Source organism: Ranitomeya imitator, chromosome 2 (genome assembly GCF_032444005.1).
Source record: "Ranitomeya imitator isolate aRanImi1 chromosome 2, aRanImi1.pri, whole genome shotgun sequence".
NCBI lineage: Eukaryota > Metazoa > Chordata > Amphibia > Anura > Dendrobatidae > Ranitomeya > Ranitomeya imitator.
Window position 1 is genome coordinate 584,605,575 of NC_091283.1, and position 72,089 is coordinate 584,677,663.

General features: G+C 44.5%; 1 protein-coding gene across 1 annotated transcript; it reads right to left on the reverse strand.

Annotated features, from left to right (window-relative positions):
- Positions 1-8,094: 8,094 nt before the first annotated feature.
- Positions 8,095-42,850, reverse strand: BPIFB2 (BPI fold containing family B member 2). The gene is made up of 16 exons (XM_069752267.1): positions 42,779-42,850; positions 40,270-40,401; positions 32,754-32,904; positions 30,079-30,183; positions 26,511-26,660; positions 25,406-25,466; positions 23,412-23,472; positions 23,204-23,295; positions 21,970-22,155; positions 20,915-20,968; positions 16,227-16,397; positions 12,925-12,992; positions 12,758-12,803; positions 9,110-9,173; positions 8,654-8,730; positions 8,095-8,246 (listed from the first exon to the last, which is right to left on the reverse strand). The coding sequence occupies exons 2-16, from the start codon at positions 40,373-40,375 to the stop codon at positions 8,205-8,207; spliced, it is 1,434 nt and encodes a 477-aa protein (XP_069608368.1). The 5' UTR covers positions 40,376-40,401; positions 42,779-42,850; the 3' UTR covers positions 8,095-8,204.
- Positions 42,851-72,089: the final 29,239 nt, after the last annotated feature.

Sequence of the window (72,089 nt, forward strand, 5' to 3'; positions counted from 1 at the left end):
GTGCGGTTTATCACCTATGCAGATTAGCTTCAGCAAAGCCTGTTGCCGCTCAGCTGAGGCAGTGCTGCAGTGCTTCCAGCTTCTGACTGATATGTTGATTTCAGAAATGGAGGATGAAGAGGAGGAGGTGCAGGAGCTGTAGACTGTGGGGCCAACCCTGATTGACGTAGGGCAAGCAATCCTCAGCGTGGGGAGGATGTGTTCCATCCCAAGGTCCGACTTGGTTCCAGCTTCCACTATGTTAACCCAGTGTGCTGTCATTGAGATGTACCATCCCTGCCCACAAGCACTTGTCCACGTGTCCGTGGTTAGGTGGACTTTCCCTTTAACAGCATTGTTGAGGGCACGGGTAATGTTGTGGGACACATGCTGGTGTAATTCCGGTTTGGCACACCGGGAGAAATAGTAGCGACTGGGGACCGAGTACCTTGGGACGGCCGCTGCTATTAAGTTGCGGAAAGCTTCTGTCTCAACAAGCAAAAAGGCAGCATTTCTAGCTCAAGCAGAAGAGAAATATTAGAATTGAGGACTGTCGCCTGTGGGGCATGGACTGGGTATTTCCGCTTGCATTCCAAAGACTGGGTTATAGAAAACTGAACGCTGTGCTGGGACAAGGACGTGGACATGCTTACTGATGGTGCTGCTTGACTGTGAGCCACAACAGGTGCAGGTCTAAAGGCATTTTCACATGCACGATGTACTGGGGATTGGCTTCTATACAAAACAGTGGAAGAAGCAGTGGTGTGACCAGCAGGCAGTGGTCCTGGAGCCTGGGGTTCGGCCCACAAAAACAGGTGCTTTGCTTGCTTGTGCCTGATAATGCTGGTAGTGGTCAGGCTGGTTGTTTTGCTACCCCTGCTGAGGCGGGCATGTCAGGTGCTGCAAATGGCCTGTTTGGGGCTATCGGCAGAGTCTTTAAAAAATAGCCAGGCTTGGTAAGATCTCACAGGTGGAATGGCAACTTCACTCATATAACATAGTAACAAATTTATTAAGGTTGAAGGAAGACCATCTAGTACATCTAGTTCAACCCATAGCCTAACCTATCATGCCCTAACATGTTGATTCAGAGGAAGGCAAAAAAAAAACCCATGTGGAAAAGAGTAAGCTCCACATTGGGGAAAAAAATTCCTTCCTGACTCAACAAATGCAATCAGACTAGTTCCTAGTTCCCTGGATCAACTCCCTATCATGGAATATAATATATATAACATGTAACATTATACTTTTTAAGAAAGGCATCCAGTCCCCTCTTAAATTTAAGTAATGAATCATTCATTACAACATCATACGGCAGAGAGTTCCATAGTCTCACTGCTCTTACAGTAAAGAACCCGCGTCTGTTATTATGCTTAAACCTTCTTTACTCCAGATGTAGAGGATGCCCCCTTGTCCCTGTCTCAGGTCTATGATTAAAAAGATCATCAGAAAGGTCTGTGTACTGTCCCCTCTTTTATTTATACATTAAAATAAGATCACCCCTTAGCCTTCCTTGTTCCAAACTAAATAGCCCCAAGTGTAATAACCTATCTTGGTATTGCACACCCCCTAGTCCTCTAATAACCGTGGTCGCTCTTCTCTACACCCGCTCTAGTTCAGCTATGTCTTTCTTATACACCGGAGACCAGAACTGTACACAGTATTCTAAGTGTGGTCGAACTAGTGACTTGTATAGAGGTAAAATTATGTTCTCCTCATGTGCATCTATGCCTCTTTTAATGCATCCCATTATTTTATTTGCCTTTGTAGCAGCTGCCTGACAGTGGCCACTACATGTGAGTTTGTCATCCACCCATACTCCCAGGTCTTTTTCATTGACGGTTTTGCCCAGAGTTTTAGAATTAAGAACATAGTTATAAATCTTATTACTTCTACCCAAGTGCATGACCTTACATTTATCTCCATTAAAGCTCATTTGTCAGCCAAAGCTTCCAGTTTACATAAATCATCCTGTAATTAAAATTGTCCTCCTCTGTAATGATTACCCTGCAGAGTTTAGTGTCATCTGCAAATATTGAAATTCTGCTCTGTATGCCCCCTACAAGGTCATTAATAAATATGTTAAAAAGAAGAGGGCCCAATACTGACCCCTGTGGTACTCCACTGCTAACCGCGACCCTGTCCGAGTGTGTTCCATTAATAACCACACTTTGTTTCCTATCCCTGAGCCAGCTCTTAACCCACTTACACATATTTTCCCCTATCCCCATTATTCTCATTTTATGTATCAACCTTTTGTGTGGCACCGTATCAAAAGCTTTTGAAAAGTCCATATACACTACGTCCACTGCGTTCCCTTGGTCCAGGTCTGAAACTTACCTCTTCATAGAAATTGATCAGATTTGTCTGACAGGAATGGCCCTTAGTAAACCCATGTTGATATTGGGTCATGAAGTTATTCCTCTTCAGATACTCCAGTATAGCACCCCTTAGAATGCTCTCCAGGATTTTACCCACAGTAGAGGTTAAGCTTACTGGCCTATAATTTCCGAGTTCAGTTTTTGTCCCCTTTTTGAATATTGGCACCACATTTGCTATACGCCAGTCTGTGGTACAGACCCTGTTACTATGGAGTCTTTAAAGATTAAAAATAATGGTCTATCAATGACTGTACTTAATCTCTGCAGTACTCGGGGGTGTATCCCATCCGGGCCTGGAGATTTGGTGTTATGGGGAACAGATGCACGCCTTCTGTCTGTGGCCACCACACTGCTTCTTCCTGCCTGTTGGGGGGATATGCCTCTTTCCCCATTTGTGCTGCTGTCCTCGCTATGCATGTCCTCCTGCCAGGTTGGGTCAGTCACTATGTCATCCACCACCTCGTCTTCCACATCCGCATCCTGCTCCTCCTCCTGACTTTCTGGAAATTGTGTCTCATCATCGTTCACCTCTTGTGACACTTTCCCACCATCGCCTTCGTGTGCTCGGGGCTGGTAAAAGCTTTGGGCAGCTCTACATGCGATCTCATCTTTCCCCACTTCAAGTTGACCGGCAGAGATTTCTGAATCTTGAAATGGACAACTGAACAGCTCTTCAGAGTGTCCAAGTGTGGAATCAGTTGTCTCAGGGCACTCGGCATGGTAGGAGGAAGGCTTAGGGTGAGGAATATCCTGGCCACACTCACGGCTATTCAGACTTGACCGTTTGGAAGACAAGGTGGTGGTGGTGGCTAAGTGACTGGAAGCATCAACCAACAACCGTTTCACACTGCTCTTGCTGGCTTCAATAGTGGTGTGCTCTGGTCCCCCAGAAACTGGGACAGGAAGGTCGAGCGAGAAGATGTGGGTCTTTGTTGTTGCCCATTTTCACCTTGCCCACGGCCTCGTCCTCTGGATGCACCATGAGCATCACATCCACTTCCCCGTCCCTTGCCCTTTGCCTTAACCATTTTAAATGGACAACTGCACTATTTCAAATGCTCAACACAAATGTCTTTATTAATAGCGAAGTAATATGTGATCAGTATGCCTGCAAATTTATGATTTTTCAAACTCAATCACTAGGCAGGTCTCAGCCTGACCTAACAGACTGTATTCAATTTTTTTTAAAGTTTATTTATGCTAAATAGCGCTGTATAGTGTTAGAGTATCACACAGCCAAAAAATAAGTACACCGGCCTCCAATGCCCAAATTTAGAGCACAAAGATATATGACGGCTGTAACGGAAATACCACACTGGCAAATCTGTGGCCTTTCAATTTTTTTGGATGCTAAATAGCGCTGTATAGAATTTGAGTATCACACAGCCACAAAGTAAGTACATCGGCCTCCAATGACCAAACTTGGAGCACAGAGATATATGACGGTTGACGGCTGTAACGGTAATACCACACTGGCAAATCTGTGGCCTCCAATGTCCAAGCTTAGAGCACAGAGATATATCATGGCTGTAACGGAAATACCACACTGGCAAACCTATGGCCTTTCAATTTTTTGGGGATGCTAAATAGCGCTGTATAGACTTTGAGTATCACACAGCCACAAAATAAGTACACCGGCCTCCAATGTCCAAACTTAGAGCACAGAGATAAATGACGATTGACGGCTGTAATGGAAATTTCACACTGGAAAATCTGTGGCCTTTCCATTTTTTGGGATGCTAAATAGAGCTGTATAGAATTTGAGTATCACACAGCCACAAAGTAAGTACACCGGCCTCCAATTGCCTAACTTGGAGCACAGAGATATATCACGGCTGTAACGGAAATACCACACTGGCAAATCTGTGGCCTTTAAATTTTTTGGGGATGCTAAATAGTGCTGTATAGAATTTGAGTATCACACAGCCACAAAATAAGTACACCGGCCTCCAATGACCAAACTTGGAGCACAGAGATATATGATGGTTGATGGCTGTAACAGAAATACCACACTGGCAAATCTGTGGCCTTTCAATTTTTTGGGATGCTAAATAGCGCTGTATAGAATTTGAGTATCACACAGACACAAAATAAATACACCGACCTCCAATGCCCAAACTTAGAGCACAGAGATATATGACGGCTGTAACGGAAATACCACACTGGCAAATCTGTGGCCTTTCAATTTTTTTTATGCTAAATAGCACTGTATAGAATTTGAGTATCACACAGCCACAAAGTAAGTACACCGGCCTCCAATGCCCAAACTTAGAGCACACAGATATATGAGGCCTTTTTCGGTGAATTTAAAACACTAAAAATAAAAGGGGCACAAGGGTAGCACACACAACTATGCTACGTGTGCCTGACAAACTATCACTTTTCAACAGGCCTCAGTCTGATAGAACAGACTGTATATTTGTTTTTTTCTTTTGGGGGTGGGATTTTTTGGAAAAAAAATAAAAAATAGGTATAGTAAATAAGCTGCAGCAGCAGGCAGTTATGGAGCTTTGGTAAGGATGCAGTGGGAGCAATGGACGCACATACAGTGCCTGCAGTCCTTGCACTGATGTGAATATGCTGTGCCATGCCTGCCTAGCGCTGCAATATCGGGACCCACGAATTAGCCCTAAAAAGGATTGTTGGTTTCTCAGGAGTTGTGGATGTAAGAGTTGCAGACCTACACTAACTCTAAAACCACGATTCTGACCCTATCTCGGCAGCAGCTCTCCCTACTCTTGCTGAAACAGAAACAGAATGCGGCGAGCAGGGTTGACGACTGGTCTCTTATACTCGAGATGATGCTGTACGGCCAAGCCAATCACTGCACGACCACAACAAAGATGGCTGCGGCGTTTCATGGCCTGCCAGCCAATCCCTGCACCATGATTGGGTCTCTAAAGTCCGCCAAAACTTCTGGGTGGAGACTGCAGTTACCGCTGAATAATCCTGAAAATGCTCGCTAATCGCCGAGTACGCCGAGCGTAGCGATACTCGGGCGAGTAATGAGTAGTGGCGAGCTCATTCACTCATCACTTTTCATATCCACTTACTTTATTCTCAATAGTTTAAATATTCCAATTTTGCATCATCTGTTTCAAACAGATGGTGGCATTTCACTTTATAGTGAGGTCTTGTCTACTTTAATCAGTGGTGATAAACATGCCATACTGCATACAAAGGGTCGGCACATTACCTTCAGTGTCCTGATCTATCTCTCCATTTGCTGCATTCAGAATTTCCATATACAGTAACTTGTTCAGTATGTAGGATATGTCACTTCTTTGTGGAGGACGATCTGAACATGACTACCTTCATACTCCCTCACATAAGATGAAGCCTTGCATTGGTTTGATCATGTAATCATTTGATAGCCAGAGTTATGATCTGTTGTCTCATGTTTTGCATTCTTACAAGTTTTCAAAAATTTTATATTTGATGATGAGTGGATTAAAAACCGGCCACCATGAGAAGAATGCCTTCCACAGCTATTATAGTGAGCCAGGCAGTGGTCATTATTATATCTATAACCTTTTTCTATTGCAGGTCGTGTATGAAAAATGAACCTCTTTGAGTTCGAGAAGTGGGAGGTCTAATTGACAAGTGTAGAAGACCACTTCCTAGAGTATGATGCCAAATACATGCTAGGAATTGCTCTATGTGTTGGGGAGAGCATTCCGTAAGAGAAGTGGCCCTGATTATGCTTTTGGTTATGGTCCTTTCCCTGATGATTCACTACTAATATACTAACAACTAGGGTACATTAGAAATGCTTGGACACATTTGTGCCCCGAAGACAAGTCCACAAATGTATACCCTGAAGTGACTAGCATCTATAGATTATGCCAGCCTGCCTGCCCGGCAATTGCATGTGTAAGCAAATTGACTCGTCGAGACAGTGAGGAAAATTTAAAGAATAATCAACATTTAATTTTTTTTTTTACATAAATCATTCCATGTTAAAATAAGAACCATGTGAAATCTCCTTCATTGTCCTGCTGGACTGATCATTCATTCTCAAAACTCTCAATTAACAGATAAATCCGTCATCTGGGAAAACCAATTTTCCAAATAAATTGAGAGTGAAAGATCAGTCCTGGGACAGAGAGAAGAGAAAGAGCCAAGTTTATTTAATAAGATATATTACAAAGTTGCTTATTTTTGGGTGTGCTTTCAATTTATGAAATAAAATTGAATGTTTACCCATTAATCATTGAGTTCTACAATCACCTGCTTCATTGAGTTCTATGTAGCATGCACCTTTGAGTATCATCTAGCTGTACCTAGTAAGAAAATAACTGTGGGCTGGATCAAGTCTGTGCGCCACTGAAGGGTATGCCTCGCGAATTGCCCTGAGTACTGTATTGGTAAGCTAATGACAACCTCATACTGCAAATAATTCTAAAAACTGTTGATGTTGATAGTAACTGACAAGCTTTGTGCCTTAGTTAGATGTGTAACTGTCAAGCTCTGCAACATAGTTTTGATGTGAAACTGCAAAGCTTTGTGCTTCCATTCTGAAATATGGGATTTGGATGTTTTGCCCCCAGCAGTTCACCCGCAGCAGTTCACCCCCAGCAGTTCACCCCCAGCAGTTCGCCCCCGGGTACATTTCGCCCCCCGCACATTTCGTCCCCAGCATGCTGTATATACATCAGCCCAACCACAGCCAGCCCCCAGCCCCTGTGTATACAAATGCTGGGGACGAAATGTGCGGAGGCGAAATGTACCCGGGGGCGAACTGCTAGGGGCAAACTGCTGGGGGGCGAAACATCATATAACCCTGAAATATAGTAGTTAGGCCTTGTATCTTGATGCCTATAAAAAAAAGCAAGCCTCATGCCATTATGCAGTGTATAACAGAAAAAGTTTGCTTGAACCTTGATTGAGAGTTTATAACTGCTAAGCTATTGTGCCTCAGTTGAGTAAAATTGCATTAATTTAGAATCTGATGTGCCTAAGTCCTCATGTAAGCCATTCTTGTATGGGAACAGTGTTTGGGGTCACAACACACGCACAAAAGACTGACACACTGTATAGTATACATATGAAAGAAGGAAGCCAAGAGCTGTAGGGAGAGCAGCTAAGGGCCAAGCCAAGAGCTGTAGGGTGAGCAGCTAAGGACCACAAGTTGATCAATACTATTTTAAAAAAGAGCCTGCCAGCATGATTTTGTAATGTAAAGTAAAGAAATGGTTGTAATGGTACTTTAGTACTGATTTCACTTATACCTTTGGTGAATAAATCTGCTTTGTGGTTCTTCTTTAATCGCCGTGGAAAATTTTACGCTAGTTTACGCTAGTAAGGCTTTGGTGCACAGGGGCTGGACTGTACACTGGGTCTCCTCCCTGTTGGTGATTACCCGGCCCCTCTGCCTGCCTCCGGTCTTGAAATGCCAGGTCACTGCTTTTTTTAGTGACTACCTCCTCTGTTTTAAATCTCAGCAGTGACCTGTCATTCAAAGATCGGAGGCAGGCAGATGGGCCGGGGAATGTCAGACAGGAAGGAGAAGACCCAGTGTACAGTCCAGCTCCTGTGCACAAAAATCTAATTAGCAGAAAACTTCAAGTGGTGATTAAAGAAAGACAACAAAGGGAATTTCTTTTCCAAAGGTATCCGTTTAATTGGTATTACAGCCTTGTCTTTACTTTTACATTACAAAAATAGTGCTGACAAGTTCTATTTAAATTATCAGTGATTCAGAAATAAGTGCAAGATTATAATACAGCAAAAATCATACAGCACAACGTTTATTAGGGTGGGGCATTTTTTGCAGGATATATATTGTCACTTTCATTGCTATATATGTTAAATGTTTTCTTCACAGTCGATTATTTGTATGGGTTACTTCACATATTGAAGATCACATGACATAACAGCATAATCCTGTGAGAAAGGAAAATAATGGAAATAGTTAATATTAAAGAATGCAATAACAACATAATTATTCTAATACAAATAATGCTAATACATTTTCCAGCTTGTGTAACCGGTGCCTGACTTGGCCATAGAATTTAGGTGCTTTTCTTGCTTTACCACATGCATTATTGTGTATGTATTTAGACAATTTGGATCTGTAATTACTACTGACACCTAACAACACCAGATTTCATTCACCTGTAGGACTAAAGCAGGACTAGCGTGCTTATCCGAGGGTATTATCACATACACTTTTTTACTGAAATAGCCAGAACATTAGCTCATGCCAAGCTAGGCAAACAACCCAATAACGCACATCTAATGAAGGGTAATGACTAATGAGTAGATGCTTCTGAATAAACTAGAATACTTACTTCCTTGACTTCCACAACTTCATGGATAAGCTGGACATTAGGTAGCGATGGCAGAGCTACTCCAATACTCAGGTCCTCTGCAAAATGAAGGATATTTATTTTTAATCTTTAATTGCAAATAGAAAAAAAATAAAATAGACTGTGAAGATTAAGCAACTTAATGAAGTGGGCCACAGTTGTGAACCTAGCAGTGTTGCACAAATTTTTTTAAATTATAATTACCCACCTATTTCCTTTATTATTACTGAAAATGTTAATTTTTTAAGAACATTTTTTCAGCCATATACTACATTGATTTAATCACATGGAATTTTGAGAATACCTTTATAAATCTATTTTTCTTTAACAAGGAGTAGTCATTAAGACCATTTCTACTCAATAGAAGGAGTGGACTTTCCATCTCTTGCTACCGACACCATCATGGAAAGTCACAGCTGTTGATGAAACATTACTTACTATTAATCTGAAGGAGGTAGGCCTTCTCAAACACTGCATGCATGTACCCAGCCAGCAGTGAAGGCTATGGTGGAAGCACAAAGATATATTAGAAATAGTATAGCATAATCAAGGTTTCCTATATCTTGCTCACTTTTTCTTCAAGCACTTTCCATAACCAACCAAAAATGGATAAACCCACTGTGAGACAGTGAGTGGACCTATATGCTAGAGCCATTATGTATCCCCTATAAGCATATTGAACCCGCTGGGGTGCATTGTAATAATAGCTACAGCTGTGGTTGCAATGCAAAATAAAAGTGTGGATTTGACCAGGTCAAATTTAGGAAAACCTGACATGGGCTTTTATTTTTGGAGAGACCTTTAGGATTGGTAGTGGGATGGGTCTCTCCCTCCACTCCGCGTTTTGGGAGTGGCCCATGTCCACAATTCCCATTTAAATTTTCAATTTAGCTTTGGATGGGGCAGTTTTTGGTTTTCAAGCAGCAGAGTAGGAAACTCTGTGCAGGACAAGTCTGTGTGAGTCTGAACAGAGACCAGAACCAGAGAAGCATTGCCAGTGACACACACACGAGTAACATGGTAGTGCAGTCACCCACGGCAACGGAGTGTTACAGACTAATGGACAATCTGGCTGTTATCCTGAGGATAACCTTTGCCTTTTTGTTGTAAGTTGCCAAAATAAAGACTTTTAAGTTGGACTTAAAGTGTAATTGCGGCTTTATAAAATTTTTGACATGTCAAGCGTTTTGATAGCTGTGTATTTGGGTGTTCAGAACCCCAACTGTCACTACTGAAATCAAGGCGAATGCTGTTCTGTGTGATTAAAAGGGATGTCCACTACTCAAACAACCTTTTCTGAATCCTTATGTTTCCCTCCAGTAAAATGAGAACACTTATACTCCCTTCAAGCTCTCTCTTGGCTCAAGTGACATTAAGTCATGCAAGCCCAGCAGCCAATCAGTGTTGGTTTCACTCTCCCCTCCTTCGGCCATAATTGACATCCAGAGGAGGTGAGAAGGCATCTGGAGTTCTAATTTCTTATTGGGTTATCTGAGTAGTGAGCAACACCTTTATCTGAAATGTGTCTTAAAGTCTATAAACTTGAAGATCATAAACTTCAACTAGCCTGCATTTTTTATGTTAAACAGTTTCTTGCATTTTCATTCTTCAGTAGTGCACTGTTTTCTTGCCTCCTGGCTCCCTGCTTGCCTGGGAAAGGTGCTCTCCTGATGATTGACAGTTCAGACTAGTAGCATAGCTGATCCACTGGCCCAAACTGCTCTTTGACGCTGTTGGCAGATGTAGCTTTGCCTCTGCAGTATCACAGAAGTGTAGTTGCACTAAAGGTGGCCAGATTCAGCTACCTGACCAGCTTTAATGCAGTGCTTTGTCTCCTTCTAGATAAGAGCTTGGAAGTACTGTGCTACTTGCATATTAGTCACTGATACAATGCAGAAAACTATAAAATTAATAAAAGGTAAAATACAAAATTGGTTCTTTTTACAGAATGTACCCACTTAAGAAGTTGAGACAACCACTTCAGCCTATTAAGGCCCATTTTGATGAGCCAATAGAATGAGCATTTGTTAGAGGGCTCGATTGCTGATTATCGGCTTTTGTAAACACGCTTATTTGTCGGTCGATTCACTCTTTCACACTGGCATTAAAATCATCATTTTTGATAGCACATTATGCTGTATCACTGCTTGGTTTACATACGACTAATCAGCAAATGTTTAACCCCTTCATGACCTTGGGATTTTTCGTTTTTCCGTGTTCGTTTTTCACTCCCCTCCTTCCCAGAGCCATAACTTTTTTATTTTTCCGTCAATTTGGCCATGTGAGGGCTTATTTTTTGCGGGATGAGTTGTACTTTTGAACGACTTCATTGGTTTTAGCATGTCGTGTACTAGAAAACGGGAAAAAAATTCCAAGTGCGGTGAAATTGCAAAAAAAGTGCAATCCCACACTTGTTTTTTGTTTGGCTTTTTTGCTAGGTTCACTAAATGCTAAAACTGACCTGCCATTATGATTCTCCAGGTCATTACGAGTTCATAGACACCTAACATGACTCAGTTATTTTTTATCTAAGTGGTGAAAAAAAATTCCAAACTTTGTTAAAAAAAATATATATATTGCGCCATTTTCTGATACTCGTAGCGTCTCCATTTTTCGTGATCTGGGGTCGGTTGAGGGCTTATTTTTTGCGTGCCAAGATGATGTTTTTAATGATAGCATTTTGGTGCAGATACATTCTTTTGATCGCCCGTTATTGCATTTTAATGCAATGTCGCGGTGACCTAAAAAACGTAATTCTGGCGTTTCGAATTTTTTTCTCGCTACGCCGTTTAGCGATCAGGTTAATGCTTTTTTTAATTGATAGATCAGGCGATTCTGAGCGCGGCGATACCAAATATGTGTAGATTTGATTTTTTTTTTATTGATTTATTTTGATTGGGGCGAAAGGGGGGTGATTTAAACTTTTATATTTTTTTTATTTTTTTCACATTTTTTTTAACTTTTTTTTTTTTACTTTTGCCATGCTTCAATAGCCTCCATGGGAGGCTAGAAGCAGGCACAACGCGATCGGCTCTGCTACATAGCAGCGATCTGCTGATCGCTGCTATGTAGCAGAAATGGAGGTGTGCTGTGAGCGCCGAGCACAGGGTGGCGCTCACAGCCACCGGTCATCAGTAACCATAGAGGTCTCTAGGACCTCTATGGTTACCATCCAGATGCATCGCCGACCCCCGAACATGTGACGGGGGTTGGCGATGACGTCATTTCCGGCCGCCCGGCCGGATGCGGTAGTTAAATGCCGCTGTCTGCATTTGACAGCGGCATTTAACTAGTTAATAGGTGCGAGCAGATCACGATTCTGCCCGCGCCTATTACGGGCACATGTCAGCTGTTCAAAACAGCTGACATGTCCCGGCTTTGATGCAGGCTCACCGCGGAGCCCTGCATCAAAGCAGGGGATCTGACCTCGGACGTACTATCCTGTCCGAGGTCAGATAGGGGTTAATGGCTGAGGTCAACAGGTATAAATGCTCTCTTTAAGGCCATTATGAAAAATCATCCAAGTTTCATATGAAAAACTCTGGCGATTTTCATCCATTTGCCATCCGTGCGTCCATTTTAAATGTCCATGTGACATCATTGTGACACCTAAGTGTGGTCTCTGTTCTATCCATTTTCATAAATCTACATTAAAAAATGTATTATCACATATAGTTTCCTAGATTAATAGTGGAAATGGATTCATAAATATAGGACCCATAGACTTGAATGGGTAAGTCTCTTTCGAGGCTCAGAAGGGAATACTGCATACTGCAATTTTATTTTCTCATGGACACTCGTCTGAACAGCATTATCGAATAACATGGGTTAATATGTTATCCAATCGAAAAATTAGATAGCATGCATCCGATTCATGCACTCATCTGCTCGAGTCCTTACATTGTTCATTTGTCCATTTTGTTGCCTCAGTCTCACTTCACACCACTATCATCATACAAGTCATGAACATACATGGGGGGTGTAAGTTGACAAGCCCATGGACTAAGTTGTGACTTTAACCTTTTGGCATATGACTAATTATAGCCTTAGTCTTTTTTATTAATCAAGTAGGGCACACTGACTTACATTGCATTTTCCAGCAGAAGATGATGCCATTACCAGATTAAGATCTCTGCAATAAAACACAGAAATGCCTATAAAAATGAATTCATAAAGAATAAATACATTAATGACTGCATTACTGAAATAACTGAAGTCATCCACACAAGAAAATAAGTGACAACATATCATACCCTTGCAGTGACAATGAAGCTTTGAGTTTTCCTCCTTTAGCATTCAATTTGGCAAGCAAATTAGCTCCCTAAAGTTTTAAAGAAGTTGAAAGCATTATATTTATTAATTTATTAAGGCAGTGGCTTCATTAAATGTTTAATTTATTGTATGCATATGTGTATAATATATATATATGTATATATATATATATATATATATATATATATATATATACATACACAGTACAGACCAAAATTTTGGACACACCTTCTCATTTAAAGATTTTACTGTATTTTCAGGACTATGAAAATTGTACTTTCACAATGAAGGCATCAAAGCTATGAATTAACACATGTGGAATTATATACTTAACAAAAAAGTGTGAAACAACTGAAAATATGTCTTATATTCTAGGTTCTTCAAAGTAGTCATCTTTTGCTTTGATGACTGCTTTGTACACTCTTGGCATTCTCTTGAGGAGCTTCAAGAGGTAGTTCCCGGGAATGGTTTTCACTTCACAGGTGTGCCCTGTCAGGTTTAATAAGTGGGATTTTGTGCCTTATAAGTGGGGTTTGGACCATCAGTTGTGTTGTGCAGAAGTCTGGTGGACACACAGCTGATTGTCCTACTGAAAAGACTGTTAGAATTTGCATTATGTCAAGAAAAAAGCAGCTAAGTAAAGAAACATGAGTGGCCATTATTACTTTAAGAAATGAAGGTCAGTCAGTCTAAATAATTGGGAAAACTTTGAAAGTGTCTACAAGTGCAGTGGCAAAAACCATCAAGCGCTACAAAGAAACTGGATCACATGAGGACCGCCCCAGGAAAGGAAGACCAAGAGTCACCTCTGCTTCTGAGGATAAGTTTATCTGAGTCACCAGCCTCAGAAATCGCAGGTTAACAGCAGCTCAGATTAGAGACTAGGTCAATGCCGCACAGAGTTCTAGCAGCAGACACATCTCTACAACAACTGTTAAGATAAGACTTTGTGCAGCAGGCCTTCATGGTAAAATAGCTGCTAGGAAACCACTGCTAAGGACAGGCAACAAGCAGAAGAGACTTGTTTGGGCTAAAGAACACAAGGATTGGACATTAGACCAGTGGAAATCTGTGCTTTGGTCTGATGAGTCCAAATTTGAGATATTTGGTTCCAACCACTGTGTCCTTGTGCGACGCAGAAAAGGTGAACGGATGGACTCTAGATGCCTGGTTCCCACCATGAAGCATGGAGGAGGAGGTATGGTGGTGTCGGGGTGCTTTGCTGGTGACACTGTTGGGGATTTATTCAAAATTGAAGGCATACTGAACCAGCATGGCTACTACAGCATCTTGCAGCGGCATGCTATTCCATCCGGTTTGCATTTAGTTGGACCATCATTTATTTTTCAACAGGACAATGACCCCAAACACACCTGCTGGCTGTGTAAGGGTTATTTGACCAAGAAGGAGAGTAATGGGGTGCTACGCCAGATGACCTGGCCTCCACAGTCACCAGACCTGAACCCACTCGAGATGGTTTGGGTTGAGCTGGACCACAGAGTGAAGGCAAAAGGGCCAACAAGTGCTAAGCATCTCTGGGAACTCCTTCAAGATTGTTGGAAGACCATTCCCGGTGACTACCTCTTGAAGCTCATCCAGTGAATGCCAAGAGTGTGCATAGCAGTCATCAAAGCAAAAGGTGGGTACTTTGAAGAACCTAGAATATAAGACATAATTTCAGTTGTTTCACACTTTTTTGTTAAGTATATAATTCCACATGTGTTAATTCATAGTTTTGATGCCTTCAGGGTGAATGTACAATTTGCATAGTCATGAAAATACAGAAAAATCTTTAAATGAGAAGGTGTGTCCAAACTTTTGGTCTGTACTGTATATATATACATAGTGTATATATATATATATATATATATATATATATAGTGTATTAACATAAGTATTAGATACACTGCCAACTTTGCAAGTTTTCAAGTTTTCCCAACTACAAAGAATGGAGAAGTCTGTATTTTTCTAGTAGGTACACTTCAACTGTGAGAAACAGAATCTTAAAAATTAAATACAGAAAATCACATTGTAACTTTTTTCCATAATTAAATTGCCCTCCTTCTCTGCATTCATTACCTGTACTAATTGCACCTGTTTGAACACATTACCTGCATAAAAGACACCTGTCTACACACTCCATTAATCACACTCCAACCTCTCCACCATGGCCAAGACATCAGTCTAAGGACACAAGGGACAAAATTATAGACCTGCACAAGGCTGGGATGGGCTACAGGACAATAGGCAAGCAGTTTGGTGAGAAGGCAACAACTGTTGGCATAATTAGAAAATGGAATAGCTTTGTAAGAAGCATTTCAAGGTCCTGGAGTGGCCTAGCCAGTCTCCAGACCTGAACCCAATAGAAAATCTTTGGATGGAGCTGAAGAACTACAGGAAACGTTTTTAATTGCAAAGATTTTTATACCAAAACTGAAGTTCTGTTTTTCAATCGTATCAAATACTTATTTCTTGCAATAAAATGCAAATTAATTATGTAAAAAATCATACAATGTGATTTTCTGGATTTTTTTAAGATTCTGTCTCTCACAGTTGAAGGATAGCTACTATTAAAATTACAGACCTCTTTATTAACTTTGTAGGTGGGAAAACTTGCAAAATCAGCAGTGTATCAAATACTTACTTTCCCCACTGTGTATGTGTGTATATGTATATATATATATATATATATATATATATATATACAGTATATATATATATATATATATATATATATATATATATATATATAATATAGCAGGCTGTTCAATCACTGTATGCAAATAGATGTGCAAGCAGACATATATTCTATGTATCTCATCTCATTAGGACAAAGCTTGGACAGTCCCCATTCAACTGGAATAGTAGCTAGATAACACGCTAAGTTTTTATTATTGGAAGACTAGACCAACAAGTGTTTTTTATTTCTGCCACGAGTACTATTCACCTATTGATATCAAAAGGTTATCTCTGTAATGCATGGAGTAGAATGGTCCTCAAAAGGAAGACAGTTTTGGGGGAACCTCAATTTGGATTATAAAGAGATGAGCAGTGGTCTATCCCTTAAATTTGCTTCATCCATAGTAATATAACGTCCCTTGGCAGCCACAAAGACCAATAGAAACCTCCAGATTTTTTTTGGTCTCCTTTCTTGAGAGTTTTACTAACTTTATTTTCTTTTACTTTTGATTCCTTAAGCCATTCCCTATTGGTCAGTGATTGTTTGTGTGAAAATCATTCAGAAAACAGAACTTTCAACTCTCCAGGTCATATTCATACTCACCACATTGATAGTCATCAGATTCTCAATACGTAAGTTGGGCTGGACAACAAACATCTCTACTTTTGGAGAAATCTGGACTAATAACTGGTTGGACTTGAAAGTGACTATAGGTGTTTGGCTAAGAACAATATTTATCTTCACAGGAAGAGATTTGGGGTACTTCAAATTGATCTAAAATAAATAATATACATTACAGATACAACTTCACAATATAAATGTACAAAAATAAGTATTGCTAAGTCAATGTGGTTGTCCATGTGAACAGTCGCTTTTTTAAACACAGATGCCAAGAAAACCATAGGGTGTCTTGCTGTTGGTTCTAGCAATTAATTGCAATCGCTGTAGAAATTCAGGAGCTGGAGTGAGATTTAAAATTTCATTACAGGAGGAATTTCCACCCTTCATGTCATGTGTTTTTTTTATTTATGCACTTCGGGTTGTTTTTTCTCCCTTCTGCCAAGAGTTATAACTTTTGTATTTATTTTTTTGTGGTCATAACCAGGCCAAGTTGTAGTTTTGAATGACGCCATTCATTTTCCAATACAAAAAACTAAAAGTTGGGGAAAAAATCCAAGTTTGGTAATATGGTGAAAAAAACCAATGATTCTACTACAGTTTTTTGGGTTTTAGTTTCACAGCGTTCATTGTTCTATACAAATAACCCTACAACATGATTTCACAGGTCAGTGGATTACCATGCTTACAAACAATATATATATATTTATATTTATTTATATATATTTTTATGTATTTCTTATCTTGTAATATATATATATACACTGCTCAAAAAAATAAAGGGAACACTTAAGCAACAGAATATAACTCCAAGTAAATCAAACTTCTGTGAAATCAAACTGTCCACTTAGGAAGCAACACTGTTTGACTAACAATTTCACATGCTGTTGTGCAAATGGAATAGACAACACATGGAAATTATTGGCAATTATCAAGACACACTCAATAAAGGGGTGGTTCTGCAGGTGGGGACCACAGACCACATCTCAGTATCAATGCTTTCTGGCTGATGTTTTGGTCACTTTTGAATGTTGGTTGTGCTTTCACACTCATGGTAGCATGAGACGGACTCTACAACCCACAAAAGTGGCTCATCCAGGATGGCACATCAATGTGAGCTGTGGCAAGAAGGTTTGCTGCATCTGTCAGCGTAGTGTCCAGAGGCTGGAGGCGCTACCAGGAGACATGCCAGTACACCAGGAGACGTGGAAGGGGCCGTAGCAGGGCACTTAAACCATCCTCATGGATTCGGTTTCTAACCATTTGTGCAGACACATGCACTTTTGTGGCCTGCTGGAGGTCATTTTGCAGGGCTCTGGCAGTGCTCCTCCTGTTCCTCCTTTGCACAAAAGCTGAGGTAGTGGTCCTGCTGCTGCGTTGTTGCCCTCCTATAGCCCCTTCCACGTCTCCTGGTGTACTGGCCTGTCTACTGGTAGCACCTCCAGCCTCTGGACACTACGCTGACAGACACAGCAAACCTTCTTGCCACATCTCGCATTGGTCCCCACCTGCAGAACCACTTCTTTATTGGGCATGTCTTGATAATTGCCAATAATTTCCATCTTTTGTCTATTCCACATGCACAACAGCATGCAAAATTCATTGTCAAACAGTGTTGCTTCCTAAGTGGACAGTTTGATTTCACAGAAGTTTGATTTACTTGGAGTTATATTCCGTTGTTTAAGTGTTCCCTTCATTTTTTTGAGCAGTGTATATAAAAAGAAGAATTAGAGCAGCACAAACAGACAAAAACAGAAAGAAGAAAAATCGGGTGCAAAGCTCCCTCAGGCACAGACCAAACCTCAAATGTCGAAAACCAAAAATCGGAGGCAACACATCATGCTCAGTGAAAATAGAGCTACTTTTATTTAGCCCATGTCAGCGATGTTTCAATCCACAAAGATGTGAACCTTTTTCAGACTTTTGTATTTTTATTTTTCTTATTTTTACCTTACTTAGTTTTTGATCAAAATGTAATTTTCCTATGAAAAACAGCCCCAGGCAGTCATGGGAACATTCAGTACGTCCCCAGTTGCAGGGCCAGTTCCAGGTTTTCTTGGGCAAAAGAGTTTCAGTGGGCTACTTTAACACATACCACAATACATGATGCACAGATACGGTAGAGAAATATAGGTATAGTACAGTGCCAAAGATTTCAATTACTTCTTACATTACATGAGTGATATCTATTGTAAATTCTACAATAGCTCAGACAGTATATTCCCCCATACAGTATTATGGGCACCACATAGCACTCCATACAGAATAATGTACCCCACATATTGTGCCATACAGTATAATGGACCTCATATAATGCTCCATACAGAATAATGAGCACCATATATTGCACTATACAATATTATGGGCACCACATAGTGCTCCATACAGAATAATGAGCCCCATATAATGCTCCATACAGACTAATGAGCTACATATATTGCTCCATACAGTATAGGGTTGGGCTCAAAAGTTTACATAACCGGCATAATTTTTCCTTTCTTGGCCTTTTTTCAGAGAATATGAATGATAATACCAAAACTTTTTCTTCATTCATGGTTAGTGGTTGGGTGAAGCCATTTATTGTCAAACTGCTGTGTTTTCTCTTTTAAAATCATAATAAGAACCCAAAACATCCATATGACCCTGATCAAAAGTTCACAGACCCTAGTGATTTTGGCCCGATAACATGCACAGAAGTTGACACAAATGGGTTTGAATGGCTACTGAAGGTAACATCCTCACCTGTGACCTGCTTGCTCCATACAGTATAATGAGCCCCATATATTGCGCTATACATAATGTGTCCCATATAATGTTCCATACAGTATATGATGGGCCCCATTTAATGCTCTGTACAGAATGGACTCCATATAATGCTCCAGTATATGATGAGCCACATATATAATGGGCCCCATATAAATCTCCATTCAGTATAGGATAGGCACATACTGTATAATGAGCCCCATATATTGCTTCATACAGTATAATGAGTCCCGTATAATGCTCCATACAGTATAAGATTGGCCCCCTATAATGATCCATACAGAATAGGCGCCATATAATGCTTCATATATAATGGGCCCATATAATGCTCCAGATATAATGGGCCCCATATGATGCTCCATATATAATTGGCCCCATATGATGATCCAGTATATGAAGGGCCCCATATATGATGCTCCAGTGTATAATGGGCCCCATGTATAATTCTCCAGTGTATGATGAGCCCCATATAATGATCCATATATAATAGGCCCTATATATGCCGCTCCAGTGTATGATAGGCCATATATAATTTTCCAAATATAATGGGCCCCATATATGATGCTCCAGTGTATGATGGGCCCATATAATGCTCCATATATCTAAACATTAAAAAAATTAAATGCTCACCTCTCTTCGCTGGCTGCTGCTCTGCTCCAGACTCCTCAGCGTTGGCATCTTCCAGCTCTCTGCACTGACTGTTCAGGCAGAGGGCACACAGTAGTGACACCATCATGCCCTCTGACCTAAATGTCACAGTCAGAAGACGTGGAAGATGCCAAAGAGGTGAAATAGGGAAAGGTAAGTATTACAAGTGCTGGGGCCCTGATCAAGCGTAAGGGCCCACTCGCGGGCACTGGCACTGGCACAGGCACTGGCACTGGCACTGGCCTGCTCAGGGCCCCAGCACTTGTCCGAGTGTGCCGGATGCTGACGCCAGCCATGCCCAGTTGCCATGGCAGGCCATTGGTACTCTGACATTGCATTGTAGGGTCCAATGAGAGCTAATGCATGTATCGCACTATTTAAATACCAATATCTGTGATTGACAATTTTTATGGTTGAATAGCAGTGATCAGAGAAAGCTACAGTTGGTGCTAATAAAGGAAGGAGCCATCTACTGTATGTAACAGCATCTCCAAGATACGTCATGGACCCTGCTCCTGAGCGCACTTCCGACACCAGCACCTGACGTGTTAAGTACTATTATATCACATATCAAGAAGGGGTTAAGCATTATGTAGGTGTTTTTAAAATGCACAGATATGCCAGGGTACTCCAGTGTAAAAGTTCTCTTTGTAGCCACTTTCCACACAAGTAAATGATGATTCTGAACAGAAGACCACTTAGAAAATTTATAAATGGGTTTACTAAAGCATATAATCCCTTAAAGCAAGCCTAACCAGAAACCAAGTAAATGTCTTTAAAACAGGGATTCACAAGATTATAAATGACTTTTTTTAAAGTGAATAAAGTTTTGACATTTGTAAATACATAGCTTTGACCTTAGGTGATGCTCACATGTCCAGTAATCATCAGAATGGATCTCGTAGAAAAAAGTTATGCATACACAACTTTTTTTTTGTCTGGCTAAAAGAAACTGATTTCAACTGGATCTGTTTTTTTAACATTGAATTCTATAGAAAACTGATCAGTTAAATAGCCATCCATTTTGTTTCATTGGAAACTGATCCAGTAAGCAAAAAAAAACCATGTGAACATATCCTTACTCAATTCTCATTGATATATAATGTCTGTATTTTAAATCATCTTCTAGAAGGGGCGGATTGTTTTCACGCAAACATTTAATTCTATGCTATCACGTTGTTGAGAATTCAGGAAGCCAACGGTAATGTAAAAAAAATAATATTCATAATAAATATATATGTATATCTGCATAATAAATATACCTCAGAGATATAAGATCCCAGGACAGATGTTTTCATGTAACTACCGACCATCGCCTACAGAAAAATAAACCAAAATGATTATTGGGTCAAGGCACAGGTAACTTACAAGACATTATATCAATTCAATCAAAATGTATGTTAAACACACATTTTATATATATATATATATATATATATATATATATATATATATATATATATATATATATACAGTATATAATAGCAAAAAAAGGGGAAGCAGTACAAAAATTCAAAAAAGGTGATCTTTAATGCCCTATGACGTGGCAACATTTCGGATATACAATCCTTTCTCAGGGCTTGAGAAAGGATTATATATCTGAAACGTTGCCACGTCATAGGGGATTAAAGATCACCTTTTTTGGATTTTTGTGCTGTTTCCTCTTTTTTTACTATTATCATAAGGAGCCTCTTGATTGCTGGTTGGGGATGCTTGCACACTGTTAAGGTATTTTCTGGTGCTGTTCCTATTTTTTCAACTATATATACACTGCATATATATCTTTTTTTTTTCTTTTACACAAAATCTAGTCTTCATATTTTTTCGTATGTTGTTTCTAATTACAATGTCTGGCCAGAAATGTATGCAGTCACTATCATAGGGCTACTACAATAAAAGGTAACATTCCTGTTACAAAGCTAAAGGCAATTTGTAACACAAGATACACCAATGACCAAATGCAAAGGGGTCAGCTCAGGTCCACCTTAATTTTCCCCTCTCGTGGGTTAATTATTCACTAGATCATGACTAGTCACTTCATACTTGGAACTTACTATACAATTTAGCCTACATGATAATTCATCTGAAAATATTTTAGCAGTCTTGTAAGTGATTGCATCAACATTTAGGAACAAAGGTAGAGGAAGTCAATAATATGAAAAGTCTAAAGAACTATATGTGTGACCATCCCCTCCTTACCCCAACCATTTTTGTTGGAACTGAGTTATTAAGCAGGTCAAAACTTAAAGCTGTACAGTATGTCCCATACATAAAACAGATTTAGGTAACTGATATAAAGATTTTTATCAGCACGTACTGAGGCAGATGAGATTTCGAAATTGAAGCCTTCTGAGGTCTGAAATGCTGTAAACAGAGACATGAAGAAGTCTTGTGAAAAGCCCATGTTGACCATTGAGTTCTGGTCTCCAGCTCCAGGTGGCAGTGTGAATTCATGCTCTCCGGTTGGGAGGTCAACAACTTTCTTATGCACGGTGTATTCCACCTAATCAAACCACAAATGAATGTACAGATGAAAAAATGACATTATATTTATATTTTTCTTTATCTTAATTTCTGATGTTAGCTCATATATTATATTACTGAATGTATTGACCATGGTTGGATTGGTTCACCAGACGATTCTCATTTGGACCTAGGTTCCTGCAGAGTAACATACTGTAAAGGTTCAGCAGAAGAAAACCCCATTGCAAGCTAACTCTGGAGCCAACCATTTGCCACTAGAGTATATTTTTACAAGTATAATTACTGATAAGTTATAACCTATTAGGCCATACTTTATGATTTTTGCACAATAGATTTATGAAGCAATACAAGCAGCTTCATAGTGATTCCTAAAATCATTTACTTATGGTGGGCTCTAAAAAAGGACCCTAATCCAACATGGCTAGTGGCATAGGAAGATAAATTCCGGTTGTCATAAGGTGGTCTACTGGATTCTGTGCATTTTGGGGTTATTGCTTGGGCCAATTCTAGCTTGACTGTATGATTGTGAGATCACCAGTACTGTAGGAAGGAGATATGCTCCCTTAGATTATGACATTTTCCATTGTTAATTAGAGCATGGGCATACCCTATTACTATTACAATAGTATATGGGTTTGTTGTGTTGACTCAATATTGAATTGATAATGATTTTGGAAATATATTATTGGATTAGAATGATATAAAGGCATAAAAAATATGCAGGCATTGGAGCCATCAATTCCATGTGTTTACATCAGCAGCACTATAAGCATGTAATATATGACCCCAGCATTGTCGGGTGCCATACGATACGTGGTGGTGATGCCAAGGCTGTGGATAATAATCCGCTATTGTGGTGACTTGCTCTTGTACAACACTTTATTGTACTGCTGATGGAAACAAGACCTGGTGGGAAATGGTGACAGAAATTACATGGGATTTTTAATAGGACGTATACTACATTCTGTTTCTTTTAGCCAATTGGAGCAAGTAGGAAATGCCTTTAAATCAAAAATTGGCAGAACTATAAATCACATTATATCTTGTGAAGTAACACGGCAACTTACATTCATATCCATGTCCATGTAGTCATTGTTCACTACAGGTGGGCTGGGCATCATGTATTGCATGCCAAGGTCATTGCCAATAGTCTTTGCACCTTAAAAGATAGAATACAAGGGCAATGTATGAGTCAGCCAAGTGGGGATGCAGTTTTCGCATTGGTGGTTTAATACAATCTTTTTGTACTGTTCCCTCCCATACTGTGCTACTCACCTACAAGCAGCCCAAGATCGGCATTCAAGCCCAGGAATACATTTGAAACAGATAAACAAAGCTGTACAGAAATAAAAAGAAAGATATGTTTATCGTGTCCTAGGTAAAATGACTGGATTAGTTACAAAAACAAATTTAGATTACAATTTTATAGCTCTACATATTCTGCTTTGCAGTTTGTTAAAGAGAATGGGGCTGATACATTAACGCTTTTATGCCAGAAAACTGAAATTCCACAAAATTTATAGACAACGCAGACTCAGAGCTTGGGAGGAATCGGAATGGGACGTGTCCACTCCCACCTGTCCGATTAATTAAAAATGCCAGCATTTTGTATGCCAAAAATAATATTCCAGTCTATCGTTTCTGGCGCAGCGCATGGAAGGGAATTCCACTCAAAAGATGCACAGAATTCATTAAATGGCTTTCGCCTCTTAATTAATTCAGCGCTTTGTACTCCAGCAAGACTGGCATAGCATAAACGAGCACTAGACCAGTCTTAATGAATTGCGTAAGAAGAAAATACCTATTTTATCATTTTTTATGTTGAAACATGTTTTTAAATAATTTTTGCTGGTTTTTTTTTTTATTTGTATTATCATTCTATAAAAAATAATCCTGTACTGTAATCTTTCCCTTTTGACAAATAATTAGTAGACATTTCCTGTTCTGTAGAGATTGCTTCTCAGTAGTCATCTCATTATCATGATAAGCAGGTTTTCAATTAAAGTTAACACCTATTCACAAAAAGTATTTACGATAATACCCAACTTTACCTTATCCCCTTCCCTGCACAGTGACCTCGGCGCAGAGCACAGAGCATGCTTAGAAAACTCTCCCATAGAATTCAATGAACATCTTCAGTGAATTGTTTCCTATGGTCCATGTGGCTGCGGTAAATTATATCTCTGAATGCTTTTAACAGCAGTTCAGGTAAGATGCCAGTCACCATAATCATGTACAAGAAAATAGAAAAAAAACTACAATGAAAAAGTAGATGGTTTAAATTAGCAAAAAAATAGTGACTACATTCCTTTCAAACATAAGGATGAATGACCTCGGGGAGATCAAAACATCCAACACCGCGGAGCCACCATCACGTGTTTCTCAACGCAGTGATCCAGAACACTGCCCCCATCCCTTATGGGAAATAAGCAAAGGCATGTAGAAAAGCCACGGAGACACCATCACGTGTTTCTCAACGCAAGCAATAAATAGCCAGGTCTTTCACCGGGAAGGAACAACCACGGGAAGGGCAGCATCCAAAAAGGAAAACCACCTATGCCAAAACATGGTATCCATCCACAGACAACTGTTTCACGGTATTTGCCCCTCATCAGTGTGGAGTAGGAAACTGGCTATTAGGAACAGTGCCTAGTAAAAGGACTATAAACATAAGGATGAATGATCTCGGTGAGATCAAAACATCCAACACCGCGGAGACACCATCACGTGTTTCTCAACGCAGTGATCCAGAACACTGCTCCCACCCCTTATGGGAAACATGCAAATGCATGTAGGTGGATTCCTTTATGGATGCTGCCCTTCCCGTGGTTGTTCCTTCACGGTGCATTTGCATATTTCCCATAAGGGATGGGGACAGTGTTCTGGATCACTGCGTTGAGAAACACGTGATGGTGTCTCCGCGGTGTTGGATGTTTTGATCTCCCCGAGGTCATTCATCCTTATGTTTATAGTCATTTTACCAGGCACTGCTCCTAATAGCCAGTTTCCTACTCCACACGGATGAGGGGCAAATACCCCGAAACAGCTGTCTGTGGATGGATACCATGTTTTGGCATAGGTGGTTTTCCTTTTGGATGCTGCCCTTCCCGTGGTTGTTCCTTCCCAGTGAAAGACCTGGCTATTTATTGCTTGCGTTGAGAAACACATGATGGTGTCTCCGCGGCTTTTCTACATGCATTTACATTCCTTTCAAAGACATGTAGATCTTTAAAGGCAAAAAATTAAAACAGACTGTAATCTGCACTTACCCTGTCACTTAGAATGGCTTGTATATGTCCTTTAATTGTGTCAACTATTCCTGGAATTAAACTAGGGAAAAGAAAACTAATGAGTTAATTACTGTAAAGAAAATTATATACGTTGAAAAAACATAGGTCCATCAAGTTCAACTTTACTGAATTAATTATCAATTATTTATCATTAGATTATTTATAACCCACAATGCCATGTTTATTATTAAAGCATATAACACTTTTTTAAATGCTGATATAGTGTCTACCATTACAACTTCTAGTGGTCTGACTGCTGTAAGTATAAAGAACCCTTTCCTATTTAGATGCTGTAATCGCCTTTGTTCCATATGTAATCGATGTCCACTGGTCCTTTGCTAAGTCCGTGGAAGAAATAAAAGATCTGCCAGTTCTTTCTATATATATATATATGAATTCTATTTCTAATGTATATTCTGAAAGCAGGAAAAATAGAAAGCAGTATCTGACCGAGGTGGTTTACTACAGTGAGTGTCTGTATAAAGAGTGAGGTCGAGAGTTGGCGCTGGCGTTGGAGTTAGAAAGACAACCAGTGAGAGTGGATACATGGCAAATATTATTAATGCCAGCACCACATCCACATGGACTAAGATGGCGCTGTGTAGGGTGCTGCAATGAAGGTGCTATTCTGCTTTCTGTTATTTGGTTTGGGGTTTTTGGGCCAGGTCTTTACTGCTCATGGAGAGGCCATCAATGTTATACCCCAGAACTTGGCACATCCTGAAACTCCTCAGCTTCCTATAAGATCTTTTTTTATGTAAATTTATAACATTCTAATTGGGCAACCTTTTATTTATTTGAAAAAGCAAACATCCACCCAGTTGGTTAAAACTAAAATTTGCTTACTGGCTTAACTTTAAAATAGAGGGGCGCAGAGAAAAAGAAAAACTTATAGAATCATTGTAAAAGCACCAATTGGAGAATATACAAGGCTAAAATTAAAATATCCAGGGAAAGGTCCTCGTTAAACAGTCTACATAGAAAAAAAATATTCAGACTGCTCCAGTTCACCAACTCTACTGCCCTTATCTCACATAGCCTCGAGAATTTTGAACAATTTGTCTTAAGACTATGGTGTCTGTACCGTACTCCTCCTGTAGTGATCTGTATGCCTCCTAATAAAGACTTGCAAGCAGAAACTTCAAGAATAGGGAATCCTTTGGCTGTCCTCATGACCTTCAGTTCTGCCATTACTCCAGCTCCTGCTTTGATAGCAATTTCTCCAACAACGACTCTGGTAAAATGAAAAAAAAAAAAGAACATACCTAAGAGTAGTACAATATTACAAGTGATAATGTAAGACATATATTTAGGTGGTTTGTATTTTTTATTGGAAACTTTTAGGTTTAGATGGCTGCCAGCTCAATGAATTTGTGAAATGCCTACAGTAGATGAGGTTTGTCACTGTACAGATGTGTCATGCCCATAGAGCATGCCCAACCTATCACCACACAAGAAATCAAATAAAGCCTAAGTCCCGTTTACCACGTACATATTATTAAGAGATGTAAGAGGTGTGATAGGAACCAGATGTCTCCACCAATTGCTCCCCACCTCAATTATTCCTCTAGAATTACATGAAGAGACAGAAGGAGTGGATGTGGCCCACATCTAAAGATTCATGGTTAGTTCTCCAAGACTCCAAGATGCTCCTTATGTACAGTACAGACCAAAAGTTTGGACACACCTTTTCATTTAAAGATTTTTCTGTATTTTCATGACAATGAAAATTGTAAATTCACACTGAAGGCATCAAAACTATGAATTAACACATGTGGAATTATATACTTAACAAAAAAGTGTGAAACAACTGAAATTATGTCTTATATTCTAGGTTCTTCAAAGTAGCCACCTTTTGCTTTGATGACTGCTTTGCACACTCTTGGCATTCTCTTGATGAGCTTCAAGGGATAGTCACCGGGAATGGTTTTCACTTCACAGGTGTGCCCTGTCAGGTTTAATAAGTGGGATTTCTTGCCTTATAAATGGTGTTGGGACCATCAGTTGTGTTGTGCAGAAGTCTGGTGGATACACAGCTGATAGTCCTACTGAATAGACTGTTAGAATTTGTATTATGGCAAGAAAAAAGCAGCTAAGCAAAGAAAAACGAGTGGCCATCATTACTTTAAGAAATGAAGGTCAGTCAGTCCGAAAAGTTGGGAAAACTTTGTAAGTGTCTTCAAGTGCAGTGGCAAAAACCATCAAGTGCTACAAAGAAACTGGCTCACATGAGGACCGCCCCAGGAAAGGAAGACCAAGAGTCACCTCTGCTTCTGAGGATAAGTTTATCCGAGTCACCAGCCTCAGAAATCGCAGGTTAACAGCAGGTCAGATTAGAGACCAGGTCAATGCCACACAGAGTTCTAGCAGCAGACACTTCTCTACAACAAATTTGAGATCTTTGATTCCAACCACCGTGTCTTTGTGCGACGCAGAAAAGGTGAACAGATGGACTCTACATGCCTGGTTCCCATCGTAAAGCATGGAAGAGGAGGTGTGATGGTGTGGGGGTGCTTTGCTGGTGACACTGTTGGGGATTTATTCAAAATTGAAGGCATACTGAACCAGCATGGCTACCACAGCATCTTGCAGCGGCATGCTATTCCATCTGGTTTGCGTTTAGTTGGACCATCATTTATTTTTCAACAGGACAATGACCCCAAACACACCTCCAGGCTGTGAAAGGGCTATTTGACCAAGAAGGAGAGTGATGGGGTGCTATGCCAGATGACCTGGCCTCCACAGTCACCAGACCTGAACCCAATCGAGATGGTTTGGGGTGAGCTGGACCGCAGAGTGAAGGCAAAAGGGCCAACAAGTGCTAAGCATCTCTGGGAACTCCTTCAAGATTGTTGGAAGACCATTCCCGGTGACTACCTCTTGAAGCTCATCAAGAGAATGCCAAGAGTGTGCAAAGCAATCATCAAAGCAAAAGGTGACTACTTTGAAGAACCTAGAATATGAGACATATTTTCAGTTGTTTCACGCTTTATTGTTAAGTATAATTCCACATGTGTTAATTCATAGTTTTGATGCCTTCAGTGTGAATGTACAATTTTCATACTCATGAAAATACAGAAAAATCTTTAAATGAGAAGGTGTGTCCAAACTTTTGGTCTGTACTGTATATATGCAACAAAAAAAGGAAGCAAACTGTAAAAATATAAAATAAAAGGGAACAAACTTTTAATTTGCCAAGCGTGCATAAAAAGCAACGTTTCAGCACCAAAGAGCTTGAAAAGGCACTGGACTGGAGAATCTTCACAGCACGCAGTGTGTGCGCTGCGAGGATTCACAAGTCTGCAGTCAGTCACACAGAATGACTGCAGACTCGAACCCTAATGCAGGATAACCTCTTTAAATCTGATTTTGCAATTGAAAGGGAAAATTTTTACTTAGAAACTATAAATTATTATATTAAGAAGGCTTCTCTTCTGCACAGTAAAAATGTGAACAATTTGCGAATATACTTTAATCAAGTGCTTTGCTTGCTGAGATTGAATAGAAACATTTTTATCCATCTAAAGCTGGAAACCTATCTTGATTATGTTCTGTTTACTTCTCTTTATCTGTTGGAGGAATAAGTGGGGAGTTTTTCAACACATGCAACAAACTTTTAACAATATTATAGGCCTCGTTGTGACCAGAGTGTCCCAAAAGAGTATCCTTTTCCATTTGCAAGGTTAGTATCCATTGGCTTACATCTTTTTTCAGTTTATTGGAAAGCATGGTCTTCTACACTTTGCTTTGTAGAGGGACATCGTAAAAAAGTATACATTTTTTTTTTAAAGTACTTTATAGGTTACCTGTCCCTGAACAGTAGCATACATCATGCACAACTCTCCATTGAAGGTGTTTATATCTTCTACATAGGCTTAATATAAAATGTGGACATAGTTTAGGTGCCCGGCTTATTACAGGAGACGACTGCATTGTGTGTATATACTGAGTGATTCGATACGACAATATGGCCCTCAAATCACAAAAGGTTATATTACATCCCTGATTAAAATGTCAATGTAATTTGTAATATTAAACACAAGGCGGCACCATTGCATTATATTTTTGACATGGAAACCTGGCTGTAATAGGGCAGCCTTGGTTTTCTTCTTCTTGGTGGTTCTGACAAGACAAAACATGTTGTATTTTCCTGCATTCTTGGTGTATTACAGCATTGTATAAAAAAATATTTAGAATTGCGAGTCCTCAGTGGTTGATACCTTTTAATGGTTAACTGAAAAGATGGTAACAAATTGCAAGCTTTCGAGACTACACAGGTCTCTTCATCAGGCAAAGACTAAAAGAAATTCTGGAGAATCACATATTTATGCACAAAACATCAAAGAAAAGAAAGAAAAAACATGGATAAGCCAGGTGACATGAAGCAGAATTACCATGGGTGATAAAGTTATGTCCATAAATATTGGACCAGTTCTTATGCCTGATGAAGAGACCTGTGTAGTCTCGAAAGCTTGCAATTTATTACCATCTTTTCAGATAGCCATTAAAAGGTATCAACCACTGAGGACTCTCAATTCTAAATATTTTTCTATCCACTGGCTAACACGGTACCAAGATATATTTCTTTCCTGTATCAGCATTGTATAAAACATCAACATGATTTTTATGAATAGTGGAGCTTAGCTACTTACAGTCTTGCACTGATGTGTAGATTAGTGTCTATGGAAACTTGTACTCCAGTACGTGGCATAAACTTCACATTGATTTCTGGAAGCTGGACATTATGTATTTTTATCCTGTATTTGTATGAGAAATTCAACAAGGGATAAATCATAAAATAAATAATCATCCACTTTTTTTTAAGACTTTTATAGATGAGTTGTTTTTGTAAATCACAGCATGGAGACATGTTATATGGTTGCAGTTCACATCTAATGAAACTTTATGAGCAAAACTGATACACAGTGTTATGCCCAGTAGAGCGTTAGTTTTATGCAGGATGTATCTTTAAAGGAAACCTGTCATGTCCCCAAATACAATGAACCTGTAGATATAGGGTAATCTGCAGAATGACAGCGTTCCAAAGATGTCCGTCCTCCTTACTGAAAGTGCGGCTACTGGTAGACTATTAACTTTATTCCTCCAGGGAGCCGCCGGCTTTCAGTTATAGAGAAGCGCACAGACCAGCTACAGTCACCACTCACAGCATGGTGAGCTGCGGCGGTCAGTATGCCCCGGCACTTTGACAGCTCAATCTGCAGCGCATCTGTGCAGAATGAGCTGTCAATCAAAATACCTAGGCGTGCTTACAGTCACCAGCCTCTGTGTACTGAACAATGACTTTAGCTGATCCAGGCACATTTCAGGACATGACCTGTTCCTTTTAAGATCCAGCTGAAACAGGAACCACAAAAGGTATCTCTCATAGACAGACCAGGTGTTTTTCCCAATGGGAAAAATGTGTAAGTGAAATTCTAGGATTGTACATCCAAGACCAAAATGCTGGAGATCTTATAACGATGAAAGATGAAAAGCCAGACAAAGTATGGTCCTCCATTTTGCCACCTGCAATGAGGTTTTTTTTTGTTTTTTTAAGCGCTTGACGCCAAATCACGGATTTTAAAAAATAACTTTGATAGTATCTGCATATCAAACTTACCATTAAATAGTAAAGTTGTTTAATGCACGTTACACATTATTCAATTTGTGTTAATATGAAATTATCTGGAGATACAGTGGGGCAAAAAAGTATTTAGTCAGTCAGCAATAGTGCAAGTTCCACCACTTAAAAAGATGAGAGGCGTCTGTAATTTACATCATAGGTAGACCTCAACTATGGGAGACAAACTGAGAAAAAAAAATCCAGAAAATCACATTGTCTGTTTTTTTATCATTTTTTTTGCATATTATGGTGGAAAATAAGTATTTGGTCAGAAACAAACAATCAAGATTTCTGGCTCTCACAGACCTGTAACTTCTTCTTTAAGAGTCTCCTCTTTCCTCCACTCATTACCTGTAGTAATGGCACCTGTTTAAACTTGTTATCAGTATAAAAAGACACCTGTGCACACCCTCAAACAGTCTGACTCCAAACTCCACTATGGTGAAGACCAAAGAGCTGTCAAAGGACACCAGAAACAAAATTGTAGCCCTGCACCAGGCTCGGAAGACTGAATCTGCAATAGCCAACCAGCTTGGAGTGAAGAAATCAACAGTGGGAGCAATAATTAGAAAATGGAAGACATACAAGACCACTAATAATCTCCCTCGATCTGGGGCTCCACGCAAAATCCCACCCCATGGGGTCAGAATGATCACAAGAACGGTGAGCAAAAATCCCAGAACCACGCGGGGGGACCTAGTGAATGAACTGCAGAGAGCTGGGACCAATGTAACAAGGCCTATCATAAGTAACACACTACGCCACCATGGACTCAGATCCTGCAGTGCCAGACGTGTCCCACTGCTTAAGCCAGTACATGTCCGGGCCCGTCTGAAGTTTGCTAGAGAGCATTTGGATGATCCAGAGGAGTTTTGGGAGAATGTCCTATGGTCTGCTGAAACCAAACTGGAACTGTTTGGTAGAAACACAACTTGTCGTGTTTGGAGGAAAAAGAATACTGAGTTGCATCCATCAAACACCGTACCTACTGTAAAGCATGGTGGTGGAAACATCATGCTTTGGGGCTGTTTCTCTGCAAAGGGGCCAGGACGACTGATCCGGGTACATGAAAGAATAAATGGGGCCATGTATCGTGAGATTTTGAGTGCAAACCTCCTTCCATCAGCAAGGGCATTGAAGATGAAACGTGGCTGGGTCTTTCAACATGACAATGATCCAAAGCACACCGCCAGGGCAACGAAGGAGTGGCTTCGTAAGAAGCATTTCAAGGTCCTGGAGTGGCCTAGCCAGTCTCCAGATCTCAACCCTATAGAAAACCTTTGGAGGGAGTTGAAAGTCCGTGTTGCCAAGCAAAAAGCCAAAAACATCACTGCTCTAGAGGAGATCTGCATGGAGGAATGGGCCAACATACCAACAACAGTGTGTGGCAACCTTGTGAAGACTTACAGAAAACATTTGACCTCTGTCATTGCCAACAAAGGATATATTACAAAGTATTGAGATGAAATTTTGTTTCTGACCAAATACTTATTTTCCACCATAATATGCAAATAAAATGTTAAAAAAACAGACAATGTGATTTTCTGGATTTTTTTTTCTCAGTTTGTCTCCCATAGTTGAGGTCTACCTATGATGTAAATTACAGACGCCTCTCATCTTTTTAAGTGGTGGAACTTGCACTATTGCTGACTGGCTAAATACTTTTTTGCCCCACTGTATACAGTAAATACATATAATACATACCCTACTAGGTTAAGGACATTGCCTACAAGTGATTGTCCAATGCCAAGTAGGCCTCCATTTCCAAACAGTCCTGTCTCTTTCTTCTCTATAAGTGATGGAATTGGTATGAGTCCAAATGCATTTTGGAAAGATCTTCTTTGGGTCTGACAAGCTGTAAACAAGAAAAAAAAAGGTTTATTATACCCTAAAAACAATTACATCAGAATAGTGTTAGTATGGATTTTTCCAACAAGTACATTTATCACCCCCTGTTATTGTTAGGGTAAATCGCTGGGGTTGAATCAATTGTAAGAATGGGTGTCCCTGAAACCCTTTTGGGGATGGTTTAGTAATGTGCATGGGATCACACATTCATCATCTGTCCTACGGAAAAAAGCTAGGTATATTTAGTGGGAAAACCCCTTTAATTACATTAAGGGCCTGTCCATTATAGTCATGGTGAATTACAGCAATGGACTACCTATTTAACATTTAAGAACTGATTCTTCAGACCTTTGAAGAATAGTGAAAAGAACAACTATGAACAGTATCAGGATGACCAAAAGCCTCATGAAGATCCCCGCATCAGGTTCCCTATAAATGTTATCAATTAGGGTAGTGGGGTAAGGGAATAAACAAACATGTTGATCACCAGCCTCATTAAACAGAAAAACAGGCCAGAAACAGTGTTAAACATGTCCATAGATTGTGTCAGTTATTGTACCTTGGCCCCATTTACTTCAGTAATATTAGATATAAGACATGGATATATACCGGTGTTTTTGGAGAGAAGCAGGCATGTTTCTCTAATCCTGGACAGCCCTCCTTATCTTTATCAGCAGTAGATAACTTGGTAACCACGGTTAAAAGTGGATTTCCTCTACTTTAAAAATTATTCTCAAATAGCCCAGTGTGGGTTAATAAAAAATAAATAAAATATTCTAGTTTCCAAGATGGGTGTAACTCTTCTGCACTAGCTACTTTATCCCCTGATGGTCTGGCATCAACAGCTGGGGAGCATCACGTGATAGCCAATCATAGGCCACTGAACAGCTGAAATCTTCTCATTCTGTCCAAACACAAAGACATTTTTCAGACAGAATGAGAACGTTACTAGGGAATCATCCCTGAAAATTTTGAGATCCCCCTCAGAATTTGTAGTTTAGGAGTTTAATGGCCCTTAAAGGGAACCTGTCAACTGATTCGTGCTGCCCAAAATTAGACAGCACAATCCAGCTAACAGGTCCATTATTGCAGAACTGTATGTTTTACTCGGAAACTCTTTACATTTTAGAGAATGCAATTTTTATAACAGTGGCTGGGGATGAGGTGACAAGGATGACAAGTCACAGATACTGGTCTTCACTGGCTTCTCCCTACTCCTCCTAACTATGACAGGTCACAGAGAGAGGCATTCACAAGCTCCATTCCCCTGGGGATGATAGGGTGTCGTTCTTGACTTTTCTATTTTGTACAGGCGATGTAACTTCTTCATCACTTGACCTTGAAAACAAGCACCTTGGTCAGAATGAATCCTCTTCGGGCAACCGAACACCCTACTGAAGTTATAACAGATAGCCTGCACCGCTTTATCACCAGTCTGATCCCGAGTTGGCATCACCACAGCGAACTTGGTGAAGTGGTCGGTCATCACCAGACAATGTTCATACCCGAGATGGGCCGGGACCACGATCAAGAAGTCGATCATCAACAGCTATAAGGGGGCAGAAGTCATGATGGTCTGTGTTGGGGTTCTCTGCTCCAGAGGTTTGGCTAGTTCACAGCTTCAACATTGCTGGCAGGCCTCTTCTACTGCTACGTTTAACAGGGGCGATAAACCAGCTTCTACGGCCACTGGAACGTGTTCTCTGGACCAAAGTGAGCCCCTCTCTCATGGGCCTCTGTAGCCACGATTGGGATCAACTTCTCCGAAAGCACCACTTGTTGGTGACTCTCAACTCTCTCTCCAACTGTACTCATCGATACAGCAGGCCATCAATCAGCTGAAGTCTTTCCCACTGCCTTAAGGTACCGTCACACTTAGCGACGCTGCAGCGATACCGACAACGATCCGGATCGCTGCAGCGTCGCTGTTTGGTCGCTGGAGAGCTGTCACACAGACAGCTCTCCAGCGACCAACGATCCCGAGGTCCCCGGTAACCAGGGTAAACATCGGGTAACTAAGCGCAGGGCCGCGCTTAGTAACCCGATGTTTACCCTGGTTACCAGCGTAAAAAAACAAACAGTACATACTTACATTCAGCTGTCTGTCCCTTGCCGTCTGGTTCCTGCACTGACTGCTGGCCGTAAAGTGAAAGTGAAAGCACAGCACAGCGGTGAGTCACACAGCGGTGACTCACCGCTGTGGCTGTGCTCTGCTTTCACTTTACGGCCAGCAGTCAGTGCAGGAACCAGACGGCAAGGGACAGACAGCTGAATGTAAGTATGTACTGTTTGTTTTTTTACGCTGGTAACCAGGGTAAACATCGGGTTACTAAGCGCGGCCCTGCGCTTAGTTACCCGATGTTTACCCTGGTTACCAGTGAAGACATCGCTGAATCGGTGTCACACACACCGATTCAGCGATGTCTACGGGGAGTCCAGCGACGAAATAAAGTTCTGGACTTTCTTCCCCGACCAGCGATCTCCCAGCAGGGGCCTGATCGCTGCTGCCTGTCACACTGGACGATATCGCTAGCGAGGACGCTGCAACGTCACGGATCGCTAGCGATATCGTCTAGTGTGACAGTACCTTTAGAGACGTTCTGTCCCCAGGGACTCTGCAGATTCTGTCTGACTGTCTGGGAGTTGCTTCAGGGCCACCCACTGTCTCAGCTGCATGAGTTCCTTATCTTTCTGCTGGAGTCGCACTCAGTCATCCCTAGATTGCCCCAGTACCTGCTCTCCAGATGCCTCTCTGATCTCTGCCTGAGTCGCCGTCAATGACCTGGCGAGGTCCCGGAAACCAGGAAAATCTTCGGCTTCCAACTATTCATCCCGGTCACGTTCAGATCGCTCATGGGTCGCTCTTGACAGAGCATCAGCATGTGTGTTCTCAGCTCCAGCTCGATATGCACTCTTTTACCGGTACTTTGCAATGCGGGCCACCCACCGTTGCTCCAAGGCCCCCAGTTTTGCATTTTCTAAGTGAGCTAAGAGGTTGTTGTCGGTATGTAGTAGGACCTCAGATCCAGACAGGTATTTGGCAAACTTCTCAGTCATCGCCCACACTAACACCAGAAGTTCCAACTTAAATGAGCTGTAATTGTCGGGGTTTCATTCTGGGTCGTGGAGGGACCGGCTCGCGTAGGCGATTACTCATTCTTTCCCATTCTGCATCTGCGACAGCACGGCCCCCAGTCTATGCAGGCTTCCATCCAAGTGAAGAATGAGGGGCTGTGAGAAGTCAGCGTAAGCGAGTATGGGAGCCTCAGTCAAGGCCATCTTCAGTGCTCGAAAGGCTTCTTCCTGGCTACTTCACCACTGGATAATCCGATTCTTCACAAACCTCCAGCAGTACCCAGTCAGGCCCAGAAAGGCTCGGACATCCTTCACTATCTTCGGGATAGGCCAGTCCTGCAACGCCGCTATCTTCTCACGTGCTGGTCTCACTCCTTCAGCAGATACAATGTGTCCCTTGATCTGCTTATGGAAGAGATTACATTTTGGGGACTTTGCCTTCAGGCCATGCTTCTGTAGACGACTCAACACTTGATCCAGCCGCCAGAGGTGTTCTTCAAAGGTGGCTGCATAGACAATGATGTTGTCCAAGTAAATAAGCGTGGCTTCAAACTTCAGATCCCCAGACACCTTTTCATCAATTGCTGGAGCGTCCCAGAAGAGTTAGTCAGACCAAAGGGCATCCGGTCATATTCAAACAATTCCATGCGCAGTATCAGCTCTGTCTTTGGCCGTTCATGTTCGGCCACGGGCACATGCCAGTATCCACTGGCCAAATCCAGGGATGAGAAGTACTTTGCCTTTCCCAAGGCCAAGAGCGACTTTTCAATTTAGGGTAAAGGATAAGAGTGCTGCCCAAAGGCTCTGGCTCTCCCTTATGACTCCACTCTGCAACATGTGTGCCAGCATTTTTTTCACTTCTTTGTACATTTGAGATGGTATCTGTTGGTACCTCTCCCGGATCGGAGCTGCACTTCCTGTGGGTATCTCATGGGTTATGGCTGTAGTGCACCCTAAGTCATCCTCATTATGGGAAAAGACATCCTGATCATGTTCCAGTACAGCTTCCACCTGTTGCACCTGCTGCGGTGAGAGTCCTGACAATTTGGCCTGCATTTGCTCCAGAATTTGGCACCCCTCCTTTGTGCTTCCAGGCGGGTGTTCTGGGGGCAGGGTGATAGCTACAGTTCTTGGGTCTCCCTGCTTCACTGCCAACTGGACTGCCTCCGTTGGTATCAATTCTTCTGGCATTCCCAGCACCTGAGCTACTTCACTCTTGGGTGGGAGAGTCAGATTATCCTCCCCCAGGTTGATGCATCGCATCACAACGTTACCATCGTGGACAACGGCTAATGTCTGGGCAATGAGGAGCCCCAAAGGTACCTGGTCCATGAGGATTGGTTCTATCTAGACTTCTACCCCTTCAAGGGGCATACAAGCTCGTACAGGCAATGTGAGCACAGTCTGGCCAGGCGGAAGGATGAATTCAGCAGCTGCAGGAACTAACACTTTTCCTTCACTCGCCGTTTCTTGGGCCTGGGCAACCCGTATCAACTGTTGAAACACCTTCCTCTGAGGGGATCGAGGGATCCACCAGTCCAGAAAAGCATCCGGGGACTTGCTGATCAGGAGGGTTCCCAGCTCTTTTAGCACATACATTCCCTGAGCCACTGGGGAGCCATTGCTGTTTTCTCCGGTGGTCAACATGACTCCTTTCCAGCCCACATTTTTGCCGCACACTGTAATTTGCATCCAGACCACCCCTGCGACCGGACTGGGCAACTGTTTGGCCACGGTCAGCTTGATCACTGGGCCCTACTCTGGCTGTGTCACCTCAAGGAAATAGTGTCTGAAATATGCTTCCAGCATGGGGGTCACCTGGGAACCGATGTCAACTAGGCAGTAGACAGCTTGAACAATCATTTTAGCCCATAGAAGGGGACTCACAGAAATTAGACTTACAGAACTGGATTCTCTTTTCCCTGGCCTTTCAGGCTCTGGGCGGTGTCCACCAGCCACAGAGCCCACTAGTTTAACGGCTGCCGAATAAGAGGCTGCCCTCGTCTTGGACAGCCACGAGCATAGTGTCCAACGTACCCACACTTGAAACAAGTCGGATGTCTCCTTGCCCGGGCTTTTTCCCTTTCCTGGCAGAATACAATGGGCAAGTGGAACTCGGGGTCACTTCTGTCTCCGGACAGATAGGGAGCCATGGCAGGGTCTATCCTGTGGCCAGACCACTCTTCTCACATTTCCTGTATTTCTTTCCGAATTTCTCTGGCCCATCCTGGCTCATCTGTGGGCGAGATGAGTACTCCACTACTCCTACCCATCCCTGCCGAGACTGCAGTCTCCTGTTCTTGCTCTTGCACATCTGTCCAAATCTCCAGAAACATCATGCGTGGGTCGGCATGTAGGCGCTCCCGCAGCGCATCCAAGATGGTCCCTCAAAATCACATCAGGAAGCCCCACACCCACATTATCATGCTTAGCGATCGCCTCGTGCACCTCTTATAGCGCATTCATACAATGCGTCACTGTTTCGCCCTCTCTCTGAACATGGCTAAATATTTGCATCCGCAACTCTCCAATGTCAGTGGGATCCCCATGCATCTCTTCCAAAATTTGTAACACTTTAGTAAAGGTGTGCCGTTCATGAGAGAGCCGAAACAATACAGAACATCTATCCTTCCCATCTATGGCCATCACACTAATCTCTACTTGCATAGCGGGGGTAATTGGATGCATTCGCAACATGCGTTTAACCCGCTCAATCCAGTCCCACAACAGTGAATTACTCCCTGTAAACTTCGGGAGATTGCTGAACATGGCCCCCAGAGGTGAGCTGACCCTTGCGGCACCCATAACTGTCTGGTCTGCTGCCTCTGTGTTCGTGGACTGCACTTTGCCAACTTCGTCAAATTTAAGCAGTTGCTGAGATGCAGTATGCAGGGATTGCAGAGCAGTGCAATATAACAATACTATTTATTTTTTTACAGTAAAAGTTGAAGTAATCTCTTCGCAGGGAGTTAATAATAGAAAAGAGTTATTGAAACCACAAGGGTTAAAAGTAATAAGCAAAATGAGTGCAACAGTCTCAGTTTCGAACAACCCTTATCGTAACTCCTGGTGGGGTCCTTAGTCTGCAGTCCGATGGGAGCAGTAGTACCACCAACGGCCGGTGTAGGGTCCTCAGATGGGGAACAGAGTTAGCAATCCATTTTCAGGCGGCAGCGGGCAGTCTCCAATTTTACCCGCTGAGCCCCTAGTCCATAAACCCAGACTAGGGGCTCAGTGGCAGCTCATCGTATTGGCCGATGCTCTCAGATCCAGGGTGAAATGGTTGAGGGTTCCATGAGACAGTACAGATGGGCAGGTAGCTCGCCATGTGGCAACCTACTTTGAAGGCTGATACTCTCATGTCTGGTGGTATAAAACAGACTAAGGAAGGTCTAACTGTAGCAGAGCTAAACAGGGAGGACGCTGAGGAACCATGTGAGTCCGACCCAGGTACGTGTTGTGTGACAGAAGTGCAGAGAAAGAAGAGATGTGCAATGTGAAACCTTTTGTAAATGCTGTGAAGAATATGGATGTGCTGCATCAAGAAAATAGTAAAGTTGTTCATTTGAAAGTTGAAATGGGCTGTGTCTAAATCTGTGCAAAACCGTCTAAAGGAAGCCTGCAGCAGAGCAGAGAAGACCCTAACGGCGCAGAAAGCGGATCCACAGGTATGACAAGTAATGGACATTATTTTCATGTGATGGGAATCCAGGGCACAGATGCCCCGGAGTCCTTGGCCATGACTACGGCCCTGGCACTCTCTCATAACAGGTCACAGAGGCAGGTCTACACTGGCTTCTCCCTGCTCCTCCTAACTATAACAGGTCACAGAGACAGGTCTACACTGGCTTCTCCCTGCTCCTCCTAACTATATCAGGTCACAGAGACAGGTCTACACAGGCTTCTCCCTGCTCCTCCTAGCTATAACAGGTCACAGAAGTGATGCATAAGTTTCTATTATACTTTTCCTCTAATTGTTCCACTCCTGGTTTTGGCTTACAAATACTGAGGTAAAATACTGACCAAATACTGCTAATGTGACGGCAGCCTAAGAGAGGTATTCATATTGATACGTAGGGACCCATCAGTTTTTTGAGACCACCTTGACATTGGTTGATGGGCAGGCATGATTTGGCCAAATTATGTGCAAAGCATTTTTTTCCTAATATTCAGAAGCCGTATTGCTATTTATGTTTCATATATTTCACATTGACATGCTTTAGCACGATAGAGTGCAACCTTTTTGGCATATGCTTATATGTGCTATTAATTTTACAAACGGACAAGTGCTACCCACCATACTGCATGGCTTCTTGCTTTACACGGACAACTGTTTTACAATGTGTACTTTTCATTGGAGGGATCCATACTATCAGCAGCGCGGTTATGAAAAGTAGCTTCATGTTTTCTACTGTGAGATCTCTTTTGCCTTGAGAAAAGCAAGAATTAAAAATATGATTACTGAGCTGCACAGTTCCATTGTAATAAATGTATAACACAACTTGCATTGAGTTTACATAATTCATTTGTCATGTGTTCAGATGGGATAACCACTCGTCTGGATACAGAGCAACCGCCATTAAGGTCTATGTACCCTTTTTTCCGTATCTGCTCAAATACAGTGTAAATAAAAAGGAACTATGCAATGGGACTTAAAAGGTGTTTGCCTCCCAATCTGAGAGCAGCATAATGTAGAGACAGAGACCATGATTACAGTGATGTGTCACTTACTGGGTTGATTGCTGTAGTATTGCTAAAACACTGCATTTTCAGAAGGAGACTATTAGTAGAGGACTAGTAAATATGCTGCAATGTGGTCCTCCATAATCATGAGTTCTGTATAACTCCACTCCACCTTTGGTTGTCAGTTTTCTGCCTAGGCATAGTGCACGCAGAAAGCTGTCAATCAGTGGTGAGGCAGGTTTATACATGGCTCAACATTCAGATAACTGGTAGATCTGCAGCAGATAAAATAGTTATTTTATCAAAATAACAGCAGGCAGCCCAGTAAGTGACACATAGGTGGAATATGGATCTCTGTCCCTACATCATGCTGTTCTCAAAAGGTGTTAGTAACAACCTGGTGACAGAATGCTTTTAAAAGGAATCTGGCAGCAGAGTTTTCCTTTGTAATCAGACAGCAGCATTATGTAGGAACTGAGACCCCGATTTCAGGTATGCGTCATGGAATCAGCAGTTGTGATAGAATCACAGCTTTCTCTGTTGAGATGTTGAGCCCTTTGTAACCTGGCCCTCACCACTGATTAGCAGCATTCTGTGTACATTATATAGTGACAGAGAGCTGCTAATCAATGCTGGGGATCTGATTGAACTGTAGTTATAATCTCCTGCTCATGAAACACTGCTTCTATTGAAACACAAAACACAGCATAGTAAGTGACATATCACTGTAATCAGGGTCTCTTCCTTCTCTTCATGGTGCTCTGAGATTACATAGAAAGAAAACTGGTGACATATTCCCATTAATTAAAGGAGAACTCCCATTAAATGTTTTATTCATTAAATGTGTGTAAATGTGCATGTAGTGCGTAAGTGTTAATATACTCGCCTAAAGCTGCTCTCTCCATTGTCCAGGGCCGTTCTGCTCCTCTTCTCAGTGATGTCACCACAAATGTGAATATCCAGCTCTATGCATGAGCTAGAAGTCTCTTTTACAAGGAAGCCTATGGAGCCTTGTGGTGATGTTCAACAGACTTACATTGTAAAAGCCACTTCTGGGTCATGCAGAGCGCAGTGTGACCTGGAGAGTCTACAGAGGGGTGATGTCACTGAGAAGAGGACTGGACACCAGGATAGAGCAGCGGTAGGTGAGTATATTAATACACTCACACCGCATTACACGCATATGCACACAATTAAAGAGTGAAACACTTAACGGGAGTGCTTCGGCAAACATTTTCGATTGCTGTGTTTCTGCCGCTCCTCTGCAGACTATGCATCTCCACAGTGGCAGGCAGCAAACAAACTGTAGTCTGATCTCGAAGTCATATTTTCTTCTGTCTGCTACTTCTAACTAACACATTAAAGGTATGTGCACACGTCAGGAACATTTCTGCCAGAAATCCGCATGCGTTTTTACCGCGATTTTACCGCAACTATGACGCGTTTTTGACGCGTTTTTGATGCGTTTTTGGTGCGTTTATTGTGCGTTTTTTCCCAAATGCACAGAATTGCGGGAAAAACGCAGAAAATCCGCAAAAAATAATGAACATGCTCATTTTTTTACCGCGATGCGTTTTTTTCGCGGAAAAAAACGCATCCATGTGCACAAAACATGCAGAATGCATTCTAAATGATAGAATGCAAAATGTATGCGTTTTTAAGGAGCTTTTATAGTGTTTTTAGCGCGAAAAACCGCAAAAAAAAAACGCAAAAAAACCTGTACATGTGCACATAGCCTAAATGTATGGTTGGTGATACACAGGTGGCAACAAAGAAGAAAGAATGAACTTGCAGAAACACTGCACCGAATATGTTTTGTCTGTCATCATGTGGATGCATAGTCTGCAGAGATTCAGAAAGAAAACAATAGGATTTTTTTAAAAGACCTATTGCAACGTTTAATTTTACTTTAACTTGAGACATTAAAAAATGTAGATGCAAAGCTGGACTTTACATGGTCATCTACACATTTCCAGTACTATCAGTCCTCAAGAGTCGAATCTACTCTTTCCTTATATTTTCGAAATTAAGTATTTTTTTAATTACGTTAACTTTAAATTTTTAATAAGATTTTTCTTTTTTAAAGCAAACTACAATATCAAACCTTAAGGATATTTCTTTACCTGTATATGGTTGCCCAGAATCAGAACCTCCTTCTAGCTACTAATTGTAGCTTTGTAGCTGAGATCGAACAAAATGGGAATTTATAAGTGGTTGAAGAAGTATTGACATAGAAAGTAAATATGTAAAAAAAAAAAAAAGGCTTACTATAAACCAAGATTTATGTCTGGGTGTAGCTTTGTAAACATTTAATATGTATTTAGTCGATAGCAAATGAAATTGATGCCAACTTTATGTTTCTCATAACGTCTTAAAGTTGTCAGGTACCTGTACTGCTGCAGTCTACAGACGCCAAGTGACAATTTTATATAATATATATTAGAAGATAGATTTTTCTGGAATGTTTTGTTAAAAAACTTGTGAAAAAAAACATGCATTCCATTATTTTGCATTCGATTGCAAAGCAGATTGCAGTTGATTATAACTTTCTGCCATTTTTTGCCATGCTTGTAACGTAGGTAACTATTTCTCAAATATAATGGGTATTTGTCACCCGATTTCAGAAAATGAGCTGCATACATTAGATAACTTGTTACAATTACAGCTGGTTATCTGTTAAAGCTGGTGTACTTGCTTTGAAAATATATTACAAAATTGTTGTAAAATATTTTTTGAACGTTTTGTTACCTGATAATTAAAACAAACATTTTATAACAGTATGCACAACCATTCTGACTTGGATCTTTAAAGGTCACAATTAAGGATGGGCTGATCTTTTAAGATTTTATTTACTGGTGATCACATTTTTTCAATCACCCATGACAGCACCATGAGGCAGGGGATCCGCCTTTTAAGGACAGAAAACCTTCAAGATAAAAAGGCGGCTCCTCTTTCTGCATCAGTTGGTTTCCTGTCAGTAAAATTAGCGGTGAAGATTTAAGACTGAAGAAGATGCCTGGGCCTGGGATGGTCAGGGTTTTTGGCAGGCATTGGTCTGCTGCGGCTGTCACCAGGTACCAGTAGTGCCATGGAGGTCCCCATATGGGTACCCTCCCTGAGCGAGTGTGTGCTGACGCTTGTTGACTGTGCTGCCCAGGAGCACATTAGTGCTCCAGGTGAAATTATCTCAAGAGGATGCCTGGGCCTGGGGCTGTCAAGGTGGGCAGATGGGGGTCTGCTGTGGTCCTTAGAGAGATAGGTTAGGGAGGCCATCAAGATAGCTTATGCTAGGGCAGGCTGGGCCATTCCTGAAGGTATAAATGCCCATTACACAGGACCTGTGGCGTCATCCTGGGTAGAGAAAGCAGATGCCTCCATCAACCAGATTTGTAAGGTGGCCACATGGTCATCTCCATCCACCTTTTTTAGGCACTACAGGCTGGATCTATTGGCCTCCTCTGACCTTACATTTGGGAGAAGGGTTCTACAGGCTGTGGTCCCTTACTAAGAATTTAAGTCTCCGTAATATGATTTTTCATAAACTATGACAGCACCCGTATATTCCCTCCCTACCTAATCACTCTTTTTGGCTCGGTGAGTCTTTGTTTTTTGTTCATTCACTCCCTTTGGGTGTTGGGGGTCAAGAAGGAATGTGAAAAGAAGTATATGATTTATGTGTGTACACTAACCTGGGAGTTTCCTCTCGTGCCCTGTAAACCAGCTGATGCGGAGAGAGGAGCCGCCCTTTTTATCATGAAGGTTTCCTTTCTTTGAAGGGTGGATCCCCTCTCTCGTGGTGCCATCATGAGTTACGAAAAAACACTTTACCAGTAAGTAATCTCCGTGTTTCCCACAAAATTTGATTTGTGCAAATCTCAATTCCAGAAAACTTGCAATTTCTTTTAAAGTATATGTTGAGGAAAGGCAAGAGAGAACCCAACTGATTATAAGAGCTTACATTTTAGAGCTGAAAAAGAGAACCCCATTGATCATTAGAGCTTACACTCTACAGGAGAGAGAGAGGACCCCTCATGAAACCATGGATTTTTTAGGAAACATGTTTCTAGTTAGATCCTCCTCATATTGATCAATTTATCTGTGGTGTCCCAGGGTCCTGGTTGTCGCAGTGGTATTGCTTTCCTCTCGGGGAGAGTGATGCTACATTTGGAGGCAAAGAAGGATAACTGCATCCAGGTATCACAAACATGCAACACATTTCACACTCCAGGCCACCAGGGGGAGCTTCTGCTCCTATTTATTAGGTCACTCCCCATTTATATATATAACTGGTAGTCTGTAGGGAAAGTCAGTCAGTTCCAGACAGCAGTCAGTTGCTGGCAAAGCTCAGCTCAGTTCAGTTTCAGACCAGAGTCTGAGGAGGATAGAAGGTTAAAGGAGCTGTGAATGCCCTCAGAGCTGCAGCTCCCAGAAAGAGACATTGAAGGCAGAATTGTATTGCAGCGAGCATGCAAGGAATGCAAAGCAAAGGAGAGGATACCAAAAGGGGACCAGCCCTGCTCCGGCTGCCTCCTTCTGAGGCGCAGAATCCCAGTAGCCGGAACACCGAGGGAGTAAGAACCTTTACTCCAGAGACCGGCAGGACAGCTAATTGCAGGTTACCTGTCCGCACCTACATCCAGGAGGCACGGTGGCACCCCTCAGAGGCTGGGGTGTGCTAGAGTCCCTATAAACAGCCTCAAGCCACCATACGAGTTTTGTCCTATCTGACTACGGGGACAGAGAGAGAGACACCACATCTGTGAGACCCTTATTTGAAGCTTATGCAGTAAGGGACTACACCACCACAGCGCAAGGGAAAGCTATTGATTTCCACCTGGACAAGGGGACTCTGGACTTGCCTCCAAACCGCCGGACTCTGCCTGCCCTGTGATCTGGTGCTCTGGACTGTGGATGCTGAAGTCTTCAGTAAAGGTAAAGAGACTGCAACCTTGTGTCCTCGTTATTCTCTGTGCCATTCACCATAACACCATCTACACACCGGGAAGCCCTGGGGAAATACTTCACCTGTGGGAAGTTATACCATCTAGCTGCCATAACATCACCCCAGCGGACCCCCTCAAAGCAGCGTTGGTCACCCTGACCGAATACCACAGGTGGCATCATGAACATTCACCTTAAAGACCTTTCCCCACTTTACACAGACGTCCCAGGGCCACAGACCCGGTCAGCCACCGTGACATCCCCCTGTGAACCGCAGGACCCGGTACCGAGTACCCCACGGCCCTTGGGGGGGCGATCCACATCTCCAGTAACTATACCAATCTCATCAGCTCTCAGAGATCTATAAAGTAGTGCAAGCAGTTTGTTTTGAGAAGATTGGTGACAGATCTGCATTAATTTTATATCTTTGTATGCATCTTTTTAAATTTTATTGCATTGTTTTGAAATTTTTTGGTAGTATAAGTAGAGTAAGAAATGGTATAAAATGTCATGTAAGGTATACATAATATCTTACATTTAGGTGTCCTGCCCTGGACTGTTGTCCACCTTGGGGACTGACGTTTGGTAAACCTCGTAAGTTCACAGCAGAGATGGCAGTTTCCAAGCATCAACATATATCCATGAAGAGCTTGACAGGTGTGTCTGTTGTGTCACGGGAATGTTGCTCCATAACTGTGATAAAATGGTGATAAAAGTAGGTGCCTATAAGAGAAGTGAATTGGCACCAAGCACAAATAGTGTTGTTAGAATACGTGAGGTGTCCAGAGAATCTGCATTGGTGTATGTGACCATTATGCCTGAGCATGTTCAAGAGATCAACAGCCTGGAAGTCAGAGCAGTATTGTCCATGTTAAATATATCTGTGGGCTGGAAGCTGGAACAGGTGACAGTGTAACATAGTAACATAGTAACATAGTTAGTAAGGCCGAAAAAAGACATTTGTCCATCCAGTTCAGCCTATATTCCATCATAATAAATCCCCAGATCTACGTCCTTCTACAGAACCTAATAATTGTATGATACAATATTGTTCTGCTCCAGGAAGACATCCAGGCCTCTCTTGAACCCCTCGACTGAGTTCGCCATCACCACCTCCTCAGGCAAGCAATTCCAGATTCTCACTGCCCTAACAGTAAAGAATCCTCTTCTATGTTGGTGGAAAAACCTTCTCTCCTCCAGACGCAAAGAATGCCCCCTTGTGCCCGTCACCTTCCTTGGTATAAACAGATCCTCAGCGAGATATTTGTATTGTCCCCTTATATACTTATACATGGTTATTAGATCGCCCCTCAGTCGTCTTTTTTCTAGACTAAATAATCCTAATTTCGCTAATCTATCTGGGTATTGTAGTTCTCCCATCCCCTTTATTAATTTTGTTGCCCTCCTTTGTACTCTCTCTAGTTCCATTATATCCTTCCTGAGCACCGGTGCCCAAAACTGGACACAGTACTCCATGTGCGGTCTAACTAGGGATTTGTACAGAGGCAGTATAATGCTCTCATCATGTGTATCCAGACCTCTTTTAATGCACCCCATGATCCTGTTTGCCTTGGCAGCTGCTGCCTGGCACTGGCTGCTCCAGGTAAGTTTATCATTAACTAGGATCCCCAAGTCCTTCTCCCTGTCAGATTTACCCAGTGGTTTCCCGTTCAGTGTGTAATGGTGATATTGATTCCCTCTTCCCATGTGTATAACCTTACATTTATCATTGTTAAACCTCATCTGCCACCTTTCAGCCCAAGTTTCCAACTTATCCAGATCCATCTGTAGCAGAATACTATCTTCTCTTGTATTAACTGCTTTACATAGTTTTGTATCATCTGCAAATATCGATATTTTACTGTGTAAACCTTCTACCAGATCATTAATGAATATGTTGAAGAGAACAGGTCCCAATACTGACCCCTGCGGTACCCCACTGGTCACAGCGACCCAGTTAGAGACTATACCATTTATAACCACCCTCTGCTTTCTATCACTAAGCCAGTTACTAACCCATTTACACACATTTTCCCCCAGACCAAGCATTCTCATTTTGTGTACCAACCTCTTGTGCGGCACGGTATCAAACGCTTTGGAAAAATCGAGATATACCACGTCCAATGACTCACCGTGGTCCAGTCTATAGCTTACCTCTTCATAAAAACTGATTAGATTGGTTTGACAGGAGCGATTTCTCATAAACCCATGCTGATATGGAGTTAAACAGTTATTCTCATTGAGATAATCCAGAATAACATCCCTCAGAAACCCTTCAAATATTTTACCAACAATAGAGGTTAGACTTACTGGCCTATAATTTCCAGGTTCACTTTTAGAGCCCTTTTTGAATATTGGCACCACATTTGCTATGCGCCAGTCCTGCGGAACAGACCCTGTCGCTATAGAGTCACTAAAAATAAGAAATAATGGTTTATCTATTACATTACTTAGTTCTCTTAGTACTCGTGGGTGTATGCCATCCGGACCCGGAGATTTATCTATTTTAATCTTATTTAGCCGGTTTCGCACCTCTTCTTGGGTTAGATTGGTGACCCTTAATATAGGGTTTTCATTGTTTCTTGGGATTTCACCTAGCATTTCATTTTCCACCGTGAATACCGTGGAGAAGAAGGTGTTTAATATGTTAGCTTTTTCCTCGTCATCTACAACCATTCTTTCCTCACTATTTTTTAAGGGGCCTACATTTTCAGTTTTTATTCTTTTACTATTGATATAGTTGAAGAACAGTTTGGGATTAGTTTTACTCTCCTTAGCAATGTGCTTCTCTGTTTCCTTTTTGGCAGCTTTAATTAGTTTTTTAGATAAAGTATTTTTCTCCCTATAGTTTTTTAGAGCTTCAATGGTGCCATCCTGCTTTAGTAGTGCAAATGCTTTCTTTTTACTGTTAATTGCCTGTCTTACTTCTTTGTTTAGCCACATTGGGTTTTTCCTATTTCTAGTCCTTTTATTCCCACAAGGTATAAACCGCTTACACTGCCTATTTAGGATGTTCTTAAACATTTCCCATTTATTATCTGTATTCTCATTTCTGAGGATATTGTCCCAGTCTACCAGATTAAGGGCATCTCTAAGCTGGTCAAACTTTGCCTTCCTAAAGTTCAATGTTTTTGTGACTCCCTGACAAGTCCCCCTAGTGAAAGACAGGTGAAACTGCACAATATTGTGGTCGCTATTTCCTAGATGCCCGACCACCTGCAGATTTGTTATTCTGTCAGGTCTATTAGATAGTATTAGGTCTAAAAGTGCTGCTCCTCTGGTTGGATTCTGCACCAATTGTGAAAGATAATTTTTCTTGGTTATTAGCAGAAACCTGTTGCCTTTATGGGTTTCACAGGTTTCTGTTTCCCAGTTAATATCTGGGTAGTTAAAGTCCCCCATAACCAGGACCTCATTATGGGTTGCAGCTTCATCTATCTGCTTTAGAAGTAGACTTTCCATGCTTTCTGTTATATTTGGGGGTTTGTAACAGACCCCAATGAGAATTTTGTTACCATTTTTCCCTCCATGAATTTCAACCCATATGGACTCGACATCCTCATTCCCTTCGCTAATATCCTCCCTTAAAGTGGACTTTAGACAAGACTTTACATAGAGACAAACCCCTCCTCCTCTCCGATTTTTACGATCCTTTCTAAACAGACTGTAACCCTGTAAGTTAACTGCCCAGTCATAGCTTTCATCTAACCATGTCTCGGTTATTCCCACTATGTCAAAGTTACCTGTAGATATTTCTGCTTCTAGTTCTTCCATCTTGTTTGTCAGGCTTCTGGCGTTTGCGAGCATGCAGTTTAGAGGATTTTGTTTTGTTCCAATCTCCTCACTGTGGATTGTTTTAGAAATGTTCTTACCTCCCTTCTGAGTATGTTTTCCTGGGTCGTCTTTGTTCGAGTCTAATGTTTTTCTTCCCGTCCCCTCTTCAGTGTGCCTGACTAAAATGCTGCAAAGAGGGTCTCCTACAGTTTTTAGGACCCAAAATACAATTTTGAGAGAACTGATGCATAGCAAGGCCAGAGTATGGTGACAAGGAGGGACATATGCAGCACCCCAGAGTCCTGGTTCGTTGCAGTAATGTTATTCTTCCACCAGTGGGAGTGATGTTAAGTCTGAAGGCAATTAAGGAGATCTTCTGTCCAGGTATCACAGCCACACACACACTTCACACTCCAGTCCACCAGGGGGAGCTATCTACTAGGCCACTCCTCACACAGAGTAAAACTGGTGGGTTGGTTAGAAAGATAGGTAGTCTTAGGAAGAGAGAGTTCCTGGCTGGGGATCAACGAGGAAAGGTCTCCAGGTCGAGCTGGCTAGAGTGATCTCTAGTCAGATCCAGACTACGGTCTGAGGAGGACGAGGGTACACGGAGCTGTGCCTGCATCCCATGCGGCAGCATCCCAGGAAAGGACACGAAGAGAAGTATGCTGTAGTGAGTGAGAAAAGAAGTCATAGCAACAGGAGTGAAACATCAGTGGGAGACCAGCTAGAAGCAGGCTGCCTCCATCCAAAGCGCAGATCCGGTGGCCAGAATACCGAGGGAGTAAAGAGCTCTATGCCGTTACTTGAGAGACTGGCAGGAGAGTCAATTCCAAGTTGGCTGCCCGACCTTTATACCTAAGAAGACACAGTGGCAACTTGTCTGGGCCAGGGCGTCTCTAGGGTCCCTATAAAAAGCCTCAGGCCATCAGTCATACGGGTTTTGTTCTATCCGACCACGGGGAACAATGAGAGGAGTAATAACAGTGAGGACCTTATTGGAGTTTATGCAAGTAGGGACCTACTGTGTTACTGTGCGCTAGGGGATGGCTATTGAATTCCTCCTGAATACGGGGACTCTGGATTTGCCTTCAGACCGGCCGGACTCTGCCTACCCTGTGGTCCCTACCATGGACTGTGGATGCTGAAGCCTTCAGTAAAGGTAAAGAGACTGCACGCTTGTGTCCTCATTATTCACTGCGCCTTGCACCATCCACCATCCACCATCTACACTCTGGGAAGCCCTAGGGACATACTTCACCTGTGGGAAGGTATACCATCTAGCTGCCATAACATCACCCCAGTGGACCTCTAAGCAGCGTCGGTCACCCTGACCGAATACCAGGTGGCGTCACGAATACCATAAACTGTTGTCCTTTTATTGGACGCCGCTCAAAGGGCCACGGACCGGGTCCAGCCACCGTGGCCCCACCGACTACAGAAGGGGGCCCGGTACCGAGTACCCCATTGCCCTGACGTGGGGGTGCTCCACATACCATTAGTTAAACCTGTGCAAATGTACAGGGGCCCAATAGGTTAAAAGGCTAACTTCCACCTCCAAATTGACTGCAAAGGGTCAATGTACTGGAGCCCACTTCTGTCTGTCTGCTCCTGTATGGGGAGCTGACAAGGGAAGCAAGTGACAATAATAAAGCTTGAGCTTAGAGTACCCTGAACCCTGAAGGGAGTCAGCTTTAAAGGGTTATATATGTAAACGTGAAGATATTAGCTAGATAAGGAGCCACAGAGGTAGTGAAGGCTGTAAGCCCTATGGGAAGCCAATGATGGTTTGACTGTATGAGATTTCAACTGCATGGAAACCTATTGTTGGATCAGGGGGAGGTGCTGTGTGAGAATGCAGCATGGAATGGCTTTAATACTAAGGTTATGAAGGTTGGCAAACCACTCTGTGGCCTCAGTCATGTAACATCAATGTACTGAAGGAAATATTAATTGGAATTCTTTCTGAAGACTCAGTATAGGGCCAAGAATGAGTATATGGAGAGTGGACCTACTCCTGAAAACAAGAACAGCTTTAATCTATGAAGAGATAATTGCCTTTCAATAGAGGGCCATATTAAGATCAAGCCTATATTTGCAGTTTGAAGTTCTGTTTTATCAAGAGCTGCAGCATTTAGTCTTTGCAGCAATGGCTCAGACAATCAGCATACCAGAGGGTAATTTGGTTACGATCTTGGATTTTCTTATTTTCTTGATATTCACATTGTTGTGTGTGGTTCCCAAATATTTCTTAAATGTTGCAGAACAAACAAAACTGATAGAATACAGACCAGTTTGCATGATTTCATTGTTCAGGTCTGTTTTCTATTACAGACCAAATGTAGGTCTCTTTCAGGGCATATTAGCGCCTGTACTATTCATTTCATGTGTGCGTTTTTCACACACATAGGCAGTTAATGCAGAACAATCCAATCATTAGAACGATCCAATATCTGTAAATGCTGTGCGACAATTGGGATGTTCCCAGTTATAAAGGTGGGATTTCTAAATTATCCCTCTGACTAGACTCTACATGATACACTGTATCATGATTATTCTAAAATTGTTTGCTCCACCCTGTTAGATAAGGGATTAGCTTGCTTTTGGGAATATTATAATGTACCAGTTCTCTACACCATAAGTAAATTACATCTGTTTATTTATTAAGAAGGTCTGCAATGGGAAGAATTTCACCAAATAAACATTGGTTTTGGCAATCTGAAGAGCTAACAGAAAGTGTGTACTGTTAATTCTATGGGATTTAGTCTTTATTATATCAGTCTTCAATCTTCAGTATATAAAATTCTGTTATGTTTGTACTTTTATCTCTTGATATTTCTGGAATTGTTTTTTTTATGTAAGCAGAAAGCTTGTCATTCATATGGTCTAAACAAAATATGTTTAATGTAAATTGAATAGCATGATGGATATATTTTATTTGTATTTCATTCTGTAGGCAAGAATGAAAATGTGGATCTTATCAAAAAGAATATTCTTGACGCAGAACCACTTTATACCCCAACTCGTCTATGAGAGATTATTATTAGCCTCCAGGATAATTATTAAACTAAGGTAACCTAACAACCCAAGGTGCTAACTGGAAATAAATTTCACTACATTTGTCTATATCTTTATTGGTTTTAAACCCTCGGACCTATATCGAGCCTCTAACTTGTCCTAGATCGCAACTCTTACACAATATTGTTACACTCCAGGAAGATATCCAGGCCTCTCTTGAACCCCTCAAATGAGTTCGCCATCATCACCTCCTCAGGCAAGGAATTCCAGATTCTCACTGGCCTAACAGTACAGAATCCTATTCTATGTTGGTGGAAAAACCTTCTCTTATCCAGACGCAGAGAATGCTCCCTTGTGACCATCACCTTCCTTGGAATAAACAGATCTTCAGAGAGATATTTGTATTGCCCCATTATATACTCTTCATCTGTCACTTGTGCTTTAAGTTCCGGCTAGGCCACAGTGGACGTTGTGATGTCCATCAAATGCGCGCCGAAACCTTGCCAGCACCGTAACTGTCAACAGAGAATGAAGAGGAGTTTGGTGCTATGCCAAAGAACAAGGAAGATAGCAGAGTACCAGCATTTGGCTGTGGCAGCAGGGACAGATGAGGAAGAAGATGAGTTTGGTTTTTATATTATTTTTGTATTAATTTCCTGGCCCATTTGTCACAACTCTGTTGTCGGGTAAGCCGGGACCAGGGGCTCCTTCCCTGTCCTTAATGCTAGGGAATGCCCTAGCTCATCCTGTCCCCCCTTTTTACTCCTAAAAGTAAAGGTTCCAGGGCCACGTTCCTTGACTTAGCTCTTGAATCTGCTCTCAATCTGTAATCTTCCCCCACCCAGGGAAGAGGGAAGTAGTAGTGCACCATAGTACACCAAAAAGACAAACAAGGTCATACAAACAGGGGTAGCGGAAAATACCAAACATACAAATATACACTCACATACAACAGAGATATGCACCGGGGAGTGGAGGATAGGGTAAAACCAAAGTAGGTGAAGAAAGGGAATTATCACACACTCACAAAACCAAGCAACAGTCACAAATAGATCCACCAACTGCCTACTCAAATAACCACCAACAACTATCCTCCAAGCCATACAGCACAAGCTTGCTCTGATGATGTGTGTTAGTCAGGACCCAGATTAAATAGTGGATTTGAGTGGCTAACAGTGCACAGCTGAGAGCCTAAGCTCCAAGAGCTCTCAACAGAACAGATTAACCCCTGCACTGCCAAAATAAATTTACACCATTTAATAAGAAGGTGAAATGCTTCTAATCAACGCAGGAGTAGGAGAACTCAGGCACTGCTGAGTCTTCTTGCTCCTCTTTGTTGTGGTAAACCTGTGACACCAGCCAAGAGAAATCAGAGCATAATAAACAGTTTTTTTTTTAACAATAAATTTTTATTGAAGTTTGCAAAAATAAATGGTACAGGAAAGGAAGGAACTTTAACGTTATCCAATAGTACATTGCATCATAAAAAGTGTAACAGTCCTACGCTTATGTTCCAGTTACCAGCAATAAACATAACACAAGTCATAGCGAAGGACGAGTGTAACAACAAAGACAAAAACAAACATAAAATGTGGGACAAGGGTTCAGGGGGGGGGAAGGGAGAGGGGGACCCGAGAAGGGATTATAGTAAATCTGTATCCGTTTGGGTAGTTTAGTCAGGCGCCTGAGGACTAAGGTTAGACAGTCGGGATACCGGAGCCGCAAAAGGGGTGTGGCTCGCATATTCTGCCCAGGGGAGCCAAATAAGTTCAAATCTGTCGACTCTGTCAGTTAGTATAGCAGTTAATTTTTCATTTACCATATACCAGGATAGGCGAGATTTAACTCCCGATAAATCCAAGCCTGGTTTTTTCCAAGCCAAAGCTATAGTTTGTTTAGCTGCTAAAAATATAAATGTGATAAGGGCCCGGGAATATCTAGGAATATTAGGAATACGCTTATTTAATAGAGCTTCCCAGGGGTTTTTCTTAAGGTTAATATTCGTAATTGAAAGAATCAAGAAATAAACTCTGGTCCAGAATCTTTCAACTATTGGACATAGCCACCAGATATGAAGCATATCTCCTATGGAGTTACATCTCCGAAAGCAGTTTGGGGAATAGTTAGCCACAGCCTTTGCTACTCTGGCAGGGGTCAGGTACCATCTGGTTAACACTTTGTAGTTAGTCTCCAACATGAGGGTATTGAGCAAACCCCCGGTGGAGGAAGACCAAATTTGGGTCCACTCCGAGTCCGTCAGCGTTGAACCTATGTCAGACTCCCAGCGAACGGTATAACCCAGGGACCTCCTCTGGGTTGGGGAATTAATGTGTGAATAAAGAAGGGATATGATACCTGGGGCATATGGGTTTTGGCGGCATCTCTGTTCAAAAGGGGGGAAGGAATAAGGGGGGGCAGAGTTTCTTAGTAAGGATTGAACAAAATTTTTAAGTTGCAGGTATCGAAATATTTCTCTCGATGGGAGATGGTATTTTTCACTCAATGCAGAAAATGGGATAATTCCATCCACGTTGAAGAGGTGATGAACTCTCGTTATTCCCACAGGTACCCATAATCGGAAGTCCCTAAGGGAATCCACTCCCGGAGGGAACTGGGCATTACCCCACAGGGGGGCCAAGGGCAAAAATGGTGAAATTAAGTGTGAGGAGTATTTTAATGAATCCTAGATTCTGAGCGAATGAACCATGATGGGGTTAGTAATTTCTCTCCGGTGTACTGGGAGAGTCCAGAGTATCGTATCGAGGCTACTTGAGTGAAGTTCGGAGGCCTCTAGAGCTAGCCAGAGGGGGGGTTCGGAGTAGGCGTGGTACAACGTCAGTTGACCTAGTTCAGGTGCTTGATAGTATTTCGAAAGGTTTGGGACCCCCAATCCCCCTTTTAGACGATGGCGGTAAAGGGTGGCTCTATTAACCTTAGGGAGACCCCCCTTCCAAACAAAAAATAAACAGCTTTTTAATTAGGTGATTGAAGGTCCCTCATATGATGAGAGGTTGGAAAAGTTGGGTATGTTTAGCATAGAAAAATGCGTGGTGTTGTGAATTCTGTTGTCGAACTCCCTCCTGTGGTCGTGAATGGTACTTCGGCGAGTTCTGTCTATGGGCTCCCTCTGGTGGCTATGAGTGAAGCTGCTGCTTCTGAGGTTCCTTACACAGGTGACGTGGTTTATCCTTTGGTTGGCTGCTCTATTTAACTCCTCTCAGATCGTTACTCCATGCTAGCTGTCTATGTTTTTGCATTTGTTCAGTTCGCTCCTGGATCTCTCTGGTGACCTGCCTTCTCCTGCAGAAGCTAAGTTCCTGATAGTCATTATTTGTTCACTGTTTTCTTGTCCAGCTGGTTGTCATGATTTTGTCTTGCTAGCTGGAAGCTCTGGGATGCAGAGTGGCCCCTCCGCACCGTGAGTCGGTGCGGAGGTCTTTTTTGCACACTCTGCGTGGTCTTTTGTAGGTTTTTGTGCTGATCGCAAAGTTACCTTTCCTATCCTCTGTCTATTTAGTAAGTCTGGCCTCCCTTTGCTGAAACCTGTTTCATTTCTGCGTTTGTGACTTTCATCTTTACTCACAGTCAATATCTGTGGGGGGCTTCCTTTACCTTTGGGGAATTTCTCTGAGGCAAGGTAGGCTTTATTTTCCATCTCTAGGGCTAGATAGGTCTTAGGCTGTGACGAGGCGCCTAGGTCTGGTCAGGAGCGCTCCACGGCTATTTCTAGTGTGTGTGATAGGATTAGGGCTTGCGTTCAGCAGAGTTCCCACATCCCAGAGCTCGTCCTGTATGAGGTTTAACTATCAGGTCATTCCGGGTGCTCCTAACCACCAGGTCATAACAGCGTGGCTAGTAGAGTTGAGCAACTTTTACTTTTACGGATCGAGTCGGGTTTCGCGAAACCCGACTTTGTCAAAAGTCAGGTCGGGTGAAATCGGCCGATTATTGCGAAAAGTCGGGGGCCGACTGAAACACGAAACCCAATGCAAGTCAATGGGGAATCAAAGTCAACAGTGAGTGGAGGACAGGAAAACACCTACAGTGCCCATTTTTATGCCAAAAACATCAATTCTTATTACTTAAGTTTGTCAATCTTAATTTACTTTATAATAATACTTAGGCATTGAAAACTGGGGGTCATTTGGCTAAAGTTGTGGGGGGGTAGGGCAGGCTCAAGATTTTCGTGGGCCAAAAAAACGCGGAATACGTCAAGGTGGTCGAGCAGGGAGAGGTAAGTATCTCAACTTTGCAAGTGCTGTGATCCTGAGCAAGCAGGGGGGGCCCACTCGTTGGCACTGGCACAGGGCCCCTCATAGTACGGAGGTGTGTTTGACGGTGGGTGGTGCCTCCCACTGGCAGAGTCACTTTTGCGTACTATGAGGGGCCCTGTGCCAGTGACGTCACCAATGAGTATGCCCCCCACCTGATTAAGGAACCTGCACTTTCTTGTGCACCTTCCTCTTTGTCCCCGTGTAAGGTGGTATAGTATGCGGGAAGAGGAACCTGACTTTCCGCAGGGTCAGATTCTGACTGTGTAGAGTGCAAGGTGAATGTAGTGGTCTGGGTCAATGTACCAGCAGACTCATCTAGCAGTGGCTGGGCAATGGGCAGGATGAGGAGGAAACACAGATATAGGCCCAAATAATAAAGTAGGCTAAATGCAGTTCAAAATTGGTAACAGGACTAAACAGTTGGCATTGCTTTGTTCAGTGGAGGACAACTGTAATTATTATTATTATTTATTTATTTATATAGCACCATTAATTCCATGGTGCTGTACATGAGAAGGGGTTACATCGAAATACAAATATCACTTACAGTAAACAAAACTAACAATGACAGACTGGTACAGACGGAAGAGGAGCCTGCCCTTGCAGACTTACATTCTACAGGATTATGGGGTAGCAGACAGTAGGTCGAGGGATGCAGTAGCTCCAATGGTGTTGAGGTGGCCGTGTGGTCTTTACAGGCTGTAAGCTTCCTTGAAGAGGTTGCTATTGAAGGATGCAAAAGTAGTGGATAACCAGATGTGTTGGGGCACTGAATTCCAGAGGATGGGTGATATTCGGGAGAAGTCTTGGAGGCGATTGAGTGAGGAGCGAATAAGCGTGGAGGAAAGGAGGAGGTCTTGGGAGGACCAGAGGTTATGTGAGGGAAGATATTGAGAGATTAGTGTGGAAATATATGGAGGAGAAAGGTTAGGGATGGCTTTGTAGGTCAGTGTTAGTAATTTAAACTGGATACGCTGGGAAATTGGAAGCCAGTGAAGGGATTTGCAAAGAGGTGAAGCAGGAATGTAGCGAGGAGAGAGATTAATTAGTTGGGCAGCAGAGTTAAGGATGGACTGGAGGGGTGCGAGAGTGTTAGAAGGTAGGCCACAGAGGAGTATGTTGCAGTAGTCGAGGTGGGAGATGATTAGGGCATGCACGAGCATTTTGGTAGAGTATGGGTTGAGGAAAGGACGGATTCTGGAAATATTTTTGAGCTGGAGGTGACAGTAGGTGGCGAGAGCTTGGATGTGCTATTTGAAGGACAGGGCAGAGTCAAGGGTTAAGGTACCGTCACTAGTGTTGAGCGATACCTTCCGATATCGGAAAGTATCGGTATCGGATTGGATCGGCCGATATTCAAAAAATATCGGATATCGCCGATACCGATACCCGATCCCAATGCAAGTCAATGGGACCAAAATATCGGAATTAAAATAAACCCTTTCTTTCCTTGTAGGTTCATTCTACATGAAGGAAAACAACTAAGAATAATGCAGGATGTATTTGGGGAGGTGGCGGAGACATTAAAGGCATAGAGGTTTAGCCCAATCAAATAGAATAGCATGATTTTTTTTTTTTAAAGACGTTCGGAGTGACAAAGATATTGACTATGTAATTTTTTTTTAATTTTGTCAGATATTGATGTTTCACTATTCCACGCCCTTCCCCTTCTTTTTTTTTACTTTTCCCACACTTTCATCTTCATCATCATCAGCATCTTTGACATCAACTTCTTCTTCACCTTATTCATCTTCTTCTTCATCTTCTACCTATTTTTTTTTGGATTACATTCTTCATATTCATTTTATTCAACTATTATTATTCTTCCTATTCTACATATTCATTTTATTCAACAATTATTATTCTTCCTATTCTACTTCTTCATCATATTCTCATTTGTGACAGGCATTCCCGTAGTTGTTATCTATAAAAGTTTGAAGATTACACCTTCCGTTCTGCCAGTCACAAAAGTTACATTTCTCCGCGTTCAGTTTGGCCTGCAGCATTAGGCTTTATCCAGGGGCACCACGAGGAGGAACGGACTCACCCCCATACACTGCTTAGTCTTCTTCTGCATATAATTTAGATAATATCTTTTGCTCTGATATTAAGTGTTATGCTTAATGTTCTTCTGCTCTTTGTTCTGCAGCCTCATGTTCTTCTGCTTCTCGGTCTTCCATGTCGTCGTCTCCAGGGTCGTCGTCTCCAGGGTCGTCGTCTACGCCGTCGTCGTCTACGCCGCCGTCGTCGTCGTCATCGGGGTGGTCTTCCGGGTCATCGACTTTAGGGTCTTCAACTTGGAAATGTAGCAGAAGGTACAAGAAGGCTGAGAAAATGCCAAGAACCAGCTGATGGAACTGGAACTCGGATGGCTACCCGAAGGTTCAAGAGCCTATGGAACTACCGAGGACCAGCTGACGTTACTGGAACCCGGTTACTAAGCAGGAGGTACCCGTGCTAAAAAGCACTACCAAGGACCGCCTGACGTTGGCGGAACTCGGATACCCAGAAGGAGGCACCTAAGCCAAAGGCTCTGCCCGGAACCAGCTGACGTTACTGGAACCAGGATGGGGAGCAGAAGGTACAAGAGCAAAAGACACTGCCGAGAACCAGCTGACGGTACTGGAACCCGGATGGGTAGTCGAAGGTCCAAGAGCCAATGGAACTACCGAGGACCAGCTGACATTACTGGAACCCGGTTACTAAGCAGGAGGTACCCGTGCCTGAAAGCACTACCAAGGACCATCTGACGTTGGTGGAACTTGGATACCCAGAAGGAGGCACCTAAGCCAAAGGCTCTGCCTGGAACCAGCTGATGGTACTGGAACCAGGATGGGGAGCAGAAGGTACAAGAGCAAAAGACACTGCCGAGAACCAGCTGACGGTGGTGGAACCAGGTGGTGGACCCGAAGGTCCACAGGAGAGGAGAGAACAGCTAGGCCACGAGGCAGTCGCAGTTACCGAACCCCAACAGTCCTACAGGGGGAGTGTTATGAAAGGTAATTCAGTACCACAATGGACATAGAGGTCAGCGCACATACAGTGACCTGGCAATAACCCAAAAAACAAGAACGAGCTCTGAGACGTGGGAACTCTGTTGACTGCAATCCCTAATCCTCTCCAACACACTAAAGGCAGCCGTGGATTGCGCCTAACGCTCCCTATGCAACTCGGCACGGCCTGAGAAACTAGCTAGCCTGAAGATATAAAATAAGCCTAACTTGCCTCAGAGAAATACCCCAAAGGAAAAGGCAGCCCCCACATATAATGACTGTGAGTTAAGATGAAAAGACAAACGTAGAGATGAAATAGATTTAGCAAAGTGAGGCCCAACTTTCTGAACAGAGTGAGGATAGGAAAGGTAACTTTGCGGTCAACACAAAACCCTACAAAAACCACGCAAAGGGGGCAAAAAGACCCTCCGTACCGAACTAACGGCACGGAGGTACACCCTCTGCGTCCCAGAGCTTCCAGCAAGCAGTAAAAAACAAATTGACAAGCTGGATAGAAAAAAACAGCAAACAAATAGCAAAGAGGAACTTAGCTATGCAGAGCAGCAGGCCACAGGAACGATCCAGGAGGAAACAGGTCCAATACTAGAACATTGACTGGAGGCCAGGATCAAAGCACTAGGTGGAGTTAAATAGAGCAGCACCTAACGACTTCACCACATCACCTGAGGAAGGAAACTCAGAAGCCACAGTACCACTTTCCTCCACCAACGGAAGCTCACAGAGAAAACCAGCCGAAGTACCACTTGTGACCACAGGAGGGAGCTCTGCCACAGAATTCACAACAGGGGAGCTTGGCCTACTGGCACTACAGAACCAGCCTTGACTACCAATTCATGCAGCCCACATAGGAAGCTCCTAAACTGGAGGCACCCTGGAGTTGGCTAACCCGACCACAACACGACGGGGCAAGCATAGGCGTCTCAGTGAGCTTGACACTACCCGGAAACAGCTGACGGTGCTGGAACCAGGCTGGGCACGAGGGAGTACCCGTGACAAAAACACTGCCGAGAACCAGCTGGCGGTGCTGGAACCCGGATGCGTTGCCCCAGTGTGCAAGAGCCAATGGCACGACCGAGGACCAGCTGACGGTGCTGGAACCCGGTTACTAAGCTGTAGGTGCCTGCGCTTAAAAGCACTACCAAGGACCGCCTGACGTTGGCGGAACTCGGATACCCAGGAGGAGGCACCTAAGCCAAAGGCTCGGCCCGGAACCAGCTGACGGTGCTGGAACCAGGTGGTGGACCCGAAGGTCCACAGGAGAGGAGAGAACAGATAGGCCGCGAGGCAGCCGCAGTTACCGAACCCCAACAGTCCTACAGGGGGAGCTTGGCCTACTGGCACTACAGAACCAACCTTGACTACCAATTCATGCAGCCCACATAGGAAGCTCCTAAACTGGAGGCACCCTGGAGTTGGCTAACCCGACCGCAACACGACGGGGCAAGCATAGGCGTCTCAGTGATCTTGACACTACCCGGAAACAGCTGACGGTGCTGGAACCAGGCTGGGCACGAGGGAGTACCCGTGACAAAAACACTGCCGAGAACCAGCTGGCGGTGCTGCAACCCGAATGCGTTGCCCCAGTGTGCAAGAGCCAATGGCACGACCGAGGAACAGCTGACGGTGCTGGAACCCGGTTACTAAGCTGTAGGTGCCTGCACTTAAAAGCACTACCAAGGACCGCCTGACATTGGCGGAACTCGGATACCCAGGAGGAGGCACCTAAGTCAAAGTCTCGGCCCGGAACCAGCTGACGGTGCTGGAACCAGGTGGTGGACCCGAAGGTCCACAGGAGAGGAGAGAACAGCTAGGCCGCGAGGCAGCCGCAGTTACCGAACCCCAACAGTCCTACAGGGGGAGCTTGGCCTACTGGCACTACAGAACCAGCCTTGACTACCAATTCATGCAGCCCACATAGGAAGCTCCTAAACTGGAGGCACCCTGGAGTTGGCTAACCCGACCACAACACGACGGGGCAAGCATAGGCGTCTCAGTGAGCTTGACACTACCCGGAAACAGCTGACGGTGCTGGAACCAGGCTGGGCACGAGGGAGTACCCGTGACAAAAACACTGCCGAGAACCAGCTGGCGGTGCTGGAACCTGGATGCGTTGCCCCAGTGTGCAAGAGCCAATGGCACGACCGAGGACCAGCTGACGGTGCTGGAACCCGGTTACTAAGCTGTAGGTGCCTGCGCTTAAAAGCACTACCAAGGACCACCTGACGTTGGCGGAACTCGGATACCCAGGAGGAGGCACCTAAGCCAAAGGCTCGGCCCGGAACCAGCTGACGGTGCTGGAACCAGGTGGTGGACCCGAAGGTCCACAGGAGAGGAGAGAACAGCTAGGCCGCGAGGCAGCCGCAGTTACCGAACCCCAACAGTCCTACAGGGGGAGCTTGGCCTACTGGCACTACAGAACCAACCTTGACTACCAATTCATGCAGCCCACATAGGAAGCTCCTAAACTGGAGGCACCCTGGAGTTGGCTAACCCGACCGCAACACGACGGGGCAAGCATAGGTGTCTCAGTGAGCTTGACACTACCCGGAAACAGCTGACGGTGCTGGAACCAGGCTGGGCACGAGGGAGTACCCGTGACAAAAACACTGCCGAGAACCAGCTGGCGGTGCTGGAACCCGGATGCATTGCCCCAGTGTGCAAGAGCCAATGGCACGACCGAGGACCAGCTGACGGTGCTGGAACCTGGTTACTAAGCTGTAGGTGCCTGCGCTTAAAAGCACTACCAAGGACCGCCTGACGTTGGCGGAACTCGGATACCCAGGAGGAGGCACCTAAGCCAAAGGCTCGGCCCGGAACCAGCTGACGGTGCTGGAACCAGGTGGTGGACCTGAAGGTCCACAGGAGAGGAGAGAACAGCTAGGCCGCGAGGCAGCCGCAGTTACTGAACCCCAACAGTCCTACAGGGGGAGCTTGGCCTACTGGCACTACAGAACCAGCCTTGACTACCAATTCATGCAGCCCACATAGGAAGCTCCTAAACTGGAGGCACCCTGGAGTTGGCTAACCCGACCACAACACGACGGGGCAAGCATAGGCGTCTCAGTGAGCTTGACACTACCCGGAAACAGCTGACGGTGCTGGAACCAGGCTGGGCACGAGGGAGTACCCGTGACAAAAACACTGCCGAGAACCAGCTGGCGGTGCTGGAACCCGGATGCATTACCCCAGTGTGCAAGAGCCAATGGCACGACCGAGGAACAGCTGACGGTGCTGGAACCCGGTTACTAAGCTGTAGGTGCCTGCGCTTAAAAGCACTACCAAGGACCGCCTGACGTTGGCGGAACTCGGATACCCAGGAGGAGGCACCTAAGCCAAAGGCTCGGCCCGGAACCAGCTGACGGTGCTGGAACCAGGTGGTGGACCCGAAGGTCCACAGGAGAGGAGAGAACAGCTAGGCCGCGAGGCAGCCGCAGTTACCGAACCCCAACAGTCCTACAGGGGGAGCTTGGCCTACTGGCACTACAGAACCAACCTTGACTACCAATTCATGCAGCCCACATAGGAAGCTCCTAAACTGGAGGCACCCTGGAGTTGGCTAACCCGACCGCAACACGACGGGGCAAGCATAGGCGTCTCAGTGAGCTTGACACTACCCGGAAACAGCTGACGGTGCTGGAACCAGGCTGGGCACGAGGGAGTACCCGTGACAAAAACACTGCCGAGAACCAGCTGGCGGTGCTGGAACCCGGATGCGTTGCCCCAGTGTGCAAGAGCCAATGGCAGGACCGAGGACCAGCTGACGGTGCTGGAACCCGGTTACTAAGCTGTAGGTGCCTGCACTTAAAAGCACTACCAAGGACCGCCTGACGTTGGCGGAACTCGGATACCCAGGAGGAGGCACCTAAGCCAAAGGCTCGGCCCGGAACCAGCTGACGGTGCTGGAACCAGGTGGTGGACTCGAAGGTCCACAGGAGAGGAAAGAACAGCTAGGCCGCGAGGCAGCCGCAGTTACCGAACCCCAACAGTCCTACAGGGAGAGCTTGGCCTACTGGCACTACAGAACCAGCCTTGACTACCAATTCATGCAGCCCACATAGGAAGCTCCTAAACTGGAGGCACCCTGGCGTTGGCTAACCCGACCACAACACGACGGGGCAAGCATAGGCGTCTCAGTGAGCTTGACACTACCCGGAAACAGCTGACGGTGCTGGAACCAGGCTGGGCACGAGGGAGTACCCGTGACAAAAACACTGCCGAGAACCAGCTGGCGGTGCTGGAACCTGGATGCGTTGCCCCAGTGTGCAAGAGCCAATGGCACGACCGAGGACCAGCTGACGGTGCTGGAACCCGGTTACTAAGCTGTAGGTGCCTGCGCTTAAAAGCACTACCAAGGACCACCTGACGTTGGCGGAACTCGGATACCCAGGAGGAGGCACCTAAGCCAAAGGCTCGGCCCGGAACCAGCTGACGGTGCTGGAACCAGGTGGTGGACCCGAAGGTCCACAGGAGAGGAGAGAACAGCTAGGCCGCGAGGCAGCCGCAGTTACCGAACCCCAACAGTCCTACAGGGGGAGCTTGGCCTACTGGCACTACAGAACCAACCTTGACTACCAATTCATGCAGCCCACATAGGAAGCTCCTAAACTGGAGGCACCCTGGAGTTGGCTAACCCGACCGCAACACGACGGGGCAAGCATAGGTGTCTCAGTGAGCTTGACACTACCCGGAAACAGCTGACGGTGCTGGAACCAGGATGGGCACGAGGGAGTACCCGTGACAAAAACACTGCCGAGAACCAGCTGGCGGTGCTGGAACCCGGATGCATTGCCCCAGTGTGCAAGAGCCAATGGCACGACCGAGGACCAGCTGACGGTGCTGGAACCTGGTTACTAAGCTGTAGGTGCCTGCGCTTAAAAGCACTACCAAGGACCGCCTGACGTTGGCGGAACTCGGATACCCAGGAGGAGGCACCTAAGCCAAAGGCTCGGCCCGGAACCAGCTGACGGTGCTGGAACCAGGTGGTGGACCCGAAGGTCCACAGGAGAGGAGAGAACAGCTAGGCCGCGAGGCAGCCGCAGTTACTGAACCCCAACAGTCCTACAGGGGGAGCTTGGCCTACTGGCACTACAGAACCAGCCTTGACTACCAATTCATGCAGCCCACATAGGAAGCTCCTAAACTGGAGGCACCCTGGAGTTGGCTAACCCGACCACAACACGACGGGGCAAGCATAGGCGTCTCAGTGAGCTTGACACTACCCGGAAACAGCTGACGGTGCTGGAACCAGGCTGGGCACGAGGGAGTACCCGTGACAAAAACACTGCCGAGAACCAGCTGGCGGTGCTGGAACCCGGATGCATTACCCCAGTGTGCAAGAGCCAATGGCACGACCGAGGAACAGCTGACGGTGCTGGAACCCGGTTACTAAGCTGTAGGTGCCTGCGCTTAAAAGCACTACCAAGGACCGCCTGACGTTGGCGGAACTCGGATACCCAGGAGGAGGCACCTAAGCCAAAGGCTCGGCCCGGAACCAGCTGACGGTGCTGGAACCAGGTGGTGGACCCGAAGGTCCACAGGAGAGGAGAGAACAGCTAGGCCGCGAGGCAGCCGCAGTTACCGAACCCCAACAGTCCTACAGGGGGAGCTTGGCCTACTGGCACTACAGAACCAACCTTGACTACCAATTCATGCAGCCCACATAGGAAGCTCCTAAACTGGAGGCACCCTGGAGTTGGCTAACCCGACCGCAACACGACGGGGCAAGCATAGGCGTCTCAGTGAGCTTGACACTACCCGGAAACAGCTGACGGTGCTGGAACCAGGCTGGGCACGAGGGAGTACCCGTGACAAAAACACTGCCGAGAACCAGCTGGCGGTGCTGGAACCCGGATGCGTTGCCCCAGTGTGCAAGAGCCAATGGCAGGACCGAGGACCAGCTGACGGTGCTGGAACCCGGTTACTAAGCTGTAGGTGCCTGCACTTAAAAGCACTACCAAGGACCGCCTGACGTTGGCGGAACTCGGATACCCAGGAGGAGGCACCTAAGCCAAAGGCTCGGCCCGGAACCAGCTGACGGTGCTGGAACCAGGTGGTGGACTCGAAGGTCCACAGGAGAGGAAAGAACAGCTAGGCCGCGAGGCAGCCGCAGTTACCGAACCCCAACAGTCCTACAGGGAGAGCTTGGCCTACTGGCACTACAGAACCAGCCTTGACTACCAATTCATGCAGCCCACATAGGAAGCTCCTAAACTGGAGGCACCCTGGAGTTGGCTAACCCGACCACAACACGACGGGGCAAGCATAGGCGTCTCAGTGAGCTTGACACTACCCGGAAACAGCTGACGGTGCTGGAACCAGGCTGGGCACGAGGGAGTACCCGTGACAAAAACACTGCCGAGAACCAGCTGGCGGTGCTGGAACCCGGATGCATTGCCCCAGTGTGCAAGAGCCAATGGCACGACCGAGGACCAGCTGACGGTGCTGGAACCTGGTTACTAAGCTGTAGGTGCCTGCGCTTAAAAGCACTACCAAGGACCGCCTGACGTTGGCGGAACTCGGATACCCAGTAGGAGGCACCTAAGCCAAAGGCTCGGCCCGGAACCAGCTGACGGTGCTGGAACCAGGTGGTGGACCCGAAGGTCCACAGGAGAGGAGAGAACAGCTAGGCCGCGAGGCAGCCGCAGTTACCGAACCCCAACAGTCCTACAGGGGGAGCTTGGCCTACTGGCACTACAGAACCAGCCTTGACTACCAATTCATGCAGCCCACATAGGAAGCTCCTAAACTGGAGGCACCCTGGAGTTGGCTAACCCGACCGCAACACGACGGGGCAAGCATAGGCGTCTCAGTGAGCTTGACACTACCCGGAAACAGCTGACGGTGCTGGAACCAGGCTGGGCACGAGGGAGTACCCGTGACAAAAACACTGCCGAGAACCAGCTGGCGGTGCTGGAACCCGGAAGCATTGCCCCAGTGTGCAAGAGCCAATGGCACGACCGAGGACCAGCTGACGGTGCTGGAACCCGGTTACTAAGCTGTAGGTGCCTGCGCTTAAAAGCACTACCAAGGACCGCCTGACGTTGGCGGAACTCGGATACCCAGGAGGAGGCACCTAAGCCAAAGGCTCGGCCCGGAACCAGCTGACGGTGCTGGAACCAGGTGGTGGACCCGAAGGTCCACAGGAGAGGAGAGAACAGCTAGGCCGCGAGGCAGCCGCAGTTACCGAACCCCAACAGTCCTACAGGGGGAGCTTGGCCTACTGGCACTACAGAACCAACCTTGACTACCAATTCATGCAGCCCACATAGGAAGCTCCTAAACTGGAGGCACCCTGGAGTTGGCTAACCCGACCGCAACACGACGGGGCAAGCATAGGCGTCTCAGTGAGCTTGACACTACCCGGAAACAGCTGACGGTGCTGGAACCAGGCTGGGCACGAGGGAGTACCCGTGACAAAAACACTGCCGAGAACCAGCTGGCGGTGCTGGAACCCGGATGCGTTGCCTATTAAAGATTGTCTTCCTAGAGCCCCAACTAGCGGTGTTGGAGCAAAGGGTAAGCAGGGGGAGCAGAGTGTAGGCCGAAGCCTGCAATGGAGGCAGCTTTTGGTCGGTTGTGCCAGCGTGGCTTGTGCTGGACACGATGCTGGCTACACAGCAGGGGAACAGCTGGCGTTGCTGAACCCCACTGACACAATGGCGGGTGTTTTTCTCAGTGCAGCTAGCACTTCCGGGCAAAAACTAGCGGTGTTAGAGCCCAGGGACAGCAGGAGGAGGAGAGGAGCAGAGTGTAGGCCAAAGCCTAGCTGAACCAATTTCAAAGGTAACCTTTAACTTCCCCCTCAGGTGTTACAAAGTACAAGAGCCACACCTTGTGCAGCATTAATGCTGCACAAGTCAAAGGTTGCTCTATTAATTTGTCTACTTGCACACGCTGAATGAAAGACCTACACAATTTAGCCCATTCTACAGTCAAACTGTAGTGGAGGCGTGACTTGTCTTTTTAAGGAGACGCTGCACAGGTGTCCCAAATAACGCCTTGGTGCTTGGCGCAGCTTCCTGAGCGTTATTATTTGCTGTACAGGAGTCTGCGCTCTTGTGTTATCCCTTGGCAATGCCCTGTTAGCGCTGGCCGTCTTATGACCTCATTTCATGTTGGCCGGTGCGGTTAACGATGGCCATAAATCCCAGACCCACAGTGCCTTTTCATAAAGTCACACTGCGGTGCTGTGATTTGTGGCCTTGAGCAGTAAATATTTTCGCCGCTCACACACGTCCTTACACCTGGTTCAGATTGGGCGGCCTCTGCTGATCCCTTCTCGCATGCCGCGGCCATGAGGCTGCACAGTCTGAAGAAGGCGGAAGGAGATGAGTAAAGACAGGCGAAGATATGCACTGCTCGTGCCCATCAATCACACCCTCGCAGCCAAAATAAATAAGAAACCGAGGGGCGTTGTTTCGAGCAGGGCGGACGCACAGGCGCAGCCAGCTAACCAATGATGTCAAAAGACGGGAAGCGCTACCAAGGGGGGTGCTGCGTATCATTAGAAAGGAAAGTCACACCTCAGGGACAGTGGAATGGTCTCAATGAGACACATTTTGTACGTGTTGAGTTCCACGTGGGCAAGTAGAAAAAGTCAGCCACCTTGTACAAATGCAGCAGTACTGCTGTACAAGGTGGCTGTTATACATAGAAAAACCTGGGGGTGGGGGGCAGGCTTCCTTCAATTTCAGTTCATGTGCCTGCGTGGCGTTTGCAGGTCACGTTGCCGGCTACACAGCAGGGGAACAGCTGGCGGTGCTGAACCCAACTAACACATTGGCGGGTGTTTTTCTCTGTGCAGCTAGCACTTCCAGGCTACAACTGGCGGTGTTATAGCCCAGGGTCAGCAGGAGGAGGAGAGGAGCAGAGTGTAGGCCGAAGCCTGCACTGGTGGCAGCTTTTGGTCAGTTGTGCCAGCGTGGCTTGTGCTGGACACGATGCCGGCTACACAGCAGGGGAACAGCTGGCGGTGCTGAACCCCACTAACACATTGGCTGGTGCTTTTCTCTGTGCAGCTAGCAGTTCCGGGCAAAAACTGGCGGTGTTAGAGCCCAGGGTCAGCAGGAGGAGGAGAGGAGCACAGTGTAGGCCGAAGCCTGCACTGGTGGCAGCTTTTGGTCAGTTGTGCCAGCGTGGCTTGTGCTGGACACGATGCCGGCTACACAGCAGGGGAACAGCTGGCGGTGCTGAACCCCACTAACACATTGGCTGGTGTTTTTCTCTGTGCAGCTAGCACTTCCGGGCAAAAACTAGCGGTGTTAGAGCCCAGGGTCAGCAGGAGGAGGAGAGGAGCAGAGTGTAGGCCGAAGCCTAGTTGAACCAATTTCAAAGGTAACCTTTAACCCCCCCTCAGGTGTTGCAAGGTACAAGAGCCACACCTTGTGCAGCATTAATGCTGCACAAGTAAAAGGTTGCTCTATTAATTTTGCTCCTTGCACACGCTGAATAAAACACGTACACTATTTAGCCCATTATACTGTCAAACAGTAGTGGAGGCGTGACTTGTCTTTTTAAAGAAAAGCAGCACAGGTGTCCAAAATAACACCTTGGTGCATGGGCGCAGCTTCCTGAGCGTTGTTATTTGCTGTACAGGAGTCTGTGCTCGTTATCCCTTGGCCATGCGCTGTGAGCGCTTCTCATGTCGGCCGTTGCGGTTAGCGATGGACATGAATCCCAGACCCACAGTGTGTTTTCAAAAATTCACACTGCGTGGCTGGGATTCGTGGCCTTGTGCAGTAAATATGTTTGCCGCTCACACATGTCCTTACACCTGCTTCAGACTGGGCGGCCTCATCTGATCCCTTATCGCATGCCGCGGCCATGAGGCCACCCAGTCTGAAGAAGGCGGAAGGAGATGAGTGAACACAGGCAAACATATGCACTGCACATGCCCATCAATCACACCCTCGCTTTCCAAAAAAATAAGACACCGAGGGGCGTTGTTTCGAGCAGGGCAGACGCACAGGCGCAGCCAGCTAACCAATGATGTCAAAAGACGGGCAGCACTACCAAGGGTGGTGCTGCGTATCATTAGAAAGGAAAGTCACACCTCAGGGGCAGTGGAATGTTCTCAATGAGACACATTTAGTACGTTTTTAATTAAACGTGGGCAAGGAGAAAAAGTCAGCCACCTTGTACAAATGCAGCAGTACTGCTGTACAAGGTGGCTGTTATACATAGAAACACCTGGGGGGGTGGGGGTTAGTTCCAATTAATTTCAGTTCAGGTGCCTGCATGGCGTTTGCAGGACACGTTGCCAGCTACACAGCAGGGGAACAGCTGGCGGTGCTGAACCCCACTGACACATTGACTGGTGTTTTTCTCTGTGCAGCTAGCACGTCCGGGCAAAAACTGGCGGTGTTATCGCCCAGGGTCAGCAGGAGGAGGAGAGGAGCAAAGTGTAGGCCGAAGCCTGCACTGGTGGCAGCTTTTGGTCTGTTGTGCCAGCGTGGCTTGTGCTGGACACGATGCCGGCTACACAGCAGGGGAACAGCTGGCGGTGCTGAACCCCACTGACACAATGGTGGGTGTTTTTCTCTGTGCAGCCAGCACTTACGGGCCCCAACTGGCGTAGTTAGAGCCCAGGGTCTGAAGGAGGAGCAGAGTGTAGGCGGAAGCCTACTTGAACCAATTTCAAAGGTAACCTTTAACCCACCCTCAGGTGTTACAATATTGAAGAGCCACACCTTGTGCAGTAGTAAAGCTCCACAAGTTAAAGGTTGCTCTTTAAGTTTTGCTCATTGCACACGCAGAATGAAAGACATACACAATTTAGCCCATTGAACAGTAGTTCCGTTCTGTATTGGAGGCGTGACTTGTCTTTTTAAGGAGACGCAGCCCAGGTGCACATAAATAACGCCTTGGTGCTGGGCGCAGCCTCCTGAGCGTTGTTATTTGCTGTACAGGAGTCTGCGCTATTGTGATCCCTTGGCCATGCGCTGTGAGCGCTGCCTGTCTTCTCACCTCATTTCATGTTGGCCGGTGCGGTTAGCAATGGCCATGAATCCCAGACCCGCAGTGTGTTTTCAAAAAATCACACTGCGTGGCTGGGATTCGTGGCCTTGTGCAGTAAATATGTTTGCCGCTCACACATGTCCTTACACCTGCTTCAGACTGGGCGGCCTCAGCTGATCCCTTATCGCCTACCACGGCCATGAGGCCGCACAGTCTGAAGAAGGCGGAAGGAGATGAGTTAAGACAGGCGAACATATGCACTGCACATGCCCATCAATCACACCCTCGCAGCCAAAATATATGAGACAACGAGGGGGGTTGTGTCGGGCAGGGCGGACGCACAGGCACAGGCAGCCAACCAATGATGTCAGAAGACGTGCAGCGCTACCAAGGGTGGTGCTGCGTATCATTAGAAAGGAAAGTCACACCTCAGGGACAGTGGAATGGTCTCAATGAGACACATTTTGTACGTGTTGAGTTCCACGTTGGCAAGGAGAAAAAGTCAGCCACCTTGTACAAATGCAGCATTACTGCTGTACAAGGTAGCTGTTATACATAGAAACACCTTGGGGTGGGTGGCAGGGTCCCTTTAATTTCAGTTCATGTGCCTGCGTGGCGTTTGCAGGTCACGTTGCCGGCTACACAGCAGGGGAACAGCTGGCGGTGCTGAACCCCACTAACACATTGGCTGGTGTTTTTCTCTGTGCAGCTAGCACTTCCGGGCAAAAACTAGCGGTGTTTGAGCCCAGGGTCAGCAGGAGGAGGAGAGGAGCAGAGTGTAGGCCGAAGCCTGCACTGGTGGCAGCTTTTGTTCTGTTGTGCCAGCGTGGCTTTTGCTGGACACGATGCCGACTACACAGCAGGGGAACAGCTGGCGGTGCTGAACCCCACTGACACATCACCTAGTGTTTTTTCTGTGTAGACAACACTTCCAGGTGGCAACTGACAGTGTTGAAACCCAGGGAATCAAAGAGGAGCAGAGTGTAGGCCGAAGCCTGCAGTGGAGCAAGTTGAAAGGGAACCTTTAACTCCCCCCCCCCCCAGGCATTTGTTGCTGAAAGAGTCATCTTGTACAGCAGTAATACTGCACATGGAAAATGGTGGCTCCTAAAATTATGCTCCTTGCAAACGCTGAAGTACACACTCATATAATGTGTCCCCTCACACCGTCAAACCGTCCCGGAAGTGGGACTTTCCTTTGTAATGTGACACAGCACAGCCGTCATTCCAACCCCCTTGGTGCCGTGCGCCACCTCCTCAACGCTGTTTGGTTCTGTCACGGAGCCCGCGCTGTAATGTTATCCCTTGGCCATGCACAGTTAGCGGTGCCCGTCTTCTGACATCATTTAGGTGTCAGGCTGGCAGTGCCTGTGCGTCCAAGCTGCCCGAGATCCAACCTCGCAGTGTCATCTAATGTAATCCCACTGCGGGCCAGGGATCCATGGGCATGCGCAGTG

What these genes read in the sequence shown, in the direction of transcription:
- BPIFB2 (XM_069752267.1), bottom strand. Translation starts at nt 40,375, where the DNA reads ATGAAGCTACTTTTCATAACCGCGCTGCTGATAGTATGGATCCCTCCA. An exon ending in AATGTCCTTAACCTAGTAGG is followed by an intron (nt 30,184 to 32,753) that starts GTATGTATTATA and finishes ATACAAATACAG; the next exon opens with GATAAAAATACATAATGTCC. An exon ending in ATCTGATGACTATCAATGTG is followed by an intron (nt 12,993 to 16,226) that starts GTGAGTATGAAT and finishes TTAAAACTTTAG; the next exon opens with GGAGCTAATTTGCTTGCCAA.